Genomic DNA, 72,089 nt, shown 5'->3' on the forward strand with positions numbered 1-72,089 from the left:
CAGCCTTACCAGGCCACAGAAGAAGACAATGCAGCCATTCCTGATGTAATCTGATAGACTATGATCAGATGGAAGGAGAGGAGGACCTCCCCTATCAGTGGACGTGGAGAGGAGCATGCATGCAGAAAGGGGAGAAAGGGTAATATAGGGAGGGGAGGAGGGAGGGGCTTATGGGTGATACAAAATGAATAAAGTGTAATTAATAATAATAATAATAATAATAATAATAATAATAAAACCAGACACACTAAAGCTGTTAGAAGAAAAGGTGGGTAAGAGCCTTGACCTCATTGGCACAAGAGTCAACTTCCTGAAACGAACACCAACAGCACAAGCTTTCAGACCAACAATCAATAAATGGGACCTCAGGAAATTGAAAGCTTCTGTAAAACAAAGACATTATCGAATTTTTTTCTACGAATATATTCAACATACATATATTGGTCTTAAATTCACGTACATGTACATTATTATTATTATACATAAATAATAATAATAAGACTGAGTTTGTTATCAAATAAACAAGAAAAGAAAGATGACAGGAACCCAGGAAGCAACTGTCCTTGCAGTGTATTTGAGTGGAAAATGGGCATAGGAATAGGAACATATTTTATTTTGTAGATATAAGAATCTCACAGAGTATATAGAAAAATAATTATAAATGAATTTCACAGTAGTTTTAATCTCCGTTTCCCCTGATCACTGAAGTTGTTGAAGACATTTTAGAGTGTTTCTTAGTCATTTGTTTGTCTCCTTTTGAGAACTCTCTTTAGTACAGAAGTAGCTTACTTTGTGCTTTGATGGTCTTGTTTTTAAGATTGTTTGGTGATTTTAGATTTTTTTAAACATTAAGTATTAAATATATAATAAAATTTACTTTTAAATTACAAATGAAATAAACAACACGTTATGCAATCATGCTTAATTTTGAGTTTCTCCCTATACAGATTAAAAATGGAAGTTTAAACCACATGTAACTGAACCACCCTACAAATGATGACCAAAGCAGGATCTTTAATAGGTACCTATTTTGTTTCTTTCATCCAGGACTCCAAGTTGTTCACTGAAGGCAGTATCATCCTGAGTGTTCATATTGTTTCTTCACTAGGGGGAAAGTGATTAAAAATTCTGCTGAGCTGTGATCCATTTATCTGAGGATACAAAAGGCAAGTGATTAGGAAACATTATTGGGGGATTATAAATATCTAATAATACTAAACTAGTTGGTAATTACCTCTCTGGGAGTTCCAAAATAAAACTGAAGCACTGGAGTAAACAAAAGACAAACTGCAGTGAAATCGTCTTTTTAGAAGTAAGCTTTTCCTAAGGACAGATTCAGTGTCAATTTTTCCATGTTGCGATGTTTTTGTTTTTTAATCTATGGCGTGATTTATCTTAGAGTTGATTTTCTAATTCAACCATAATAAAATTTGTTAGTGTGCTCTTGGAGTCTACTGAATTATAACATTCTCTACTGTGCTTTTACATTTTATGTTGTTATCTATTAGTTTAATTCCTCTAATATCATATTTATTTAGCTTATATAAAAATTGTAGATTGTAATAGAAAGTGATCAACAAATTATTGAGCACTATATATTGATAGAAGAGTGTCTATGAATTATAAACAACATGTACAGAATTTTGTATTTTAGCAATTAAACATAAAAAATAATAAATATTTACAATACAATGTTTTATTAACATTGTGGAAAATAAAAGATGACCTTCATACTATGCAATGATTTTGGATTTTATTATAATTTTATTAGAATGATTAGGATAAAATATATAAAACACATTGTTAAATAAAACTATATTTTTATTTGATGTTAATAGTTAAATAATTACCTTTTGCTTTCTTTGTTCTATCAACAGAAAATAAAATTTTATGTTCAATTATAGAGCATTAATACAACAATACAATATTATGCTTGATTCTAATTCACTGTTTTTGGAATATTAATTCACTATCATATTAATATATTGTATTGTCAGTATTTATTTATAAAATAGTTTTAATAACGTAATTGAATTTCACAGATATTAACAAGTACAACATAATTCTAGGTCATAGGGGTAAGTGACTATTTTGCTCATTTTCAACTGATATATGTGCAAAATCATATTTTGATTGTCATTAAGACAACATTAGCATTACAATATTAAATCATAATCTAGGCTTTTTAATCTAAATTGATCACTAATTTTGCCATATATCAATTATATATATACATAAATTTTAACTCATAGTACTCATATATACCCCGTTCATATATGTTGAATGCATTAAAAAATATTTGTTTTTTTGATACTTTTGTTGGGAAACAAAGTAATAAGGAAACATGGGTGCCAGAAAAAGTATCAATTAAAGTGCTTCAGGAATTTGAAACACAAAGTCTGGACATGGTACAAACAAGAATTTTTCTAGCACAAAATATGAATGTTAAATTGTACTCTAAATTCAAAATTGGTCTTAGGATAGAACTGAATATTCAAATGTGTTTATGAGTAAAGGAATGGCATGTATTTCCTTTATGCATGAAGCCAGAGCTGATAGGTTTGAAAACCTATAGCTACTTTTTGTTTTGAGACTCTATTGTGTTTTGAGGAGGGGAGGAAAGTCTAGATGAGTGAAAAGGTCTTCTTTTTTTTTTTTATGAAGTTATAGGAATGTTTCTTTTTTTTTTTTTTTCAATGCAGTTTATTCAGGAACCTTGAACAAACATCTGACCCTGGGGAAAGCCAGCCCACAGCTTAAATAACCTCTGGGTAGCCAACCCCAGCGTGCCACATGGGCAATGCAGATAGGTCCACATACACGGAAGCAAGCCAGATCCTCAGCCTTAGCCAAATATGGAGTTGTTTGTGACAGAGAGCACTCACCATTGGGAAAGTGGAAGGCGGAAACCAGCTCCATCTTTAAGGTGCAGCATTACGCAGCTCTCTACAGTTCCCCGGGGGAAAAGGTCTTCTTAAGTCTAACTGCAAACAGAGGTACACATTGAAAATATGGAGCTTAGTACCTAGACACATATTTGACTTGGATTGGTTTTTATTTTCTTTCTTTTTCTTCAGAGGTAGAGGTCATTTTATTTATTCATTATTTATCATTCACAGGCACTTGAACAATTGTGTAAAAAGTTACAACTACCAGTTGTGCTGGTAGCCTGTGCATGTATGCACGTATGTATTTATGGATGCACGTATGTATGTAAAATGTTTTCTTAAGCCTTGCAAATCTTCAAGTCATGAATGACTATCTCTATATATCATGGTTCACATAGCTACAATATTTTAACATTGTTTTACTTTAGTTACAATTGTGTTCCCATACTCCATCCAAACATTCCCATATACCTTTCTTGCTTTACAAATTTATGGTTTCTTTTTGATCAATTGTTACTGCAAGCATATATATGTATATATATTTATGTGTTTATGTGTATATATATGCTTGAAATGTTTCATATATACAATGAATACATACATACACTTACAAGACATGTTATGTATAATATATAAATGATATATATGAACATATATACATATATAAGCTATAGTAAGCATATATATATATATACATTGCACATGAAAAGATAGCATCTTTGTATCTTTGATAAGTGGTTCTGAAAATACAAGGTGTTCACAAGAAGAATGATGTAGTTATAATTATTTATCTATTCACTTCACCAAGTAGCTCCAAATGAATCAAAGACCTCCATGTGAAAAATCAATGTTTCGTGTGAAAAATCAATGTTTGAATTTTCACATGGAGGTCTTCAATCAATTTGAAGTTACATTTTGTGCAATGTATTCTTCTTGTGAACACCTCACATTCTCAGAACCACTTATCAGGGATGTTGCTTGTGTGTGTGTGTGTGTGTGTGTGTGTGTGTGTGTTTGTGCATACTTTAAATCAAGTTTTAAATGGAGTTATAACATTTGGGTGATAATGTCCCCACTAAAGCAATGGACTATGTAACAACAACAACAAAGAACCAAAAACAAAACAAAACAAAACAAAGAACAAATTCCATTCCATGGCATGGAAACCCTTTCAAGCACTGATGAAGGGAATACAAGATAACCACCAAATAATTCATGATGTAAGTACACATTTCAGCCAAGTTAGTGATTAAATTTCCCATTATAAAATATGAAATAAAGAAAATAATTATTTCTATACACTGTAAAAGATTCACACAGAGCTGAGTTTTTAAAATTTATTTATATTTTTATAAATTACAGTTAATTCACTTTGTATCTCCACTGTAGCCCTCCCTCATCCTATTCCAATCTCCCTCCCTCATCACTTCCTGTTCTCCTTCACAAATGCACTGTAGGGGAGGTCCTCCTTCCCTTCCATCTGACCCTAGACTATCAAGTCTCATCAGGACTGGCTGCATTGTTTTTCTCTATGGCCTGGTAACGCTGCTCCCCAATCAGGGGTAGGTGATCAAAGAGCCAGTCATTGAGTTCATGTCAGAGACAGCTCCTGTTCCCATTACTAGGGAACCCACTGAGCTGCCATGGGTTATATCTGTGCAGGAGTTCTTCAGGTTCTAGGTTATCTCTATGCATGGTCCTTGGTTGAAGTATCAGTTTCAGAAAAGACCCCAGAATTTTTTCATTTGTTGCTCTCCTTGTGGAGCTCTGTCCCCTCCAGGTCTTTCTATCTCCCCCTGCTTTCATAAGATTCCCTGAACTCTATCCAAAGTTTGACTATGAGTATCAGCCTCTCCTTTGATACCTTGTACAGGCTCTAAGATCAACAATCAATAAATGTGACCTCAAGAAACTGAAAAGCTTCTGTAAAGCAAAGGACACTGTTGTCAGAAAAAAACAACAGCCTACAGACTGGGAAAGGATCTTCACTAACCCTATATCTGACAGAGAGCTAATATCCAAGATATATAAAAACTTAAGTTAAACAACAACAAACCAAGTAACTCAATTAAAAATGAGGTACAGAGCTAAACAGAGAATTCCCAGTAGAGGAATATCGAATGGCTGAGAAACACTTAAAGAAATGCTCAACATCCCTGGTCATCAGGGAAATGCAAATCAAAATGACCTTGAGATTTCAATGATCAAAAACAGAAGTGAGAACACATGCTGGAGAGGATGTGGAGAAAGGGGAACCCTCCTCCATTGTGGGTGGGAATGTAAACTTACAAAGCCACTTGTGAAATCAATCTGGCCCATTCTCAGACACTTAGGAATAGTGCTATACCACTCCTTGACATATATCCAAAGTATGCTCAAATATACAACAAGGACATTTGCTCACCGTGTTTGTAGCTGCTCTATTTGTTATAGCCAGATTCTGAAAACAACCCATATGTCCCTCAACTGAGGAATGGATACAGAAATTGAGGTACATTTACTTAAGCTGATTTTTATAAATGGCCTGGGGTATGACTAGGGAGCTTTCAAAAACAAACAAAAACAAAAAAACAAGCCCCCCCCAAACTATCATCCTTTGTGGCCCCATGAATTTTAAGATAAATCCATATTGTTGATGACCTTACACACAGGGCATAGAAGGATTGAGCTGAATCTGAACTGAGGTGTTGTGGAAGTATCTTTCACAGTACCACAAGGTGTATGCAAGCTTCCAAGGCAGGGGGTTAGGGAAACAATTGCAGTCGCATTCCTGTCTGACCCGTGGCATCGATAACCCCAAGAATGAAATTCATGGCATCATGTTCCTAATGGTATAATAGTGTCGTTTATATCTTGAGAAGAACCCCAGTAGTGGTATACTTGGACTTAAGGGACACTCAACTCAAGAGAATGCATACAGGTATTATAAATCTTGCCAACTACATATGGCTCATGAGAGCAATATATTATTTCCCACTTTACTAGACTAGTACAATTTCTCATTGTATCCTAAATAGTTGTCTTTCTACCCACAGATCTTATCATTCATCAAAACAACTTCTTTTTACCACAGATGAAGATCATTGCAGTTCACAGCTGTTCAAAGTGCAAAAAGCAACTATGTTACTATGTTGTACCAATTTACAGTTGATACTTTTATAACACAGCATTTACCTTTTTTTATTATTTATTACTTTTTATTCACTTTGTTTCCCATCTGTAGCCCCCTACCTCATCTCCTATTGCTCCACCTTCTGTCCTGTTCCTTTCTATGTCCCTATGCTAATCCACTGATAGGCGAAGATCACCCCTACTGTCTGACCCTAGGATATCAGGTCCCATCAGGATTGCCTGGATCTTTTCTATGGACTGGCAAGGTGCTATCTCAGGGTGGTTTTGATTTGCATTTCCCTGATACCTAAGGACATTGAACATTTCATTAAATGTTTCTCTGCCATTCAATATTCCTCTGTTGAAAATTCTCTGTTTAGCCTGTACCCCATTTTTTTAAATTGGATGCCGTGATGTGTTGGTGTTTAACTTCTTGAATTCTTTATATATTTTGGATATTAGCTCTCTGTCAAATGTAGAGTTGGTGAAGATATTTTCCTAGTCTCTACAGAAAAGATCTTTTGTTCTGATGACAGAGTCCTTTGCTTTACAGAAGCTTTTAAGTTTCATGAGGTCCATTTATTGATTGTTGATGTTAGAGCCTGTGTTTTGGTGCTGTTCAGGAAGTTGTCTCCTGTGCCAATGAGCACTAGGCTCTTCCCCACTTTTTCTTCTAACAGGTTTAGTGTGTCTGGATTTATGTTGAGGTCTTTGATCCACTTAGACTTTTGTTTTGTTAGGGGTGATAAATATGGATCTACATGTTTTTCTACATGTAGTCATCTAGTTAGATCAGGACCATTTGTTGAAGATGCTATCTTTTTTTCAATTGAATGGTTTTGGCTTCTTTGTCTAAAATCAAGTATCCATAGGTGTGTGAGTTTATTTCTGGGTCTTTGGTTCAATTCCATCGATTCCCCAGTCTGTTTCTATGCCATTACCATGCTTTTTTTTTTTTTTTTTAAACCACTGTTGCGCTCTAGTACAACTTGAGATCAGGGATATAGATACCTCCAGATCATCTTTTATTGTACAAGATTGTTTTATATATTCTGAGTTTTTTGTTATTCCATATAAATTGAGAATTGTTCTATCAAGGACTGTAAAATGCTGTGTTGATATTTTGATGAGAATTGAATTGAATCTGTAGATTGACATTTTCATTATGTTAATCCTATCAATCCATGAGCATAAAAAATCTTTCCATCTTCTGATATCTTTTTCAGCTTCTTACATCAGAAACTTGAAGTTATTTTCATACAGGTCTTTCACTTCCTTAGTTAGAGTAGGTTAGAGTCACACCAAGGTACTTCATGTTATTTGTGGCTGTTGTAAAGGGTGCTGTTTCCCTAATTTCTTTCTTAGCCCATTTCTATTTTGTATACAGAAGAGCTTCAGATTTTTTGAATTAATTTTTTATCCAGCCACTTTGCAGAAGGTATTTATCAGGTGATAAGAGTTCTCTGATAGAATTTTTGGTATCACTTATGTATACTATCATATCATCTTCAAAAACTGATATTTTTGACTTCTTCCTATCCAATTTGTATACCCTTGATCTCCTTTAGTTTTCTTATTGCTCTAGCTAGTACTTCAAGTACTATGTTAAAAAGGTAAGGATAGAGTGGACAGTATTGCCTTGTTCTTGATTTCAGTTTCTCTTCATATAGTTTTATGTTGGCTATATGCTTGGTGTATATTACTTTGAGTGTGTTTAGGTATGCGCCTTATATCTCTGATCTCTCCAAATCTTAAAACACGAATGGGTGTTGGATTTTATCAAATGCTTTTCCAGAATCTAAATAGATGATCATGTATTTTTCTTTATCCTTCTGTTTGTTTATGTGGTAGATTACATTGATGAATTTCCATATATTGGACCACACCTGCATGACTAGGATGAAGCCTACTTGTTCGTGGTGGATGATATCTTTAATATTTTCTTGGATTTGATTTGCAAGTATTTGACTGAGTATTTTTGCAAGAAGGGTTTGAAGTTATCTTTCTTTGTTGGATATTTGTGCTGTTTAGGTATCAAGGTGACTGTGGCTTCATAGAATGAGTTTGATAGTGTTCCTTCTGTTTCTATTTTGTGGAATAGTTTGAAGAATATTGGTGTTAGTTCTTTTTTGAAGGTCTAGTAAAATTCTGCACTGAAACCTTCTGGCCCTGGGCTCTTTTTGGATGGGAGACATTTGAGACAGCTTCTATTTCCTTAGAGGATTTAAGACAATTTAATTTATTTACCTGATCTTGATTCAGCTTTAGTAAATGGAGTCTATCAAGAAAATTGTTCATTTATTTCATTTATATTTTCAAACGTTGATGCATATAGGCTTTTGAAGTAGGACCTAATGATTCTTTGTATTTCCTCAGGGTCTGTTGTTATGTCCCCCTTTTCATTCTTGTTTTTTTGATTTGGACAGTGTCCCTCTGCCTTTTAGTTAGTTTGGCTAAGGGCTTGTCTATCTTGACGATTTTCTCAAAGAAGCAGCTCTTGGTTTTGTAGATTCTTTGAATTGTTCTCTTTGTTTCTAAGGTATTGATTCCAGCCCTGATTTTGATTATTTCCAGCAGTCTACTTACTCTTCTTGGGTATGTCTTCTTCTACTTCCTCTTCTGCCTCCTCCTCGTCTTCTTTTCTTTTCGTTTTTCTAATGCTTTCATGTGTGCTGTTAAGTTGCTTGTATCAGATGTCTTGAAATTCTTTATGAAGGCACTTAGTGCCACTTTCCTCTTAGTACTACGTTCATTGTGTCCCATAAGTTTTAATAAGTAACACCTTGTCATTGAATTCTAGAAAGTCTTTAATTTCTCTTTTTCCTCCCTGACCTAGTTGTCCTAGAGAGATTTTCAGTTTCCTTGATTGTATAAGCTTTTATTATTTATGTTATTGTTGAGGTCTAGTTTTAGACCATGGTGGTCTGAAAAGATACAATGAATTTTTTCAATTTTGTTGTATCTATTGAGGTTTGCTTTGGGACTATGTGGTCAGTTTTGGGAATGTTCCATGACGTGCTGAGATGAAGATATAATCTTTTGCGTTTGGGTAAAAAGTTTTGTGGACATTTATTAGATCCAATTGTTTTAAGACCTCTATAAGTGTCATTATTTCTCTGTTTAGCTTCTGTCCATTGGTGAGAGTCGGTTGTTGAAGTCTCCCACTATTAAGGTGTTAGAATTGCCTTAATAGTGGTTTCAGCTTTAATTATTTTTTTTTTTTTGACAAATGCAGGAGCGCTTTTGTACATAGATGTTCAGGATTGTGATGTCCTCTTGGTGGATTTTTCCTTTGATGAGAATGAAGTGTTCCTCTCAATCTCTTTTGATTAATTTTTGTTGAAGTCTATTTTACTAGACATTATGACTGTTAATCTAGCCTGTTTTTTGGGTCTGTTTCCTTGTAAAACCGTTTTCCAGCCCTTTACTCTGAGGGAGTGCCTATCTTTGTTGCAGAGGTGTGTTTCTTGAATATAGCAGAATGTTGGATCCTGTTTCTAAAACCAATCTGTTAGTTTGTTTCTTTTTATTGGAGAGTTGAGACCATTGGTGTTAATAGATATTAGTGACCAATGATTGTTAGTTCCTTTTATTGTGGAGTTGGTGGTGATTGTGTGTCTGTGTGCTTGTTTTCAGTTGCTTTATTTGTTGCGATGGTATCTTTTTCCTATATTTTCTTGGGGGATAGTTGATCTTGTTGATTGCAGTTTTCCTTCTATTGTCTTCTACAGGACTGGGTTGCTGCATATGTATTGTTTAAATTTAGTTATGTCATGGGATATTGTTTTCTCTATCTGTGTTGATTGAAAATTTGCTGGATATAGTAGTTCGATTGGGTTTGTATTCTCTTAGTGTCTGCCTAATATCCACTCAGGCCCTTCTGTCTTTCGTACTCTTGAGAATTCTGTTTTGATTCTGATTGGTCTGCCTTTATGTTAATTTTTTAATGTGTAAAGAGAAGATTTTTTAAAAGTCACATCTGCATAAAGACTTTAAGAATCTTATGGAGACATTTAAAATAAAGAATAAATCTAGAGGAAATCAACTGGAATTTTTGGCCTTCAGTGTACCTGAGGCTCAGCCGTTAAAGGCTAGGCTCACAACCAAAAATATAAGAATAGTTCAAAACAAGTAGAAGAACAGTTGTGATTTGGGGTAAGCTACTTCAAAAGATATTACCTGAGCACTCTTCTACTCAGTTGAATTTCTTACTCACCTTTGAAAGAATATCAAACTTTAGCATCATTGATAGAAAATAAAAGACTAATTCAATCCTTTAGCAGATGCTGGTTAAATATAATCCTGCCTTCTAACAGTTTCAGGGGAAATTATTTTTAAACATTTATCTTTATTTCTAATCATATATACTAATTTCTCTCTGCCTTTGTGTATGTGAGTGTGTGTATATGTTTATGCACACACAAGTGAGTACAATGCCTGGAGAGACCAAAAACTGATGGTAGATCTTTTGGACTTGAAGTTACAGGTGGGTGGATGCTGGGTACTGATGTTATTTATATCTTCTGGAAAAACAGAAAATAGGTTTAACAACTAATCCATCTCTTCATCCCCATAGGGGTATTAGTTTGTTTTCTCTTTTCCTTTTTTTAATATTTAATTATTTTATTTTAATTAATTAATTCAATTTATATTCAGTCATATGCCCCTTCCTCTTCTCCTCCCAATCTCATCTTCCCTCCCACATTCCCTCTCCACTAGGAGAGCCCCTCTACCCAGACACTTCAGCTCATCTATTCATATGAGAACTGAGTTTGTCTTCCTCCCCTGTGGCCTTGTAGGAAATGTCCATCAGGGGGAAGTGATCAAAACGCAGGTAACAAACTCCACATCAGAGATATTCCCTACTACCTTAACTAATGGGCTGATATGAAGCCTTCTTAAAGGGTTAAGTCATTAGCACAATAGGCCACGTAGGGTTCACAGTTTAGTCTGATATACAAACGTATTTCAGAAACCACAGAAAGAGATCACAAAGTATTTCATTATAGTAATTTCTACTAAGTGCTTTTATTTTTATTGAAAATTTATAAATGTGTTTTTTCGCATCATTACTGTTTCTTCATTTTCTTTTTTATTAAATTTTTATTTTTTAACAATAATTACAGTTTATTCATTTTGTATCCCAGCTGTAGTCCCCTCCCTCATTCCCTCCCAATCCCACTCTTTCTCCCTTATCTCCTTCCATTCCCCTCTCCAAGTCCACTGATATGGGAGATCTTCCTCTCCTTCCATCTGACCCTAGCTTATCAGGTCTAATTAGGACTGGATGCATTGTTTTCCTCTGTGACCTGGCAAGGCTGCTCCCCGCTCAGAGAGAGGTGATCAAAAAGCCAACCACTGAGTCCATGTCAAAGACAATCCCTGTTCTCCTTACTAGGGTACCCACTTGGAGACTGAGCTGCCATGGGCTACATCTGAGCAGGGGTTCTAGGTTATATCCATGAATGGTCCTTGGTTAAAAAGCAACAAATCAAGTAACACAATTAAAAAATGGGGTACAGAACTAAACAGAGAATTCTTTGTAGAGGAATAGAGAATGGTAGAGAAACACTTAAAGAAATGCTCAAAGTCCTTAGTCATCAGAGAAATGCAAATCAAAACAACACTGAGATTTCACCTTACACCCATCAGAGTGGCTAAGTTCAAAATCTCAAGTGACAATGTATGCTGGAGAGGATGTGGAGAAAGGGGAACCCTCCTTTATTGCTGGTGGGAATGTAAACTTTGGAAATCAATCTGATACTTTCTCAGACAGTTAGGAATAGCTCTTCCTCAAGATCGGTTATATAACTCCTTGGCATATATCCAAAATGTGGTCAAGTACACAACAAGGACATTTGCTCAACCATGTTCATAGCAGCTTTATTTGTAATAGCCAGAACCTGAAAACAACCCAGATGTCTCTCACCAGAGCAATGGATACAGAAAATGTGATACATATACACAATGGAATAGTAAAAACAAGGAAATCATGAAATTTGCAAGCAAATGGTGGGATCTAGAAAAGATCATCCTGAGTGAGGTATCCCAGAAGCAGAAAGACACACATGGAATATACTCACTTATAAGTGGATATTAGATATAATATAGGAAAATATACTAAAATCTGTACACCTATAGAAACTAAGCAAGAAGGAGGATCCTGAGTAAGATGATCAATCTTCACTCAGAAAGACAAATGGGGTGGACATTGGAAGAGGGAGAAAACAGGGAATAGGACAGGAGCCTACCACAGAGGAGCTCTGAAAGACTCTACCTAGCAGTGTATCAAAGCAGATGCTGAGACTCATAACCAAATTTTGGGCAGAGTGCAGGGAATCTTATGAAAGAAGGGGGAGATAGTAAGACCTGGAGAAGACAGGTGCTGCACAAGAAGAGCAACAGAAGCAGAAAATCTGGGCCCAAGGGTCTTTTTTGAGGCTGATACTGCTTTTTATTAATTTCTAAATATAATTCATATCAAACTTGAAAAAGTGACCACAAAAGCACTTGATGAGGTGGTAAGCAACCAGACCCTTTTCTTCTTCTCCTCCTCCTCCTCCTTCTCCTTTCTTTTTCTTCTTCTTGTAGTAGTAGTAGCTGCTGCAGAAGTAGTTGTATTTCTAATTCATTAACTTTTGTATCCCATTTTTGCCCCTCATTCCCAAACTCTTTAACTTACTTCTCTCTTCAAAAATCCAATTATCCAAGTTAATTGACTAGACAGAAAAAAATGAATAAAAATTTAAGTTGAAATTTTCATTATTTTGTACATAACTGGTAGGAATATAACTGGCATATTCATTGTAGAAAAGCACATGATGTACCTAAATTTTTTAAAATATAATTGCAGCATTTCCTGCATTTTTGACATACAAAATACATTAAATAAAAATTCAAAAAGATTTAAATAATACTATATTCATTACAGCACTCCTTATAAAAACATATATGCTGTATGGCATTAACCTATATTTCCACTAAGATATGAATGGATACCATGAAATAATATGTGTCCTTGATAAGAACAAAAGCCCACAGCATAAAAAGACATCAATGAATACTAAAAACTTTACTATAGTATGAATAGGCTGAAAATAGTCATTCAAATAATGGATGAAATTACTTACATTAGTTAACAGAAACAAAGCAAAATACTGATTTTTAACTACAGTTCAATATAATATCAGAAGACTGCTGAACAGCTGATGTTTCCAAAGCAAAATCAAAAAGGGAGAGTTCCTTTATTTATGTATCCTGAAAATGTCTTACAATATGTCACATATCCCATTAATGAAGAGAAGGAAGACTTCAGTCAGAAAATAAATAGTTCTCATATGTTTACAATCATGAAGAATACATTCCCTGAGTAGCATTTCATAATTGGAATTATCAAGTATTACTAATTTATCATTTAAACAAAATTCAGAAAGGCCACTCTGAAGAAGAGGTGAAGCCTACTTTTGTCAACAGGGTTATTAAACTTTCTAATTTAGAACAATGTGGAACTATAAGTTTCTTAACAAAATTAACAAATATAGTTGTAAGTCTTTGAAATTCATTCTCCATTTAGAATGTATCACAAAGACATCAGACTGTCTGAATCAATACCTTGATTATTTTAAATACGCTATTGACACCAACTGTCTCTTTATTGATACAATCCTTTTTATTTTTCTGAGAAGATTGGTTGTTTGCTTAGACTAATTTAATCAAGTAGCTGGTCATTACATTGGTAAAGCTCACTATTATCATTCACAATTAGCAAGTTAATTATAGATTTGATTCTGTAGTTCTCATTTCAGTGTTGTGCTAACTAAAATGGTGTAGAGCCTTGAAAGCTGAAAACTTTGAAAGCACAATTTTCAGCATGGGGTTTCTCTGCAAAATTGCTTCTTTTTAATTCAATTTTTAATTGATTCACACCTCTAAAGAACTTTTTAGAGTAAAAAGGCTATATATTCATTATTTGACAATTTGTTTCAAAACATACCATATGCCAGTGTCTTTTTCTATTTTATAGCAATTATTTAGAATACTTGGAACCACACCATTAATTTTACTGATGATGGTGATGTGAGATTATGTCTGGCTTTTACAACTTTTCCACCTATAGAACTTAATATATTAGGCACGACCTTTTTAAATTTTTAAAATATAATTCATTACAGAGATGAAATCAATGAGTGCAAGATGGCGTAAGAGATAAATGGCATATTTATGAATTATGTACTCAATGATCACTGGAAATAGCACAAAATCTTCTGAATATGTATTCAAACTGACAAATATGCTATTTTAGGAACATAAAGATGACACCTATATGAAATAAATGTAATAATAATATTATCCTAAAACAATAAAATAGAGGAGATAAAGACAGACATTGAACTTTAGTAAAATAAAACACTTCATCAATTTACCTGGAAACCTGTCTTTACACTAAAAATAAATTGTTCAGAGTAGCACTTCCATTTAAACCAGGCAGATAGAAGCACATCATCATGTATTTGTTTCTTTTCCTTCATAATTTCTTACAGATAGTTTTAATTGTAAAAATTATTACATACGTAAATACTTTAAAATTCCTTTCTAGAACACAATATTCTAATAGATAAAGATATTATGAATCCTCCAGAAAATTAGTTTCAGGATATGCTTCGATAGATAGATAGATAGATAGATAGATAGATAGATATGAGTATAAATATATGAATAGATAAATATTTATACATAATATAAATAAGAGGAAATATGAACCACTAGATAGGTAAAGTTGCTCATGTAATGTGAAAATGTAGTACTCTACAAATTGGTTTTTAGAATATATAGCATATGTCACAAATAGAAGAGATTCTATTGGTTTATTTCAAGGACAAAAATATGTAATTTTTACAATATTCTATTTCTATTGACACATTTTTATGATGAATATTTGCTTAATGTTTTATTATAGCTTCTGAACTATAAAGATCAAAAGAATTTGTGCTGTGTTAAGAATATATAATTTATGTACTAATTTATATTTCTCTGTGTGTTATAGGCTAAAGCACAATTTAAAGTAAAATATAGAAAGTTGTTTTTTTCTGGTTGTCTTTTCAAATTAAAGGAATATAATAATGACATCAAAAATATATAATTAAATATTTGAATTTATTTTTTTTCTTTTAACTATTGTCGTTTAAATACTGTGCTACAGTCACTGGACTAGTTTTTAGCTCAAATTATTTACTACTAAGTGGAAGATCATTGTGATAGTATCAAAAGTAGAATAATGTATATTTAGGTCTTAAGAATTTTTAGTGTAGTAACAGGCATGAATATGGAAAAAAACATGACTTATTTCTGTTTCTCTCAGCTGATTTTAAAGATTCAAATGAGTTTTAATATTGTCAGAGGATTAATTCACTGTAATATATTTTGGATTTTTATTCAGACTTGCAAAAACAAAGCTTTTTCTGTTTAATAAATCCATTCGTCTTGATAAGTCCAAGAAAGGGGAAAAATGCATACAATGGTCTCTTATTCTATGACCCATCATGAATAATAAGAATTGAGGACTACAGAGTCCTCAAGTGTAGTAGGGTATTTCCCCTGTGATTTTTGTGGCCCACTTGACCTCTGGGGATTTTGGTGCTAACCTTGACTTTGATGTCACTAGTACCACCATGGCCTACACTTTGTTGTGATGGTGGGCCTCCAGTCAGAGTTGTGGGCTGAAGACGCTAGTTCTGGTTACTCAGGCCAGAAGGCAGAGTAAACATACATCAAGGGAACCAACATCCATAAACAACAATCTAACAAAGATAAACTCAGAAATTAGCTTCTAAAACTAAAATAACTACAAGAACCAGATGGCTTAATGCCAGCAGAAGAACATAATCAACAATAGCCAAAACAATATGGCACCACCAGAGCCCAGCTATTCTATTACAGAAAGTTCTAGATAGCCTAACACAGTTGAAACACAAGAAAATGACCTATACCTAACACTGTCAAGATGATAGACGCCTTTAAGGAGGAAATGAATAAATCCCATAAAAAATAGAGGAAAATGCAATCAAACAGGTGAAGGAAATATATAAAACTCTTCAAGACCTGAAAAGGGAAATAGAAGCAATCAAAATACACACACACACACACACACACACACACACACACACACACACACACACACGCACACTCACACACACACACAAACTGAGGAAATCTGGAGATGGAAAGCCTAGGGAACAAAACAGGAATAGATGTAAACATCACCAACAGTGCAAGATATGGCAGAAAACAAATCTCAGGTGTAGAAGATACAATAGATGAGCTCCTGTCCTCTCCAGGTCATACTAACTCCCCTTCTTTCATATGATTTCCTGCACTCGGCCGAAAGTTTGGTCATGAGTCTCAGCATCTGCTTCCAGACACTGCTAGGTAGAATCTTTCAGAGGCCCTCTCTGGTAGACTCCTGTCCTGTTCCCTGTTTTCTCCTACTTCCAATGTCCATCCTATTTGTCTTTCTAAGTGAGGACTGATCATCTTACCCCGGGTCCTCTTTCTTGTTATCTTCTATAGGTGTACAGATTTCAGTATGTTTATCCTATCTTATAGGTCTAGTACCCACTTACATGTGAGTATAAACTGTGTGTGTCTTTCTGCTTCTGGGATACCTTAGTCAGGATGATCTTCTCTAGATCCCACCATTTACCTGCAAATTTCATGAGTTCCTTGTTTTTAATTGCTCAATAGTATTCCATTGTGTAAAAGTAACACAATTTCTGCATCCATTCCTCAGGTGAAGGGCATCTGGGTTGTTTTCAGGTTCTGGCTATTACGAATAAAGCTGCTACAAACACGGTTGAACAAATGTCCTTGTTGTGTACTTGAGCATCTTTTGGCTATATGCCAAGGAGTGGTATAACTAGATCTTGAGGAAGCACTATTCCTAGTTGTCTGAGAAAGCAGTAGATTGATTTCCAAAGTGGTTGTACAAGTTTACCTTCCCACCAGCAATGGAGGAGGGTTCCCCTTTCTTCACAACCTCTACAGCATGTGTCAAGGACAAAATATATCTGGGCACAGGGGTCTTTTCTGAGACTGTATCTTCAACCAAGGACCATGTATGGATATAACCTAGAACCCTTGCTCAGATGTAGCCCATGGTAGCTCAGTATCCAAGTGGGTTTCCCTAGTAAGGGGAACAGGGACTATTTCTGACATGAACTCAGTGGCTGCCTCTTTGATCTTCCCCCACCCCACTAGGGAGGAGCAGCCTTGCTAGATCACAGAGGAGGACATTGCAGTCAGTGCTGAAGAAACCTGATAAGCTAGGGTCAGATGGAAAGGGAGGAGGACCTCCCATATCAGTGGACTTTGAAAGGGGCAGAGAGGAGATGAGGGAGGGAGGGTGGGTTTGGGAGGGAATGAGGGACTGAGCTAAAGCTGGGATACAAAGTTAATAAACTCTAACTAATATAAAAGAATAAAATAAAAGAAGATACAATAGATGAAATTGATGAAGCATTTAAAGAACATTAAATCTATACTGTTTCTTTATTATTTTTTATTACTTATTACAATTTATGCACTTTGTATCGCAGCTGTCACCCCTCTCCTCTCCTTCCAGTGCCACCCTTCCTCCCTCCCTCTTCTCCACCTATGCCATTCTCTTAGATCACTGATAGGGGAGATCCTGACATAAAACATCCATTACATTTGACACAAAACATCCATTAAATCTGAGGGGCACTATGAAAAGACCAAACCTAAGAAAATTAGAAATAGAAGAAAAAGAAGATTCCCAGAACAAAGGTCCTGAAAATATCTTCAACAAAATCATGGGAGAAAATTTCCCTAATATAAAGAAAGACATGTCTATTAACAGATAAAAATCTTACAGAACACCAAATAAATTGATTCAATCAGAAGAGAAAATCCTTCCACTATATAATAATCAAAACATCGAATGTACAGAACAGAGAAAGAATATTAACATCCACAAGGATAAAAAGCCAAGTAACATATAAAGGCAGATCTATCAGAACTAAAGCCAGAAGGACCTGGGAAGATGCCTTGCAGGCTCTAAGAGATTGCAGATGTTAGTCCAGTTTACTATACCCAGTAAAGCTGTCAATTATTACAGAATGAGAAAAAAAGATTTTCTATAATAAAATGAAATTTAAAGAATATCTATCCACAAATACAGCCCTACAAAAGATACTAAAAGAAAAACTTCGGCCCAAGGAGGTTAACACCACACAAGAAAACTCATATACACAGACAACACACACACACACACACACACACACACACACACACACACACACTACCAACACCAATATAAAAATAACAGAAAATATTAATCATTTGTTTTTAATACCTCTCTACATCAATGGATTCAATTCTCCAATAAAAAGGTAGCAGTTAACAGACTGGATGAAAAATAGAATCCATTATTCTGCTGCATACATGAAACACACCTTAAAAACAAAGATAGACATTACCACAGAGTAAATGGCTAGAAAAATATTTCCCAAGAAAAGAGTTCCCAGAAACAAGCTGGAGTGTGTAATATGTAAAATTCCAATATGTAATAAAATACACTTTCAACCAAAATTAATGAAAAGAGATGGGGAATAATACTTCATCCTCATCAAAGGAAAAAAATTCACCATGATGACATCTTAATTCACAACATCTATACCCTAAATGCAAAGGAACCCACATTTGTAAGACAAACATTACGAAAGGTAAAGTCACACATGGAACCCCACACATTAATAGTAGGAGACTTCAACACCTCTCTCTCACCAATGGACAGATCATCCAGACAGAAACTAAACAGATGTTATGAATCAACTGGACCTAACCTATATATACATCCAAACACAAAAGAATATACCTCCTTCTCTTCACTTCACAGAACCTTCTTCAAAACTGACCACATAGTTGGTCACAAAGCAAGCCTCAACAGATACAAGAGAACTGAATTAAGTCCTTGCATTTTATCAGATCACCATACTTAAAGCTGGACTTAAACAACAGAAAGGCTATAAACTCATGGACACTGAACAACTCTCTACTCAATGACTCCACTGTCAGAAAGGATATAATGAAATAAATTAAAGACTTTCTAGAATTCAACAGAAATGAAGGCACGGCATACTAAAACTTATGGGACATGATAAAAGCTAAGAGGAAAGTTCATAGCATGAACTACCTTCATAAAAAAAATTTGAGGGTTCCCATATTACTAACATAGCATTATACCTGAAAGATCTAGAACAGAAAGAAGCAAACATACTCAAGAGGAGTAGATGACAGTAAATAATCAAACTCAGGGCTAAAATCAATAAAATGGAAACAAAGACAAAAATATAAAGAATCAATGAAATCAAGAGCTTGTTCTTTGAGAAAAATCAACAAAAGAGCCAACTAACTAAAAGGCAGTGAGAGTGAGTATCCAAAGTAGCAAAATCAGATATAAAAAAGAGGCCATGATAACAAACATTAGGGAAATCCAAAGAATCATTAGGTCTTACTTCAAAATCTTGTGTTCCATAATATTGAAAATCTAATAAAAATGAATTGTTTTATTGATATATAACATTAACCAAAGTTAAATCAGAATCAGTTAAACAATTTAAATAGTTGTATAACTCTTAAGGAAATACACAAGTCATTAAAAGTCTCCCTGCCAAAAAAAGCCTGGGGCCAGATGATTTTACAAAGAATTCTACCAGACTTTCAAAGAAGAGCTAATACCATTACTCCTCAAACTATTCCATAAAATAGAAACAGAAGAAACTTTTCCAAACTCATTCTATGAGGTCACAATCACCCTGATACCTAAACTACACAAAGACTCAACAAAGAAAAATAATTTCAGACTAGTCTCCCTTATGAATAATGGTGCAAAAATATTCAATAAGACACATGCAAATAGAATCCAAGAACATATAAAAAATATCATCTACCATGATCAAGTAGGCTTTATCCTAGAGGTGCATGGATCCTACAATATATGGAAACCCATATATGTAATCCAACATATAAACAAACTGAAAGAAAAAATGATAATGTCCCCTCATCAGATGCTGAAAAAGCCTTTGACAAAATTCAATACACCTTCATGATATAAGTCAGAGTATCACTATGAGCAGATGATATGACAGTATACATAAGTGACCCAAAAATTTCTACCAGAGATCTCCATCATCTACCAGATGATAAATGCCTTCAGCAAAGTAGATAGATAAAAAAAAAAATTTGCTCTTCCAAAAGCAGAATCCTTCCTTTATAGAAGCAAGAAAAGGTTTATGAAAGAAATTAGGAAAACAACAGCCTTCACAATAGCCACAAATATCTTGGTGTAACTCTAATGAAAATAAAGACCAGTATGACAAGAAGGTCAAGTCTTTGAAGAAAGAACTTGAAAAAGATATCAGAAAATGGAAAAATCTCCTATGCTCATGGATCAGTAGGATTAACATAGAAAAAATGACCATGTTACCAAAAGCAATCTACAGATTCAATCTAATTCCCATAAAAATTCTAAGACAATTCTTCACAGAATTTTGAAAGAACAAACTCAATTTCATATGGTAAAACAAAAACCCAGTATAGCTAAAACAATTCTGTACAATAAAAGAACTTCTGGAGGTATGTCTGTCCTTGACTTCAAGATATATTGCAGAGCAATAGTAATAAAAACCAGATGGTACTGGCATAAAAACAGACAGGTTGATGAATGGAATCAAATTGAAGATCCAGGACTAAACTCGCACACCTACGGACACTTGATTTTTGATAAAGAAGCTAAAACTATACAATAGTGAAAGAAAATAGTCTTCAACAGATGTTGCTGGTCTAACTGGATAACTGCATTTAGAAGAATGTAAATAGACCCATATCTATCACCCTGCACAACACTCAAGTCCAAGTAGAACAACAAACTCAACATAAACCTAGATACACTAAATCTTATATAAGGGAAATTTGGAAACTTCTTTGTCTCCTCGAAAGGAGATAACTTTCTGAACGGAACACCTACCGGCACTAAATCAACAGAGGGCTGATATTTGGTTTGTTGATGTCTAATTTCTTGATTTCCTTATATATTTAGGATATCAGCCCTCTGTTGGATGTAGGGTTAGTGAATATATTTACCCATTCTTCTGCTGTTTTGTCCTTTTGATGGTGTCCTTTATCCTACAAAATATTTTCCTTTTCATGAGGTCCCTTTTATTAATTGTTGATTTAGTGCTGGTTGGTGTTCCGTTCAGAAAGTTATCTCCTTTCTCTTTTTATTTCTCTTCTTCCACCTATATGTGGCTTCTTGAGCCAAAATAAAATTTTACCAGTTCAGGAACATCACTGGACCAAGTGATCATCAATAATGTTGAACCAGTCATTGAACTTCAAGTGAGTCAAATGTAGCTTTTAAAGATATGTGACATATTTAAATATTATTTTTAATGCCCTGAAAGAGTAAATGATTTGAATATATTAAAATATGATTTGAAATTATTTCAAATTCATGTGTACTATTCTTCTCCCCCAAATGCAGAATCAATTTTTTATTTAACCTTTGAGTCCAGTTGGTGATGTCAGTATGTTAATAGTAAGTTGTAATAGTTAATAGTTGTAAGGTCAACTATTGGACTATGGGTTACCTACCTGAGGTCAAATTCCTGAAGAAGCAGACCAAAATGTTAATTGATATGAAAAAGTATGTATAATTAATATTATATTTACTTTTACAAATGAGAACTTTTATTCTATTCATTTGTTAAAATGATCTACTGAAGGCCTTTGAATTAGTTTTCTAATGGTGTCTTCATTAGGTCAAGTTTAGTAAATATGGAAAGTACTTGGGTTCCTTTTAACGTCTAATACTTCCTATATTGCAGTGAAAATAATTAATGAATTTTCAACCTTCTAGAATAATCAAGGATCTATTTGCTAATTGAAGATCTTAGTTTTCTTTTATGTATAATTTAACATAAATAGATTCTTAGCAGAACATTTGACAAATAGAATCATACTATGACTGAGGAAGTCAAGTATTGTCTGACAATTTCACAACCAATATCTTTCAAAATATTCAGTTTTATAATCCTCAAATTTTCTGCTATGAGAGGATTTTCCTTCTTTTGTTGCAAAAATAAACTTGTAGCTATTTAAAATGCTGTCCTTTTCTGTATCATGCCAACCATATAGAAGAACAAAGGACAGAATTTTAGGTCTTCATAGTTACACTGTTAACTTGTCTTCCATAAACCTTTCTTTTATTAGTAGACTAGCACCAATATATTATCTAGTCTTTCTTTTGGGGACTTAGATTCAAGTGTACTTTTCTAGCCAATATAAAATACTAATGTCTGAAAATCGAATGAAATATTAGGATTGTCGTTTATTAAGTAATTAATGAATATATTTATTTATTACAATTTATTCACTTTATATCTCTGTATATCTTTATATATCTGTAGCTCCCTCTCTCCTCTCCTCCTAGTCCCACATCTCTTCGTTCTTCTCACCCTATGCCCTTTCCCTAGTCCCCTGATAGGTGAGTTCTTCCTCCCCTTCTATCTGGCCCTAGCCTGTTAGTTCTCAACAAGGCTGGCTGTATCATCTGCCTCTGTGGCCAGGCAAGGCTGCAACCTCCTCAGGGGGAGGTGATCAAAGAACTGGCCACTGAGTTCATATCAGAGAAAGCCCCTGCCCCCATTACTATAGAACCCATTTGGAAACTGAGCAGCCTCTGGGCTTCTTCTGAGCAGGGGGTCTAGGTCTTCTCCAAGCATGGTCCTTGGTTGGAGTATCGGTCTCTGCAGGACCCTTTGGGGCCAGGTTTTTTGTTCTGTTGGTCTCCTTGTGGAGTTCCTGTCCCCTCCAGGTCTTTCTGTCTCTCTCCTTCCATAAGGTTTCCTGCACTCTGCTCAAGCTATGCACTCATAAGATACTATGAGTCTCAGTATCTCCATCAATACCTTTATGGGTAGAAGCTTTCAGAGGTTCTCTGTTGAAGGCGCCTGTCATGTTCCTTGTCTTCTACTTCTGATGTCTATTCAGTTTGTCCTTCTAAGTGAGGTTTCAGCTCTTCCCTAGGGTCCTCCTTCTTGTAGCTTCTTTAGGACTATAGATGGTAGTATGTTTATCCTATATTATATGGCTAATATCCACTTATGAGTATATAGCATATATGTCTTTCTGCTTCTGGGTTACCTCACTCAGGATGATCTTTTCTAGCTCCTACCAATTACCTGCAAATTTCATGATTTCCTTGTTTTGGTTGTTGAGTAGTATTCCATTGCATAATTGTACCACACTTTCTGTATCCATTCCTACACTGTGGAACATCTAGGTCATGTCCATATTCTGGCTATTACAAATAAAGCTGCTATGAACAGAGTTGAACAAATGTCCTTGCTGAATGGTAGGGCATCTCTTGAGCATATGCCTAAGAGTGGTATAGCTGGATCTTGAGTTAGCATTATTTCTAATTTTCTGAGAAATGCCAGATTGATTTCCAAAGCAGTTGTACAAGGTTACATTCCCACCAATAATGGAGGAGATTTCCACTTTCTCTACAACCACTCAAGCATGCTTCATCCCTTGTGTTTTATTTATTTATTTATTTATTTTGGTTTATTCACTTTGTATCCCAGCTGTAGCCCCCTCCTGCATCCCCTCCCAATCCCACCCTCCATCCCTCATCTCCTCCCATGCTTCTTCCCAAGTCCACTGATAGGTAAGGTCCTCTTCCCCTTCCATCTGACCCTTGTCTATCAGGTCTCATCAGGACTAGCTGCATTGTCTTTCTTTGTGTCCTGGCAAGGCTGCTTCCCCCTCATGGGGAGGTAACTAAAGAGCCAGCCACAGAGTGCATGTTAGAGACAATCCCTATTCCCATTACCAGGGAACCCACTTGGAGACTGAGCTGCCATGGACTACATCTGTGCAGGGGTTCTAGGTTATCCCCCCCCAAATGGTCCTTGGTTGGAGTATCAGTCTCAGGAGAGATCCCTGGGCCCAGATTTTTTGTTTCTGTTGCTCTCCTTGTGGAGCTCCTGTCTTCTCCAGGAGCTCCCCCTTCTGTCTCCCCCTTCTTTCATATGATTCCCTGCACTTTGCCCAAAGTTTGGTTATGAGTCTCAGCCTCTGCTTCGATATCCTGGTAGGTAGAGTCTTTCAGAGACCCTCTGTAGTAGACTCCTGTTCTGTTCCCTGTTTTCTCCCTCTTCCAATATCCATCCCATTTGCAATTCTAAGTGAGGATTCATCATCTTACCCAGGGTCCTCCTTCTTGCTTAGCTTCTTTAGGTATACAGATTTTAGTATGTTTATCCTATATTATATGTTTAATATCCACTTCTAAGTGACTTTATACCATTTATGTGCCTTTCTGCTTCGGGGATACCTCACCTAGGATGATCTTTTCTAGTTCCCACCATTTGCCTGCAAGTTTCATGACTTCCTTGTTTTTAATAGCTGAGTAATATTCCATTGTGTAAATGTACCACAATTTCAGTATCCATCCATTCCTCAGTTGAAGGACATCTGTGTTGTTTCCAATTTCTGGATATTATGAATAAAGCTGCTATGAACACAGTTAAGCAAATGTCCTTGTTGTGTACTTGAGCACATTTTGGATATATGCCTAAGAGTGGTATAGGTGGATATTGAGGTAGCACTATTCCTAATTGCCTGAGAAAGCTCCAGATTGATTTCCAAAGTGGTTGAACAAATTTACATTCCTACCAGTAATGGAGGAGGGTTCCCTATGGCACCTGTGTGTCCCTTGTATTTTTGATCTTGGCCATTTTGATGTGTGTGAGGTGAAATCTCAGGGCCATTTTAATTTGCATTTCTCCGATGACCAAAGATGTTGAGCATTTCTTTAAGTGTTTCTCTGCCATTCGACATTCCTCTGTTGAGAATTCTCTGTTCAGCTCTGTACCCCATTTTTAAGTGGATTACTTGATTTGTTGGTGTTTAGCTTCTTCAGTTCTTTATATAGTCTTTATACACACACACACACACACACACACACACACACACACACACATATTCTTTAAGCATTTTGTCAGATGTAGGTTTGGTGAAGATCTTTTCCCAGTCTATAAAGTGTTGTTTCATTTTGATGATATTGCCCTTTGATTTACAGAAGCTTTTCAATTTCATGATGTCCAATTTATTGATTGTTGATCCTAGAACTTTTGCTGTTGATGTGATATTCAGGAAGTTGTCTCCTGTGCCAATGAGTTCAAGGCTCTTCCCCAGTTTTTCTTCTAACAGATTTAGTGTATCTGGTTTTATGGGGAGGTTTTTGATCCACTTGACTGTACTTTTATGTAGGGTAATAAATATGGATCTATTTGCATTTTTCTGCATGTAGACATCCAGTTATAACAGTACCATTTGTTGAAGATGCTATCTTTTTTCCATTGTATAGTTTTGGCCTCTTTGTTAAAAATTAAGTTTCCATGGATGTGTAGGTTTATTTTGGCGTCTTTAATTCAATTCCCTTGATCCACCAGTCTGTTTTGTTAAACACCTTTTGTATCACTGCATTTGTCTAAAATATTTGGAAAATTCTCAAACTGTTTTGCTAACAAACATACGTGGGTGTATATTTGAAATAAGTATATATTCAACTAACTTTTGAGGTACTTATGACAGGAAATTTGAAAGATGCAAGAAGTTCTGCCAATATTATATGAAATATGTTGTGTTTTTACCCTTTTATGTATTAAATATTTTGTGTAGAAACAAAAGTATAGAATTTAATGTGAATCAACACTGTTAATAAAGCAAAGGGTTTTTTTTCAAAGTGAAGTATGTCTCAAGTGAATTACTATGATTAATATGATTAATTAATTAATATGATTAAAATTCATGTTTTCAAAACAATAAGAAAAAACATACATGAATTAGAAAATAAGTTTAAGAAAAGAAATCCTGGCAAAGCCTCACAGGATAGTTATGTGGAAAGTTTATATGTAGCTCTTTGACTTTATTTCAGTTGTATGCAGATTTGATATAGCTTGGCATGTTTTAGTAATAAGTAGATTTTAATTAATAAGTCCCTAGGAAATTAGTAAAGCACAGCTCAAGACGAACTATGCAAGTGATTCCAGAGACAAGGAGAACACAATGGCTCTGACCTAAGCAATGGATTTAATCCCTTTATAGATTCATTATACTTTTAATATATTTATATTTATTATATAGTTTCACTATATAGTTTCACTATATAGTTTCTCTATATAAATAGTGCAGAAATAAATATTTTGTGTATATATGCATGTCTGTCTGTCTGTCTGTATGTATGTATGTATGTATACTGCTTTGCCTTCTTCCTCTATTTTTCTTTGTCTCCTGGTTTACCAGGAAGTAAACAGTGTTTCACCATTATATGATCTGGCCACCAGGATTCTCTTCACAAATATATGTGGCCAAGCAACTTATAAACACTCTGGAACTGTGAGATAAATAAATATTAATTGACATAAGGTCACATCTATGAAAAAGTTACTAGTACAATAGCAAAAGAGATTTCTCTGAAACCATATTTACTATTGTGGTTCATTCTGATTTATTAATAAAGATGGAAATTAAGAAGGAAATTAATTTATTATGAAAATAACTTTCAACATGATGTAAGAATTATCTCAATTGTGATAAGTTGTGTTTATTTTCATCTTTATAGATTCCATTATGCACTGCATTCTGTACATGATTTGACAAATGTAATACTCTCCTGAGGCTTGAGGATATGTCTCGACTCAGACTCATAGACTGAGTAGCATATAGGAGAACTGAGGTTCCTTTCCCAGCACCACATAAAGTAAATATAGAGGTAGATGTTTAAGTCCATCATAACCTACTTTTAAGGCCAACATAAGGTATATGAAACACTGAAATTTATATAAAATTTTATTAAGAGTTAACAAACATGCCAATGATATTAGAATTTTTGTATGTATTACTAAAAGTCTCAAATAGCAAGATAACACAAGTTATTGTGCCCCATTTTAAAATGTAGATATGATACCAATAGAACAATAATTTCTATCTCTTTATGTAAGATTTTTTTTGGTTTTTTATTTTATTTTATTAATTACACTTTTTCACTTTGTATCCCCCATAAGCCCCTCCCTCTACCCCTCCCCATCCTACCCTCCCTCCCCCTTCTTCACTCATGCCCCTCTCCAAGTCCACTGATAAACGAGGTCCTCCTCTCCTTCCTTTTGATCTTAGTTTATCAGAGCACATCAGGAATGGCTGCATTGCCATCTTCTGTGGCCTGGTAAGGCTGCTCCCCCCTCAGGGAGGTGATCAAAGAGCAGGCCCATCAGATTATGTCAGAGGAAGTCCCTCTTCCCATTACTATGTAACCCACTTGGACACTGAACTGCCATGGGCTACATCTGTGCAGGGGTTCTAGGTTATCTCCATGCATGGTACTTGGTTGGAGTATGAGTCTCTGGGAAGTTCCCTGTGTTCAAATTTTCTGGTTCTGTTGCTCTTCTTGTGGGGTTCCTGTCCTCTCCAGCTCTTACTATTTCCCACTTCTTACATAAGATTCCATGCACTCTGCCCAACAGTTGGCCATAAGTGGAAGTATTACTCTGCAATAAAAAATAAGGAAATCATGAAATTTGCAAGTAAATGGTGGGACCTGGAAAGGATCATACTGAGTGAGCTGTCCCAGAAGCAGAAAGACACACACAGTATATACTCACTCATATAAACATATAACATAGAATAAACCTAGTAAAATCTGTACATCTAAAAAAACTAATCAAGAGAGAGGACCCTGACTAAAATGCTCAATCCCCATCCCGAAAGGCAAAGAGGATGGATATCAGAAGAAGAAGTAAACAGGAAACAAGTTAGGAACCTGCCACAGAGGGCCTCTGAAAGGCTCTGCCCTGCAGACTCTCAAAGCAGACTCTGAAATTTATGTAAGATCTTGTAGCAAATATAACGTTTATATGAGTATTTTCACTTTCATGAATTAAAATAGTTTTCAGGGTCATTATGCATACTTTCTAGATCTATCTACAAACAACCACAAGTTTTCTTTTAAAAAAGTTATCTTCATGCATCATAGACAGGAAGAATGTATGCCTCCTCTGAGAAAAATAAATTTTTTAATGCACACTGGTCATAACTTCACTTTTTTATGGTAATTTTTGGTGATGATGTGAATGCTGTAGCACCTGATAGTGTTATGATGTTTGCCTCCTGCCTGGTTCAGTTTATATGGTGACATGTTTCCACCACAGTTGATGTGACAACAGACAGGCTTATGGCACAATATATGGTCATAAATTGACCAAAGATACAGACAATGACATAGCTTATTTTTAAAAGATAAGACATAGGGGGATGTGGGTGCTGTGGATGCTGAGTGAAGCCTGCTGGATGGTGAGGAAGGTTTCCATACTGCTTTATAGTTCAAGTGTTCATGTCCACTGTTATACCACATGACACACACAGCAGATTCCAGCAAACCAGTAGGGTCTCAGAATAGGCCCAGAACAAGGGTGGTGGCTGCTTCCCTATCTGCACAGAAGTTTTCTCAGGTGCTGGCAAGCCTGGAATCTTCCCATAATGACAGTGGGGTGGCTGGCAACCTCAGAGCTCAGGTCGACTCCCCATTGGTTCAAAGGCTGTATAAAAATGCTTGCTGCTGTACATTAAAAGTAGATATACAGTCAATGCTGGTGTTGGGAGTCTTTTCCACTCCTGGATCCTGGTTTCCACAGATTCTCTATGCTTTTTTCATTCTTTGAGACTTTGGTATGTACATATATACAATACATTTGATCATTCAGATCTTTCATTCCCATCCTGCTCCTTCAAGATCTGCCTGTGCCATATCTTCTTTCCAAATTCATGTCTATTTTCCATAACTCACTGAATACAATAAATGATTATATTAGCATGGCTTTAAAAGTGTACAGGTATAGGGCCAGACACTACAATGCTAAAAGTCTTCCAAGGGGCATTTCTGTACATCAATACATGCAGTAGTTACAAAACTACATTTCTTCTCATAATGAAACCGTTTCAAAGTAAAATTCGATATGTGAATGCACGTGTCATATTTTACACAGGATAGCTGGTGTTGATATAGGTTTGGAGAATGAGGTATGCAGAATGTAGGATGATTGGAACTTACTGTGTCTAAATGATTGCCTCATCCTTATAGAGCTATATTAATTGTGTCTCTGAATTATCTAATTGAACAAGTCTGACCAGGAATGCTGAGGTTAGAACAAAAATTTGAAGGGAAAAGCTGAAACTCACACCTCATGATCACATGGATATAATTTCAAAAATTAAAGAGGAAATTAACAGGAATGTTATCTTCCGTGGATTGTGATATTTAGAGTACTTTAAGAACAGCAGTTTCTTTTCAAGTTCTTCTTATTAATATTGTACCCACGAGGGAACTGTTAATTTTAATCTCCATTTTCAGTGCAAATTATTTCTATTCTTGCCGTTGCCTGTCTATTGCTGGAAGCAAGTTATTCATTGTCCAAATCTTTGAAGCTTCTCTCTATAATAACATAGTCAAAGATGCACAAATCCTTTCAAATTCTCCCCCTTCATCACAGTGACGGTCACTGAAAATTGTGACACAAACCACATCGCCAGAGGCCACACAGCACCTTCAAACAAAGATGAGGTGGTGGAATGGACTTTCTTTTAGTTACATATGTAATTAAAATATTATTTTAATTCTGTGCCCACTATATCTCAAATCAGACATGTCACCTGTTATACCCTATAGTCTCTTTCTTGTTATATCCTTACTTCAAAGTGCAAATATTAAGAAAAAATGTAATATTTTATTAAATTTTCATTGGTCATGGACATTCACATTGAATTCATATATTTTGCCTGTGAGACAGCAATAAAATAGGAGAATGTCAGAATGTTGTGTATCATAGTATAAAATTTTACCTTAAAATAGCTTTTAAAGTGTTGATATTTTGGTGTGTGTGTGTGTGTGTGTGTGTGTGTGTGTGTGTGTGTGTGTCTGCGTGTCTGTGTGCATGATTATATTTGTGTGTGTATGTTCTTGTACATGTGTGTATGTATGTGTGAGTGTGCTTGTGTGTGTCTGTGTGTCTGTAGGCCAGATGTTTATGATGGCTGTCTGCCTAAATGTCTTGATCTTCTCAACTTTAATTTTAGACAGGTGTCTTCCTATACCAAGAGTGCACCAGATCAGTTAGACTGGCTCCCAGTGAGTCCCAAGGACTATCCAGGTTTTGTTTTTCTGATGCTGGGCTTAGACCTATGTGGAACCTGGCTTTTCATTTACTTGTTCTCTCAGTCTTTGACAGAGGAACCTAACTTACATTCTCTTGTTTGAAGCACAAGCATTTTACCAACTGAGTCCTGTTTTTAGCCTTTGAAATATCTGTAAGATGAAATTAATTGTTATATTAGAGATAGAAGACAAATAGATACATACAAGTATATACAAATACACTATTAAGATCATTTGCTGTCCTCCTACTCCAACTCCTCTAATGGGTCCTTGGGATTTTATTGACTATGTTTTAATATGTTGAAAACTCTGTTTGGTTCCCATGTCATGATTTCTAAAGACATTGCTTATCTTTTGTATGTTTGAATTTTTTGTCTATATTTGGTAACTTTTTCAGATACACAGTTAATAATATCTTTTTCATTCAGTAGGGTGCCCCTTTGCTCAGATGATACTATTATTTGGAATGTAGAAGTGATTCTGGTTTCATTCGTCACTTAGTCTTAATGCCTGTTCAGAAAGTCATTTATCTGCCTGCAAGCGGAAGTGTATTCTTAATGTTTTCTTTTATCAGAATCAGGATGTCAGTTCTAACATTAAGGTTAATGATCCAATTTTAGTTGAGTTTTGTAGGGGTTAAACATAAGGATGTAGTTTCATTCTTCTACAGTTAGTCCAGAACCATTTGTTGAAGATGTTGTCTTTTCATTTCTGTGTATATTTGACCTCTTTGTCAGAAACCAGGTTACTAGAGGAGCATTGGTTTAAATAAGAGTCCCCAGTTGCATTCCCTCAAAGGTGTAACTATTCTAATGCTGGCGTTTTTATTACAATATTTTATAGCTTGAAATCAGAAATGAAGTTGCCTCGGGTTTGACAACCCTCAGTCTTTTGTTTTTTTTTTTTTTTTTTCATATGAATACTGAAGTAGTATGTTCAATTTTGTAAGGAACTTTGTTTTGAATGTTGATGGGGTTGCATTGAAACTGTAGATTGCTTTCTGGTAAAATAGCCACTTTCACAGTATCAGTCCTACCAATCAATGAACACACAGGTCTTTTTATTTGTCTGTTACCTATTTTCAATGTATTTTTTGAGTCAAACAATTCCAGGACATAATCTTAAAGTACTGAACATCCTACGCATGAGATGCTTATTTATAGATATTCATTGTTCCTATATCTACAATAGCCAGGAAGTAAAAAACATATAGATGTTTATCAACAGAATATAGATAGTAAAAATATGGTTCATAAACATCAAAGAATATTAATCTGTTGTAAAAATGAAACCATTAAATCCACAGATAGATGTATGAAAGTGGAAATAAATATTCCAGACCCAGAAAGATAAAATGTCACATTCTCTCTCTCATATGTGTATAATTACTTTGAATTCTTTTTTTTTAACATGAACTTCTTTTATTTTGATGCCACTCCCTCCCCCCCCCTTGGCTAGGCATTTTCTTTATGTTTTTTTAAATTTCTTTTATTACAATTTATTCACTTTGTATCTCAGCTGTAGCTCCTTTCCTTATTCCTTTCCAATCCTGCCCTCCTTCCCTCTTCTCCTCCTATACCCCTTTCCCAGTTCACTGATTGGGAAGTCCTCCTCCCCTTCCATCTGACCCTAGCCTATCAGGTCTCATCAGGACTGTCTGCATTGATGTCCTCTGTGGCCTGGCAAGGCTGCCCTCCATTCAGGGGGAGGTGAACAAAGACCCAGACACTGAGTTCATGTCCGAGACAGTCCCTGTTCCCATTACTAGGGAACCCACTTGGAGAATGAGCTGCCATGAACTACATCTGTACCAGGGTTCTAGGTTATCTCCATGCATGGTCCTTGGTTGGAGTATCAGTCTCAGAAAAGACACCTGGGCCCAGATATTTTGGTTCTGTTGCTCTCCTTGTGGAGCTCCAGTCCCCTCCAGGTCTTTCTATCTCCCCCTTCTTTCATAAGGTTCCCTGCACTTATGTGCTTGATTAAATTTGATTAGCCATATTAAGGGGTAGTGAGCAAAAAAGTAAGTGGAATGAAGATAGTAATGAGAAGGAAATGGGGAAGAAATGTAAAAGAGGGCAAGGAATAAGTGAGCAGGTAGAAAGTATCGGAAAATTCGGATGCACTAACTAGGGTGTATCACAAACCTCATCAGAGAAGTTTCTCTTTGCAGTAGATGGTAACTAATATAGAAATCCACAAGCAATCAACATGCAGACAGTAAGAGACTGTGGATTGCTCACATCTAAATGGAACATCTACAAAACACACCTTCCTCCAAGGCTCCGAGGCCACTGCAGTGCAGGAAGATTGTAAGCACCAGAGGAAACTGACGTTTAAGAAGAAGCATCTGTAGGACATAGCAGTACATAAAGTCAAAGTCAAAAGAGCTGGGACTGCACATCCAAGACTCGCCAGTCCAAATTTCACCATGAATGGAAAGGGCCTCATGAATCTCAACTCCAGCAAGGGGCTATCGGCAGCTAATGGCTACTGGGACAGGAAGAGCCCCTCCTTCCTTTTTTTAGATTTGCAATCCCTGACAGAGTATCAGACTCCAATATATGTTTCAGACACATGTACCTAAAGGTAGAACTAAATGGACTTGGTGGGAATTCAATTTTAAAAACATGAGATACAGAGGAAGAGGTAATAGATAGGTGGATGGATATAGAATCTGAGAGAGAGACTTATGTAGGTATGTGCATTTGGGGAGGTGAGAATTGGAGGTTAGAGAGAAGTGGAGTAGAAAAGAGGCAAAATATATGCAGATATAAATACTAAATGCTGTAGTTTTCAAAGAATAAAACAGCAATATCCGTGTATAGCATATTATACCTTTCAAATAGGCACCAAAGACAATATGAAAATAACAAATATAAAATTGAACATTGCTACTCAATATTGTAGCGTATATCTATCTCTATTATAGTAGTTGCAAGAGAAAAGCACAATTCTTATGGCCACTAAGTAGCATGTACTGTAACCCCTTCCTCTCAAAAGAAATATGACTAGAAAACTCAGAAAACAAAACAAAGTAAAACAAACAAACAAACAAACAAGAAAATAGAAATGTACCATATTTCATTAGATACAACCATTACTACTACAATTGATAATAATCATCACAATAATCATAATGAACAGTGCAACAACTATATATACTAAGAAAAGAGGAGAACGGAACAAGCTGTCCAGAGTAAGTTGATGAAATTTGTGGCTAGTCCTAAAGCTTGGGCTGAAGTGTGATATTTGTGCCAAATGTTGAAAAGGAAAGAAAGAAAGAAAGAAAGAAAGAAAGAAAGAAAGAAAGAAAGAAAGAAAGAAAGAAAGATTGATTAGTCATTTTAAGCCAATCCTGTGTCCACTGAAGAACATAAAGAACCACAGGAAAAAAAGTGAGATGACTGTCTGTTTACTCAAAAATCCGCCAAAAGTTTTGAAAAACAATGCAGTGCATATCTAAGGAACTTATCAGCCATAAAAAACTAAAGCAAGCATGTGGCTATGGTTCCAAAAGGCCTCATAATTAAACTTTTCTAGGGTATTTTACTTGACACCTAAAAGATTTGCCAAATGAAGCAAAGCAAAACAAACAAACAAACAAAAACCGGTTTTTGGAGAAGAAGGATGGAATCCATAGTCTCCACAGCTTTCAACTGAAATAGCTAGAATACAAGTAAACATTCAGAGAGAGATAAAGAACAAAGAAAATAGAAAATAGTCTAGGAGAAAAGAAAATCAACTGAATGTGACCTGCAGATGAACTTCTCACTGTACCCAGATTACAAGGAGTTTTTACAACAGCTACTCTAGTGACCTTCAGCAAAATGAGAACAAACAAATTCATAGTGGGCAAGGAAAAATCCTTATAATAGATATGAAGAGTGTCATTTTAAGTTATGGTACATCTTATAGAAATATGAACATAATGAGCCCAATAATATAAATAAAAGAACTATATAAAAATAAATATTTCTTAAATGTACAAAAACAAATTTAATATTTAAATAAAGTCATACAAATTTGAAAATAAGGATATAATTCAATGAATAGTCTACTTTAAAAGCAAACAAACAAACAAACAAACATAGTAAACAACCCAAATTACTTCAACATAAGATAGGTATGTAAGCCATATAATATAAGATAAACATACTAAAATGTATACTCCTAAAGAAGCTAAACAACAAGGAAGACCCTAGAGAAGATGCTCAATCCTCATTCAGAAGAACAAATGTGATAGACATTGGAAACAGGAGAAGACAGGGAACAGGACAGGAGCCTAACACAGGTAGCTTCTGAAAGACTCTATTGATCAAAGTATTGAAGCAAAGGCTCAGACTCATAGAGTGCAGGTAGAGTGCAGGAAATCTTACAAAATAAAGGGGATATAGAAAGACATGGAAGGAACAGGAGATCCAAAAGGAGACCAACAAAGGAAAATAAATAAATAAATAGTTAAATAAATAAATAATTAAAATAAACTTAGCTCTGGGGGCCCTGTAGAGACTGATACCCCAACCAAGGACAATGCATGGAGAGGACCTAAAAAAACTGCAGCTCAGATGTAGTCCGTGGACACAGTTTCCAAGTAAGTTCCCTGACAAGGGGAGCTGGGGCTTTCTCTAGCATGAACTCAGTGACAGGCTCTCTGATCACTTCCCCCTGGGAGATACAGCCTTACCAGGCTGCAGAGGAAAACAATGCAACTAGCCCTGATGAGACCTGATAGACTAGTGTCAAAATGAAAGGAAGGAAAACCACCCCTATCAGTGGACTATGGGAGGGGCATAGGGGGAGAAGAAGGACAGAGGGTGTGATTGGGAGGAGAAGAGGCAGGGGGCCACAAAAAAAAACCCAAACTGAATAAATTGTAATAAATAATAATAATTATAAAATTAAAAAAGAATTATACAAAGAGAGAAGAGAGGTGAGAATTTTGGTGAAATATTAGTTACCACCAGTAGGAAAAGGCTGAAGCATGTTATTTTCTATTTACCCAATAATTACACACATTATGGAGTGTACAATTTAATAATTATATATATTAAATACTCATAAATTATGTATGCCTACATGTATATATTTTTTCACAAGACCCATACACTAAAAAATTTCAGTACCAGCCACCAGAACCTCCCTTTCATACAGTTTATAAGAAAACTATAAGCCATTCCCAAAACAATATAGACTATTGCTGTTGCTGCTGGTTGCCTCTCTGAATTTGAAAGTGTGTCCCTACTGTTTAAAAACCTCATACTTAAGACACATGACTCACGTATTTCTGGCTGTATCTAATATGAATGAAAGCCTCCTTTCTGGGTTCTGGATATCATAGTATCAGAAAAAAACTGTATATGGGAGGGTTTCAGCTTTTATACAAAGAAGGAACATAATTAATTGTACTCCCAGCTGTGGTACTTAATAACTAACATGATAAAATATCCATCTAAGTGGCACTGACATATTGGTGGCAACCAACAGATAGATAACCAGACTTAAGACTCTCAATATTCCAGGACTGCCTGTTGTCAGCAACGTAGCCATCTTTTATACAAGGGAGTAAATCAAGTAATAGTCCTATCCAGCTGCGATACTTACAAATCACAACAGCAGCCACAATAGCAAGGTATACTTAAAGATGTAGTAAGTGGCATTCACATATTGGAATAGTTCTTACATACTACTCAGAAGGAGGAAAATCTTCCCTTGTTGTAGAAACTTAGCCAGCTTCCCAGGGCTGCTGATCTTCTGGGCCTGAAAGGGTAATTTATGATCACCACTTTGTATGACCAACGCAACTCCTAACTACATTCTAAATCTTACACCAACACTCACAGGTAAATTTAGCTACCACCTTTAACCAAAGAAGTTTCTCTTTGCAGAAAACGGAGACCATCACTGAAATACCACATCTGGACACATACATAGATCAAACGTATATGGAAATCATAGCTCTAATAAATAGATCTATATCATAGCTCCTACATCTTTGGCTCAGAGAACATCATATTAGGAGAAGAGAAAATAGTATAAAAACCAGAATATCAGGATGGCTGCTGTGAAAAGTCTGTCTTAGACATGACAGCATAAACAGCTTCAAAACAGTGACAATAACAATAGACATGCTAAGGAGAAAAAGGAAAAGTTTATGGGCTCCCAATTCTGGGCAAAATCTACAGATCCTTACTGACTGCAGAGTGATGGAGAATGAACCTGACATAGGAAAGAATCTCCTAAATGGTTAACCAATCCAAAGTGGTTATATTTGAAACCATATACACATAAATATAAGCACAATACATATTACATTTACTTTATAATATACATATTATACTTACTTATAATATATATGTAATAATCTTCAAAGAAGGATATCAGTTTGAGAAAAAAAACCTATGATTAAACCTTGAGATCAGTGAAGCAACAACACATTTCTTACAAGCATTATGCTCTAATTAGGGTTTTAAATCTCATTAGAAATCATGTGCTGAAAGAAAAGTGAAATTGAAACTCTTAAACTAAACTCCATATTTCACAAATATATCATATGAAAATGTAGGGAAAATCAAGACATTTTGAAGACAGAATGTGTCTGCAGCATCACTACCTTATGGGAGTTGGAAAGTAAATACCTATATGGCAAGAAACATTATTAGATATAATAAAAATAGAATATAATATAAATTATAACACTCATTTCATAGTGATCTTGAACACCGTAGATTTAATGATCTGTTAGTTATTTAACACACAATTGTTATAATGCAAAGAAATAAAGTCATGCACCTAGATATCAAAGACTGGTATGTAGATCAGATTATAAATGTTAAGCTTAGGTATAAATATATTTATATTCCTAAATATACAATAAGTATATGTGTGTGTGGTATTTTATATAATGATAAAATAACCATTCAAATTAATGTGCCAAAAGAAACTGTATGTGTCTATATTATTGCTGCCGCTGCCATACTAACCTGTCATTGGAACCCAGTTGCTTTAGTCTTTCAACGTGTAATGAAGACAATTATTTCTTCAGGAATTTTCCAGGTGATAACTTCTGGGATATCCACTCTTAGTGTCTGTAGGGAGAGACAGACAACATTGGATGTCCTGGCCAGCACCATGTAAACTAGTCTATTAAATCTTCTTTTAACATGTAATCATTATATGGTATGGGATCCTCTACAGAACCATGACTAGTATACAACTGAGGAGAAATGAAAATAATCAAGATAGAACAAAAGAGTGAAATAGAAATAAGTTGGATAAATGAAACAAACATAATAAAATCATAAAACTTCAATTTATTTTTAAAGGATAAAGAAAATGACAAACTAATAATTACAGTAACTAAAAATATAGAGGACAAGACTAAGCATTCTCTTTAGGCCCAAACTGCTAAACTTAAAACAATACAGCCACTCCTGATAAGACCTGACAGACTAGGATTAGAAGGAAGGGAAGGATGACCTCTCCCATCAGTAGACTTGGGAAGGGACATGGGTGGAGAAGGGGCAGGGAGGGTGGGGTTGGGAGGGGAAGAGGGCAGGAGCTACAGGGAGGATACAAAGTGAATAACCTGTAATTAATAAAAATAAAAATTAAAAAGAAACCTAAAAACATATTACATAAAATTCAATGAAAATCATTCCAGCCTAGATAGCCCAGAGACCTAAGTTAAAATCATATATCAGTGGTCTTAAAATCAAAACTAACAAAAAATAATAATAAAAAAATAAATAAACAAAACTAACAAACCAAACTAAACCAACAAACAAAAAAACAAAACAAAACAAACAAAATCAAAGAATCAACAACCAAAAGTGATAAAAATGACTCTTTTTTAATTTTAGCTTAATTTTATTTTTAATTGCACTTTATTTACTTTGTATCCCCCCTCTAGTTCCCTTCTTTCTTCCCTCCCAACCCTTCCCTTCCTCCCCCTTCTCCACGCATGCCCCTCCCCAAGTCCACTGGTAAGGGAGGGTTTCTTTTTCTTCCTTCTGATCCTAGTCTGTTAGGTCTCATCAGGACTGGCTGCATTGTCTTCCTCTGTGGCCTGGTAAAGCTACTCCCGTTATACCCACAGGTCACTGCCCTATTCAGCCATCATCTGTGAAGCTTCCTCCTGTACTAGATGGGAACAAATGCACAGACTCACAGCCAATAGTTATGAAGAGAGAGAGACACAGACATAGAGAGACAGAAAAAATAGAGACAAAGACAGAGACAGACAGACAGAAGCAGACAAATATACCTTGAAACATAGCTTTCAATGGGATATCTCCATCATGTTTTCTCTTTAGAGCTCACAAAATCTCACAGAGGAGGAGACTGAAAAGGTATAAAAGACAGAGGGGACAGTGGGGAACAGGCCCTCTAAGTCAACTGAGCAAAGCTCATATGAACTCACACAGACTGATGAAGCATGCACAGGGCTTGTACAGGTCTGCACCAGGTCATCTTTCTAAATGTTATAGACTCCCGAGTGAGCATAATTTATGCACAAGCCATCAAGGCTTTTTTCTTTCTATTAGTTTGATAATTTCCAATGAAAGACAGAAAGATAGTAGACTTAGAAGGGAAGGAAGTTGAAGAGTAAATGAGATGAAAGTTGTAACTGGAATATATTGTATGAGAAGAGAATTTTTGAATAGATGAAAAAATGACTATAACACTGTGCTGGCTAGTTTATGTAAATTTGACACGAGCTATAGCTATCTGAGAGAAAAAAAGACTGGGTTGTAGACAAGCCTGTAGATCATTTTCTGAACTAGTGACTGCTGGGGGAAGGGCCAGTAGGTGGGGCTAGCCTTGGTCAGGTGATTCTGAGTTCTAAAAGAAATCAGGCCGAACAAGTCATGAGAATCAGGACAGTAAGCAGCATCTCTCCATGTCCCCAACATCCAGGCTCTTTCTATAACTTCCATCAACAATGGCCTATGATGTGGAATTCTAAGCCAAAGAAATCATTCCCTACCCCCCCCCAATATATGTTGTATACTAATTTTTGTCGTATTTATGCTTTAAGTGTCTTTCAGCATTTACAGTCCATAATATATGTATTACTTAATAAAATCTAATATTTTTTCATTTAACTAAATAAGCCAATCTTACACTTACTCTTTATTTAAGGACTCTTTTCCAGTCTTAATGTCTAGTAAAGTTTCAGCTACAAGAACGCATAGGAGTCACAGCACATCTTACCCACTGCTGGCTGAGCCAGAGTTAATGCAGGTTGGTCTGGGATATAATCGCTGGTTCAACACACTACTTTAATTGATTTTTCAATAAAGCTTAAAGCTATGAAGAAGCAGCTTCTTTCTTTTCCTTCCCAGTGGTTAATTTTCTCCCTTACTAAATCAAAGTATTTATTTGCTAGCACAGTTTTTATTTATCATCTCTTCCTGCTTCCCATTTTCCGGCCAATGCAATCAGAACCCCTACTAATTAAGAGCTGCCTCTTAGTGGTTCCAGTCATTTCCTATTTTAACCAAGCAGGAGTTTTTAAGTTTCAAAAATAATGTGTATTTGCTTTTGAAAATAGAATATATATGACTGTGATATTAATAACTTTCTCAAAACATAATGCCCTTCTTAAGATTTCAATTCACACAATGGAGGGAATTTCATTTTAATTTGTAATATGTATAGGTTGTTTTGTATATATTGGCATATAATATGCTCTATTAAATATCTTATAATATAGTTCTGCACTCAAAATATAAAAATGAATTTATTTTTTAACCATCTAGTAATGACATACATTATGGAACTTAATACCAAAACAATTTAATTTTTATTAATATTAAAAGCTAACAGTAACATCAGTATATTTATCAATACCTTTAATTCAGGATTTCTTTGAATCTGTTCTTTTTTACCCAATTGGTCTTTGTTAGTGTAGAGGTTCTTAGGAACTGATGTAGATAAAAAGATATAATATTTTACCTGTATGGCCCAAATTTAAATTTTCTACTGTTTTTCTATTCCAGGATACATTTTTTAAAAAATGGTTTAATTATTATGCGAAAGGAGGAGTTTATTTTCTGGTCTAGTCTATTTGGTTTTTTGTAGGTCTCTTGTATGTTTAAGGGCATCTCTTTCTTAAGGTTGGAGAAATTTTCATCTATGATTTTACTCAAGAATATTTTCTGGGCCTTGGATCCTGAAATCTTCTTTTTCATCTATTATTATTATTTTTAGGTTTCATCTTTTCCTGGTGTCCTTGGATTCTTGGATGTTTTTTTTTTTTAATCTGGAACTTTTTTAATTTCATTTTTTATTTGAGAGATGTATCAATTTCTGTAATTGCATCTTCAGCGCCTGAGAGTCTCTCCTCCATCTCTTGTATTTTGTTGGTGATGCTCACTTTTGTGGTTCCTGATCTTTTCTCTAAGTTCTCCAACTCCAGAGTTTTCTCTATTGATTCTAATTCTGTTTTGATGTCTTGTACCATTTTCTTCATTAGTTTGAATGTGGATTCCTGTCTTTCCATGATGACCCCTATTTTTTTGTTCATTTCCTTTGTAAGTGTCTCTCTCTTTTTGTTCATTTCTCCATTATGTTCCTCGAATAACTGCATAATTATAGCTTTGAGATCATTTCTTGTGTTTCAGCTGCAATATAATATCTATTGATTTTTTTGCAGATTCTTGTGAAGCCATGATATCTTCGTTTTTGTTGCCTGTATTCTTACACTGGCCTCTAGCCATTTGGTTGTCTGTAGCATTAACTGATTGTTCCTGGAGCCTGTACTGCAGACTGGATCCACCTGTCTCTGGAGTCTCAAGTAGTCTATGCTCGATTCACTGTCTCTACTGTCTCACTGTTTGTGCCTCAAGTATGTCAAGCAGCTGGGACACAGGCAGAAAGATCTCCAAGCCTAGAGCTGCTTTAGTGCTCCACAGGCCTCCTTGGGGAGGAGGACAAGGGTACTTGTGTCAGGTGTCAAGCTCAGCTCTTCTGAGTTCTCAGTTGATGTTGAGCTCATTGTTTCTAGCCTATGTGGGCCATGATTCTGGGGCACTGGTGGATACATCTCTGTGCCTAGAGCTGCTCCAGCATTCCATAGGTTTTCTTAAGATGGTTGGGAATGGAAACTGGGTCCCACACCTAGCTCAGCTCCGCTGGTTCACTGTCTGTGCTGTGCTGGCTGATTCTGACCTAGGTGAGCCAGGCAGGAAAGAAGAAGGCAGAATGGAGAAATGCCTTTCTCACAGTACCAGTTGTATTTGCTCCATAAAGTGGCGAGAGTGAGCACCACTAGCCACTGCGACCAAGAAGGTGTCCACAGAATGTTCAGTACTGTCTCCTGGGTTATGAACTAGGAACTTTTAGTACACAGAAACTGTCCACAGGATGGTGAGAGTGGATGCCCAGGTTGGGAGCCTCATCCAAAGTATAGGAAGGGATTCACTCCACCGGCAGTGAGAGTGAATGCCCAAGGTATGAGTCACCCGCTGGACCCAGGAAGGTACTCACAGAAAGTGGGCTTGGGCAGCAGGTGACCTAAGGCATGGGGTCAGAGCAGTGCAGAAGTCACCACTGCCGGTCCCAGGAAAGTATCCACAGATGCTGGGTTTGGGCATGTGGCCTAGGATTGTGGCACACACACACACACACACACACACACACACACACACACACGGAGAGAGAGAAATTAGTATATACGATTAGAAATAAATTCTTAACAATAATTTTCCTCCAGTTAGCAGCTATAATTTTACTCAGACAGCATCTGCTAAAGGATTTCATTAGCTTTTTGTTTTGTATCAGTGATACTAAAGTTCCATATCCTTTAAAAGCAGAGTAAGAAATTCAACTGAATATATACTTTTTGAAGTATATACTTTTTGAAGTGGCTTACCCCAAGTCACAACTGTTCTCCTACTTGTTTTAAACTGTTCTAAGATATTTAATGTTCCTTGAACACACTGAAGGCCAGAATATTCCAGTTGATTTCCTCTGGACTTATTCTTTACTTTGAATGTCTCTGTAAGAGTATTAAAGTACTGATGCAGATGTGACTTTAAAAAGATATTCTTTCCTCATTAAAAATATATATGTATAAAGGCAGACATATCAGAATCACAACAGACTTCTCAATAGTGACTACAAAAGCCAGAAGGGCCTCTGTATTATGCAGACATTAAGAGACCACAGATGTCAACCTTGACTACTATACTCAGAAAAAATTTCAATCTATGTAGATGGAGAAAACAAAATATTCTACCACATAATTAAATTTAAGCAATATATATGCAATAATCCAGCACTAGAGAAGATACTAGAAGGAAAATTCCAACCCAAAGAGATAACTACACCCAAAGAAACACAGGATAAAAACACCTTTACAACAAATAAATAAAAGAAAACAAGTACACAAATACACAATCACGACCAACTCCACAATAAATGGAACTAACAAATCATTGGTAACTAATATCTATTAACATCAGTGGTCTCAACTCTCAAATAAAAAGACAAAGATAAATAGACTGGTTGCCGAAACAAGATCCAACATTCTGCTGCATTCAAGAAACACAAGTCGGGATGGGAATTGAGCATTTTAGTCAGGGTCCTCTCTCGATTAGTTTCTTTAGATGTACAGATTTTAGTCGGTTTATCCTATATTACATGTTTATATGAGTGAGTATATACCGTGTGTCTTTCTGCTTCTGGGACAACTTACTGAGGATGTTCCTATCCAGGTCCCACCACTTACCTGCAAATTTCATGATTTCCTTATTTTTCATTGCTGAGTAATATTATATTGTGTAGATGTACCACAATTTCTGCATCCATTCTTCAGTTGAGGGGCATCTGAGTTGTTTCCAGCTTCTGGCTATTACAAATAAAGCTGATACAAACATGGTTGAGCAAATGTTCTTGTTGTGTACTTGAGCCTCTTTTGGATATATGCCTAGGAATGGTATGGCTCGATCTTGAGGAAGCACTATTTCTAGTTTTCTGAGAAAGAGCCAGATGGATTTCCAGAGTGGCCTTACAAGTTTACATTCCCACCAGCAGTGGAGGAGGGTTCCCCTTACTCCAGAGCATCTTCAGCATGTGTTGTCACTTGAGTTTTTCATCTTAGCCATTCTGATGGCTATAAGGTGAAATCTCAGGGTCATTTTAATTTGCATTTTCCTAAGTTGAGCATTTCTTTAAGTGTTTATGTATTATTTATAATAACTAATCAAGAGGGAGGACTCTTGCTAAAATGTTCAATCCCTATCCAGAAAGGCAAAGAGGAAGGACATCAGAAGAAGAAGAAAACAAGAAACAACCTAGGAACCTGCCACAGAGGGCCTCTGAAAGGCTCTGCCCTTCAGATTATCAAAGCAGACGATGAGACTTATGGCCAACTGTTGGATGTGTGCATGGAATCTTATGTAAAAAGTGGGAAATAGTAAGATCTGGAGAGGACAGGAACACCATAAGGAGAGCAACAGAACCAGAAAATTTGAACACAGGGGTCTTCCCAGAGACTCATACTCCAACCAAGTACCAGGCATGGAGATAACCTAGAACCCCTGCACAGATGTAGCCCATGGCAGTTTAGTGTCCAAGTGGGTTCCATAGTAATGGGAAGAGGGACTGCCTCTGACATAATCTGATTGGTCTGCTCTTTGATCACCTCCCCCTGAGGGGGGAGCAGCCTTACCAGGCTACAGAAGATGACAATGCAGCCATTCCTGATGAGATCTGATAGACTAAGATCAGAAGGAAGGAGAGGAGGACCTCCCCTATCAGTGGACTTGGGGAGAGGCATGAGTGAAGAAGGGAGAGGGAGGGAGGGATTGGGAGGGGAGGAGGGAGGGGCTTAATGGGGGATACAAAGTGAATAAAGTGTAATAAATAAATAAATAAATAAACATTAAAAAGAAAATCAAAAAATATAGGAAGAAAATTCAAAGTGTTAAAAAAAAGAGACACAACTCAGCAACAAAGATAGACACTTCTGCCAAGTCTCCAAGAAAAGTGCTGAAAAAAAAGAATTTCCAACCTAACTGACACAAGAAGCAAGTTGGAGTAGCCATCCTAATATCTAATAAAATAGACTTTCAATCAAAATTCATCAAAAGAGATGGAGAGGAGAACTTCATTCTCATCAAAGGAAAAATCTACAAGGAGGACATCACAATCCTGAACTTCTATGAAACAAACACAAGGGCTCCTGCATTTGTCAAAGAAACATTATTAAAGCTTAAATCCCAATGCCTTAATAATGGGAGACTTCAACATCCGACTCTCACCAAGGGGTAGATTATTGAGACAGGAGCTAAACAAAGACGTAATGACACTTACAGCGGTCTTAAATCAAATTGACCTAATAGATGTTTACAAAACCTTCCAATCAAACACAAAAGAGTATACCTTCTTCTCAACACCATATGAAACCTTTTCCAAAATTGATCAAAGCAAACCTAACAGATATAAGAAAATTGAAATAATTCATTGCATATCAGACCACAATGGTTTAAAACTAGACCTCAACAATAAAAGAAAAAACAAAAGACATACACACACTTGGAAACTGAACAACTCTCTACTCTATGACAACTGGGTCAGGGAGGAAAAAAAAAAGAACAAAATTAAATATTTCCTAGAATTCAATGAAAATTAAGGTACAATTTATCCTAACTCACGAGACATTCATAGAAACAACTTAATGGCACACCTGAAAGCAGAAGAATAAGAAGAAACAGAAGAAGAAGGAGGAGGAGGAGGAGGAGGAGGAGGAGGAGGAGGAGGAGGAGGAGGAGGAGGAGGAAAAGAAGAAGAAGAAGGAGAAGAAGGAGAAAAAGGAGAAGAAGGAGAAGAAAAAGACACACACAAGATGAGTAGACTGCTGGAAATAATCAAAATCAGGGCTAGAACCAATATATTAGATACTAAGAGACGATTCAAAGTATCAGTGAAACAAAGAGCTAGTTCTTCAAAAAAATCAATAAGATAGATAAACCTTTAGCCAAATTAACTAAAAGGCAAAGGGGCACTGTCCAAATCAACAAAATCAGAATGAAAGGGGGGACATAAAAACATACACTGAGGAAATCCAAAGAATCATCAGGTCCAATTTCAAAAGCCTATATGAAACAAAATTTTAAAATATGAAAGAAATGGACAATTTTCTTGATAGATTCCTTTACCAAAGCGGAATAAAGACCAGATTAATAAATTAGATAATCCTATATCCCCTAAAGGAAATAGAAGTTCTCATCAAAAGTATCGTATCAAACAAACAAACAAACAAAAACCAAACAAACCAGGGCCAGAAGGCTTCAATGCATAATTCTACAAGACCTTCAAAGAAGAGCTAACTCTAGTATTCTTCAAAGTATTCAATATTCCACAAAATAGAAACAGAAGGAACATTATCAACTTCATTCTATGAGGCAACAGTCACCTTGATACCTAAACTGCACAAAGACCCAACAAAGATAAATTACGACCAATCTCGCTTATGAACATTGACACAAAAATACTCAATAAAATACTCACAAAGAGAATCCAAGAACACATTAAATATATCATCCACCATGACCAAGTAGGATTCATCCCAGGCATGCAGGGGTGGTTCAACATTCATAAATCTATCAATGTAATCCACTATCTAAACAAACTGAAAGAAAAATTATACATGATCATATCTTTAGAAGCTGAAAAATCATTTGAGAAAATCCAGCACCCATTCATGTTTACAGTTTTGGAGAGATCAGGGATGCAAAGCACATACCTTAACATAGTAAAAGCAATTTACAGCAAGCCTACAGCTAACAAAAACTATATTAATAAAAACTGAAATCTATCCCACTGAAATCAAGGAAAGCAAGACTGCCCATTTTCTCCTTATGTCTTCAACAGAGTACTTGAAGTAATAGCTAGAGATATAAGACAACTAAAGGAGATCAAGGGAATACAAATCTGAAATGAAGAAGTCAATGTATCAGTAGTCACAGATGATATGATAGTATACATGTGACCAAAAAATTCTACCAGAGAACTCCTTCAGCTGATATATACCTTCTGCAAAGAGGCTGGATGAAAAATTAACTCAAAAAATCTGAAGCCCTCCTGCCTACAAAAGGCAAACAGGCTGATAATGAAATTAGGGAAATATCACTCTTCACAATAGCCACTAATAACATAAAGCACCTTGTTGTCTGAAGAAATAAATTGAAGATTTCAAAAGATGGAAGAATATCCTATGCTCATGGATCAATAGGATTAACATTGTAAAAATGGCAGTCCTACCAAAAGCAATCTATAGATTGAATACAATTCCCAGCAAAATACCAGAACAATTTTTTACTGACCTAGAAAGAAAATTCTCAATTTCATATGGGAAAACAAAAAGCACAGAATAGCTGAAATAATCCTCTACAATAAAAGATGTTCTGGAGGTATCTCCGTCCTGTTCTCATGCTGTACTATAGAGTAACAGTAGTAAAAAAAAGAAGGCCTGGTACTGGCATAGAAACAGATCGGTGGATCAATGGCAGGGGCTAATATCCACTTATAAGTTAGTATATACCATATGTGTCTTTCGGCTTCTGGGTTACCTCACTCAGGATTACCTTTGCCTTCAAATTTCATGATCTACTTGTTTTTAATTGCTGAGTAGTAAATGTACCACAATTTCTGTATCCATTCTTCAGGTAATCTCTGCAACACTTTTGAGAATAATTTGTATTATTACAGTTATCATAATCATCATCATCTTCAATACAGGGTCTCATTATGTTATCAAAACTGATAATCCTTTGAAAAAAGGGGGAGATAGAAAGACCTGGAGGGGATAGGAGTTCCAAAAGGAGACCAACAGAACAAAAAAACTGAGCCTTGGGGGCCCTGCAGAGACTGATACCCCAACCAAGGACAATGCATGGAAAGAACCTAAAACCCTGGCTCAGATGTAGCCCATAGACTCAGTCTCCAAGTGGGTTCCTCAATAATGGGAGCAGGGGCTTTCTGTGGTATGAACTCAGTGACAGGCTCTCTGAATACTCCCCCTTTGGGGATTCAGCCTTGCCAGGCTACAGAGGAAGACAATGCAACCAGTCCTGATGAGACCTGATAGGCTAGGGTCAAATAGAAGGTGAGGAAGACCTCCCCTACCGGTGGACTAAGAGAGGAGCATAGCTAGAAAAGAGGTAGAGACGGTGGGATTGAAGAAGACAAGGGAGGGGGACACAGCTGGGATACAAATTAAATAAACTGTAATAAATGAGAATAATAAAATTGTTTTTAAAAGTGTTGCAGAGAATAAAATGCAAATTGCTCATGCTTATAATGGTAGGTACATACAATATAGGAGTAGAATCCGTATGACATCCAAAAAAATCTCATCAGAGAGGTCAAAGTGAGGAACACTGGGTAGAAAGGTGGACATTAGAGCTGTCAAAGACCTACAAATATTCAGCTCTTGAAGTCTGCCCTCAAAACTTGATTTGTGATATATTTGTCCCTTTTAAATTTTGTCTTAAAATGTATACAGCTATTAAATTTGTTGCCATGATAATAATATTTGCCTACCATGAATTTTATAAAACATTTTGATGGAATAATGTGATCAGCAGTGAATGTCCATAGTGAACTTGAGAATTTAAGAAATTCAGTTCTTGGTTCTTAGCAAAATTGATTGCCAGAAACATTGTTTCATTTTGTGCTATTCTGGTTTCTAACAGAGCTTATAATCAAGCACAGCAGGAGAGAAATATTGTAGCATACTCTACAATTAAAGAAGACAACAGTTTCTGGTTTTCACAGATGCCACACTTTCAAGAGTGTAAAAGATATTCAGTGAAAAAAATCATTTGTGATTAAACATTAAATCAAGGTCATTCTAAAAAAATTATGATCAAAATGTTTAAAAGAGATGTGATAAATGATCAAAGACAGCACTTCAAGTCACCAAGTTAAAATTTAATTACAAACATCAACACTTCCCCATCTTTTAATAAACTCAATTTCTCTGTGTCATATGGAAGGTTATGTTATTTACTTGTTATTAATTTGATCAACCATTACTAACTTTTCATTATTCTACCTTAATCTACTCCAGAAGTGACTCAAATGAAAATAATCTTCAGAATGGACACTTTCTTTATAACAAGATAATTGTTCTAAACTCAGTACTTCAGAACAGCTGCATCCTTAGTTGAAATCATTTTTCTTATTGATATTATTTGAATATATATATTCAATATTGAATATATATATATATTGGACTGCTTGGTTTGTATAACAAATGCTATTTCCTGGGTAATAAATACTTACATTCCTCAAGTCTGAATATTCCTCTTCCAATATCAAATGGTCTGCCAGTTTGTTTCCTAGTAAGCACTCACTTTCTGGTTCAAATATGGCTGCCTTTTCAATGTGCCCTCACATGATAAGGAAATCTCTTTCTGGACATCTCACCTGCCCTCCCTCCCTTGCATTCTTTCTCATTCCCATGTGTTTATGTGTTTTTCTCTCTTTGTCACATCCTCCCTCCATCCATCTCTCCTATACATACAGACACATTTGTGTTTCCTCTTTTCCACCTTCATTTTATTTGTTATTCATACATCAGAAACTAAATACTGTGAATGGAATTCTGTCATGAAGCACTTAGAGATAAATTCTTAAGAAATAATTAGTATTAGATCATGTTATGAAATGGGGTGTTAAAATTGTTAGTTTGTGAATATGAATTAAATTTTGCAAACAATGTTAACATGTATTCTCACTTTGAAATGATTAACAAAATTTAACATTAAACCCTTTAAAAACCTATCTACAAGTAAATAAGAGGTAAACTAAATTTGCCTTTCATGATATATTAAAGATACTGAAGCTATTAAGGGGTATTTTGTCATTGTCTTCAGCAAAGAAAGAATTAATTGCTGTCATGTTCTTCCTATACTACCTTTTCCAGTACAAATTACATTTTTCTGACCTCAGGACCTTAATCAAAAGCAATGAAATTTGAGCTGGTATTAATCTGCAGCTACCATTGCCAACCCTTCCACAAAAAAGATTGCAAGGTCAGCAATGTCTTAGCAAAAAAATGGAACATACTTAATAGGAGACCATAGCTGAAAAGGCAAAAATGCAAGGGCAATGTGCAAACTGAGACTGGCTTTTAGAGAAAAACATTGGAGGCATATGCTTTTAGCTTTTTCAGAAGTAAATTATGAAAGCTCTGTTTTTTTATTTATCTAGAGATATATCCTAGTGAAAACATCTTTGTATTTATATACATTAGCCCAGAAAGATGTACATGAGCCTAACATGACAGTAGCCTAACATGACTGTCATCTGGGAAGCTCCACCCAGCAGCAGATCTGGACATGTGTTGGGACCTGCAGCCAAGCATAGGGTGAGCTCCAGGTGTCCTGTGGAAGTGTTGGGGGGAAAATGAAGGACCCGGAGAGGACAGGAACCTCACAAGAAGACCAACAGAGACAACTAACCCAGACTCATGGGAGCTTACAGAGGCTGAGGTATCAACTAAGAAGCATGCATAGTCTGAACCTAGGTCCCCTGGACATATATGGCCAATGGGTGGCTTGGTCTTCATGTAGGTCACCTGGCGAGCGGAAGGCAGGGGGCAGGGGATGCTGTTTCTATCATGGATTCTATTGCCTGTTTGTGGATCACTTCCCCCTGGCAAGGCTGCCTTGCCTGGCCTCTGGGGATAAGGATATGCTCAGTCTTCATGTAACTTGATGCACTAGGGAGGGTTGATATAGGATGAAGTGGGTTCCCCTGTTTTGAAAGGAGAGGAAGAAGGGAGGAGGAAGGAAGGGAAAGGTGGGGGAAGGCGCTGGGAGAAGAGGAGGTAGGAGTCACCCTTGGGATGTAAAATAAATAAAATAAAAAGTAGCAGAACTAATGTGATGATTTTCAAATTATTTTTAGAACTGAAAGTATGAAAACCATTTAAAGGGTGATAATATCGGTTAGATATTTTAGAAGCAGTAATTCTTTAATTTTTATCAATCTCTTCTTTATAAAACTTTCCTTGTAACCATTTTTACTCTGGAATGTTCAGGCTTTCTAAACATTTGCTGTGGCCTAAATCTAGAGTTTAAGTCCATCTTTTTGTTTTTTTAAGTTTGCTTTTTATTTATTTGTTTTCTATCTGAGTCATAGTCCCCTCTCTCCTGTCCTGGCAGTCTCACCCTCCCAACCTGTTTTCCTTATCTCCCCTTCCCTACTCCTCAGAGAAGGAGAGACCCCATACCCACTCACTCTAGCATATCAAGTCACATCAGACTGAGCACATCCTCTTCCCCCGTGGTCTGGTAAGGTATTCCTGCCAGGGGAAAATGAACAAAAAGCAGGCGAGAGAGTGTATGTCAGAGCCAGCCCCCATTCCCTTCACTAAAGAACCCATATGAAGACCAAGCTGCCCATCAGCTATATGTCTGTGATTGTTGCTTTGGTCTCCACAGGCCCCACTGGTCCCTGCTTATTGACCCTGTTGGTTTTCTTGAGGGTCTCCTGTGCCCTCTGGGTACTGTTATCCTTCCACCAACTCTTCCTCAAGACTCCCTACGCTCCTCTCAATGTCCAGTTAGACCAGCTTTTCAGTTGTGGGTCTCTGCATCTGTTTCCATCAGGTTCTGAGTGGATCAACACAGAGGACAGCAATGCTGCACTCCTGTGTGCCAGCATAGTAGAGCAATGTTAATCACCTCAGGGGTTGGCTGTCTCCCATGGGTTAAGTCTCAGGCTGGTTCAGTTGTTAGTTGGACATTTCCTCAATCTTTGCTTTATTTTTGTCCCTATACATTTTGTAGGCAGGATAGTTTGCGTGGATATTTTTGGGGATGGGTTGGTGTTCCCCTCCCTCCACTAGAAGCATTGCCTAGTTAAAGGGTGCCCCCTTCAGTTTCCATTACCCCTGTTACTAGGAGTATCAGCTAGAGTAACCCTCATGTTTTCCCAGAAGTTCTAGGTTTCCAGCTTGTCACTGAGAAGTTCCCACCCAAGGATTCTTTTCTCTCTGCAAGCTCTCTGTCTCTCAACCCCTGCTTTCCCCAAGTCTGATCCTGACCCTCATTTCTCTTACCTTGTTCCCACTCTTCAACCACTTCCCTGCCTTTTCTATTTCCACTTATGAGTGGAAACTGAGCCTACCTCCTTTGGGTCCTCCTTGTTATTTATCTGTTTTGGGGGATCTATGAATTGTAGTATGGTTATCCTCTACTATATGGCTAAAATCCACTTATATGTGAATACATACCATGTGTGTCTTTCCAGGTCTGGGTTTCCTCACTCAGAATGATCTTTTCTAGTTGTTCATCCATTTGCCTGAAAATTTTATTATTTCCTTTTTTTTTTTTTTTAAATACTGAGTAGTATTCCACTGTGTAAATGTACCAAAATTTCTTTATCCATTTTTCAGTTGAGGAACATCTAATTATTTCCAGATTCTGGCTATTATAAGTAATAGTTGAGCAAATGTCCTTGTTGTATGCTAGAGCATCTTTTGTGTTTATGCCCAGGAGTAGTATAGCTGTGTCTTGAGAAAGAGCTATTACCAAGTTTGCACTTCCACCAGCAATGGAGAAGTGTTCCCCTTTTCCCACAACCTCTCCAGTATGTGTCACCCCTTTGAGTTTTGATTCTGATGGATATAAGATAGAATCTCAGAGTCATTTTGATTTGCATTCCCATGATGACTTAGGAAGTTGAACATTTCTTTAAGTGTTTCTCTGTCATTTGATATTCCTCTGTTGAGAATTCTGTTTAGCTCTGTACCCCATTTCTTTTTTATATTTAATCTATAATACTTAATATATATAAGCAAAAGCCCAGAGTTTTTAATTAAATTTTTACTTTTTATATTAATTACAGTTTATTCACTTTGTATCCCAGCTGTAGCTCCCTCCCTCATTTCTTCTCAATCTCACCCTCCTTCCCTCATCTCCTCCCATGCCACTCTCCAAGTCCACTGATAGGGGAATTCCTCCCCTTCCATCTGACCCTAGCTTATCAGGTATCATCAAGACTGGCTGCATTGTTCTCCTCTGTGGCCTGGCAAGGCTGCTGCCCCCTCATGCAGGGTGGCAAAAGAGCCAACCACTTGATACTGAGCTGCCATGGGTTACATCTGAGCAGGGGTATTTTCTGAGACTGATACTCCAATCAAGTACCATTCATGGATGTACCCCACTTCTTAATTGGATTATTTGGTTTGTTTGTCTTTAACTTCCCAAGTTCTTTATATATTTTACATATTAAACCTTTATCAGATGTAGAGTTGGTGAAAATATTTTCCCGATGTGTAGACTACTGTTTGGTTCTATTTACCCTGTCCTTTGCTTTACAAAAGCTTTTCAATTTCTTGAGGTCCCACTTATTAATTGTTGATCTTAGAGCCTGAGCTGTTGCTATTCTCTTCAGGAAAATGTCTCCTGTGCCAATGAGTTCAAGGTTCTTCTCACTCTCTCTTCTGCTGGATTTAGTTTTTCTGGTCTTATTTTGAGGTCTTTAATCTACTTGGATTTGGGTTTTGTGCAGGGTGATAGGTATGGATCTATTTGCATTTTTCTACATGTAGACATCCCGTTAGACCAGCACCACGTGCTGAATATGCTATCTTTTTTCCATTGTATGGGTTGGGGTTCTTTGTCAAAAATTAATTTTCTGTAGGTGTGTGGGTTTATTTCTGGGTCTTCGATTTGGTTGTTAGGGTTGCTAGGATTAGTGTCAGGGTTTTGTTTGGTGTTAGGATCTACCAGTCTGCTTCGATGCCACTACTGTGCCTTTTTAAATTACAGTTGCTCTATAGTACAGCTTTAGATGAGGGATGGAGATACCTCCAGATTTTTTATTGTATAGGATTGTTTTAACTATTCTGTGTATTTTGTTTTTCCACATGAAGTTGAGAATTGTTCTTTCAAACTCTGTAAAGAATTGTGTTAGTATTTTGATGGGAACTGCATTGAATCTGTAGATTGCTTTTGGAGAGATGGCCATTATTATGAAGGGTGTTGTTTCTTTATTTCTTTTCCATCCATTGTCTTTTGTATACAGGAAGGCTTCAGATTGTTTTTGAGTTTATTTTATATCCAGCTACTTTGATGAAGTTGTTAATCAGCTGAAGGCAGACCTTTCCAAATACCCTTGTTTGCAGTGTTTAGAAAATAAGAATGCGTTGTGTATTAGTCATTAATTATCATTACATACATAAGTTTATATGTCTATATATATAAAACTTTGATAATAATATAGAGATATACAGTGAGTTTTAAGATTAAGTGAAGTAGAAAGGCATAGTAATTATACATATTTACTTTAGTATATTTTATAATTGTTTTCTTCATTAAATATAGAGAAATCTTAACTATTTCCATAACCATTTTCACTATTCATTTACAATTACTTTCAAACTAAAGGATATATTTATATATTTTCATCTTATAAGCAGAGACACTTGAAAATAAATTTCAATGTTTTAATGAATTTCTTGTTCTCTAAACGTGACTAATAATTTGTGTGATAAATCATATCCATATAATCATAGTATTAGGTTCATATATTACCATTCATTGTATTCTGAAGGCTTAAATTAGGTAAACAGTGTTAATTGTTTACAGAAGCTCTGAATGATAAAAAGAGTCAAATAATTAAAACCTTAGTAAGAAACTCTAATGTATTCATTTCCATAGTAATACAAACCTATAAAAGACTACAGTGAAATTAATTTAAAAACCCAGAATTTTATAATAAATTTTCTCTTAATGTTAATGACTAAAATGCAAAATGTATTCAATATGTCAATTAGCATAAGAAACAGAATTTCACATAAATCATAATATTTTAATACATAACTTAATGGAGTTGTTTTTAATTAAAATTTAATTTTTATATTAATTACAGTTTATTTACTTTGTATCCCTGCTGTAGCCCCCTCCCTCATCTCCTCCCTGCCTATCTCTAAGTCCTCTCAAGTCGGTTCCTTAGTAAGGAAAACAGGAACTGTCTCTGACATGAACTCAGTGGCTGGCTCTTTGACCTCCTCCCCTCCCCTGAGGGAGGAGCACAGCCTTGCTAGGCCACAGAGGAGAACATTGCAGCCAGTACTGATGAGACCTGATAAGCTAGAGTCAGATGGATTTGTTTTTCAAAAAAGCAACTGGATAATTTTTCCAAATCTGAAGAATATTTGACATACTCATGTTCTCTACTCTGTAATATAAGAGTGAGTAATTCTAGCCTTGGAAAACTATTATCTGTTATTTTGGATCAAAACTTACATTACTTTTCTTCATTATAGATATTAGTCAAATGATATCTACATCCTTCTTCATGTATGTATATTTACAGACATTCATGACTATATACACACACACACATTTTTCCATATATTTACACTTATCTATCCACAAGGGTCTATATGCACAGATAGTGTACACTTATTGAAGTATATATAAAATGGTTTCAAATACTGATGGTTTTGGTCTGTACTGCTTCCAGAAGCCAAGTACTATAGCAAGATGTCAATGTGCATATTCATGGTCTACGATGCCTCCTGAAAAAAAATGTTGATGTTCATGGGCGCAGTTGCCGCAGATCATATGGGTTATCTATGGCTTATGTTACTCCATAGGTAATATTGATGTCTGTGGCCTGTTTTGCTGTTTAGTGTTATGATGGTGTCTGGGCCTGTGTTTTGGCAGAGGGCCATGTTGATATCTATGATCTGTACTGCCACTGAAGACCATGCTGATGTCCTTGGCATGTGGTGATGGCAGAAGCCATGTGGATGTCTGAGTTCCATGAAACCATGGACCTGAAACTATGTAGAAGTTCATGGTTTGCGTTCCTACATACTCACAGTTGAGAATGAGACATAAAAGGCTTCTGTGACAATCTCTTCCCCCACTTCCAGGAGCAACTTAGACAGTAAATCATTGAACAGAACTCTTAATACTTATAATAAGGATGCTGAAGTATAGTGGATGGTTTCTGGCATGATTGTGTGGTTTGTACAACTCAGTCTTTTTTTAAGAGGCTGGTCAGTTGGAGTGTGACCTTGCTCTAGTGAGTGTATGTGCAACACAAATTGGACTCCATCTTCTTCTCCTCTTCCTTCTCCTTGCTTCTTCACCGTTTCTTCCTTTTTCTCCTTCCTTTTCTTCTTCTCCTCCTCCTTCTCCTTCTCTTTCTTCTTCTCTTCCTCCTCTTTTTCCTCCTCCTTCTTTCTCTTCTTATTTTTATTGGGGTAGAGTTAAAAAGTAGGGAATAGACCTGGAAAGACTGGGAAAGGAGTATGATTAAGGTACATTATGTTAAATTTCCAAATAACTGATTAAAATAATACATTGGAAAAATGTTACAGATACAGTCATGCAAAAAGTATCCACATATTGGGTTGATTCCCCAATTCAGGTACGAATCGTAAAACATATCTTTTAATGCAAGAAAATTAAAACTATGTTTTCCTCATTCAAATATTTATAATTTTAATTTGCATTTAAAAAGTATAATAGGTTTCAGGTATGAAACTTACCTCTATATTCTTAAAAAACTGGTAGGATTAAAAATTAACAGGGAAAACTCAGAAAACTTCTTATGTACAAACAGCAAAAATACTGTAAATACTGGGTAAATAATTGCAGTTACAATGGCCAAAAATTAATATATCTGTGAGTAAACCTAACAAAATAAACAAAAATACTCTACAATTAAAATTTTAAGAAACCAAATAAAGATACTGAGGAAGAGAGTAGAACATTAAAGACTTGCCCTAGTTAAACATTAAACATTTGAAAATGACTACTCCATTAAAATACATCTATGAATTCAATGTACTCCCAAAACTTTCCAAAGTAATTCAAACAGTAATGACCTGAATAGGTGGATAATATTACACCTAAAAGATGAAAATGAAAATATTTGCCTGGCAAGAGATAACTTCTTTAAAATTTTTAGGTCAAGAAGGCCATAGAATTCTTCCCAATGTCCTTGTTTTCCCAACAGCTACACAGTAAAGCACTGTTTCTAAACATTCCTCCCATTTTCAATACAGAACACAGAGAAATCAATTTGAAACTAGATACCCCAGGTCCCGCCTCTGAGGAAAAGGTATAGGACGGGTCTGATGCTCTTTGGGTGGATGACACCTAAATGAACATCGGTACAAAGTCCCAATTTATTTCTAATATCAGAGATCAGACCTCTACTCTTGCCTGATGCGTCTAAAACAAAAAGGGGGAACTGTAGAGAGCTGCGGAATGCTATGCCTTAAAGATGGAGCTGGTTTCCGCCTTCCACCTTCCCGATGGTGAGTGCTCTCTGTCACGAACAATTCCACATTTGGCTAAGGCTGAGTTTCTGGCTTGCTTCCATGTATGTGGACCTATCTGCATTGCCCACGTGGCACGCCTGGGTTGGCTACCCAGAGGCTATTTAAGCTGTGGGCTGGCTTTCCCCAGGGTCAGATGATTGTTCAAGGTTCCTGAATAAACTCCATTGAAAAAAAAAAAAAAGAAATTTCCTTCTTGCTTGTTAGCATTCACAGTTCCTGAAGATGCCATGCAGAATGCTAGGTGGAAAATAAATCAACATTCTTACCTGCACTGGGTCCTAGGAAAAATGATCATTACATTTTAGGCAAGACATGCTCACTTGTGCAACTACTGCATGACTGCTATTGACTAATGAACTGATTTATTATTGAGTTTGAAGCCTACTCTTGACTAGATAATTTCATGTCTACTATTGAAAACATGGCCAAAAGCCCACGGCTCTGGAGGTCATATATTATTAAACTTGCTATTGTTATTTTACCAAATGGTTATGTTGTCAAATTATTTTTTTTATGTTTTTATATTTACAATCACAGACTTTTACTGTGATGAATGTTAATCAGAGAGGCAGTCCCTCTTCACATTACTATGTAACCCAATTGGACTCTGAACTGCCCTGGGCTACATCTGTGCAGGGGTTCTGGGTTATCTCCATGAATAGTCCTTGGTTGGAGTATGAGTCTCTGGGAAGTTCCCTGTGTTCAAATTTTCTGGTTCTGTTGCTCTCCTTGTGGAGACCCTGTCCTCTCCAGCTCTTACTATTTCCCAGTTCTTACCTAAAATTCCATTCACTCTGCCCAACAGTTGCCCATCAGGCTCAGCATCTATCTGCTTTGATAGTCTGAAGGACAGAGGCTTTCAAAGGCCCTCTGTGGTAGGTTCCTAGGTTGTATTCATAGGGTGTGGGTTTATTTCTGGGTCTTTTTTTTTTTGGTTCCATTGTTCCACCATTCTGTTTCTATGCCAATATCGTGCAGTTTTTATTACTATTGCTCTGTAATAAAGCTTGAGATAGAGGATGGAGATACCTCCAGATGATCTATTGTTGGACAGGATCACTTTGGAAATTCTGTTTGTTTTTTTTTAATTTTTAAAATATGAAGTTGAGAATTTTTCTTTCAGGTCTGTATGGAATTGAGTTGGTATTTTGATGAGAATTGCAGATTGCTTTTGGCAGAATGGCCATTTTTACTATGTTTATGTTACCAATCCATGAGCACGGGAGATCTTTCCACCTTCTGATATCTTCTTCAATTTCTTTCTTCAGAGACCTGAAGTATTTATCAAATAGATCTTTCACTAGCTTGGTTAGAGTCACACCAAGGTACTTTATGTGATCAGTAGCTGTCGTGAAGGGTGTTTTTTCCCTACTTTCTTTCTCAGCCCTTTTGTCATTGGTATACAGGAGAGCTTCTGATTTTTTTGAGTTAATTTTGTATCCAGCCACTTTGCTGAAGGTATTTATCAGCCAAAGGAATGCTCTGGTTAAATTTTTGAGGTCTCTCATGTATACTATCATAACCTCTGTGAATAGTGATACTTTGACTTCTTCCTTTGCTATTTGTATTCGCTTGATCTCTATGAGTTGTCTTATTGCTCTAGCTAGGACTTCAAGTACTATGTTGAACAGATATGGAGAGAGTGGGCAGCCTTGTCTTGTCCCTGATTTCAGTGGGATTGATTTAAGTTGCTCTCCATTGAGTTTGATGTTGGCTGTAGGCTTGCTGCATATTGCCTTTACTATGTTTAAGAATGTTTCTTTTATCCCTGATCTCTCCAAGACTTTAAACACAAATGGGTGTTGGATTTTTTTTAATTTAATTTTCTTCATTAGTTACATTTTGTTAATTCTGTATCCCAGCTGTATCCCTCATTCCCTCCCCAATCCCACCCTCCCTCCCTCATCTCCTCCCTGCCCCTTTCAAGTCCACTGATAGGGGAGGACCTCCTTCCCTTTCATATGACTCCCTTTTGTCAGGTATTTTCAGGACTGGCTGCAAAGTCCTCCTCTGTGGCCTAACAGTACTGCTCCTCCCTTGGGAGGTGGGGAGGTCAAAGAGCCAGTCATTGAGTTCCTGTTAGAAATCGTCCTTGTTCCCCTTACTATGGGAAACCAATTGATTACTGAGCTATCACGGGTCACATCCGAGCAGAGGTTCTAGGTTTTATCCTCTCATGCTCTTTGGTTGAGTGTCTATCTCAGAAAAGACCCTGTGCCCAGATATGTTTGGTCCTTGTGGAGCTCCTATCCTTTCCACATCAAACTCCCCTTCTTTCAAATGCTTTTTCAGCTTCTAAGGAGATGATCATGCGTTTTTTTTTTTCCTTCAGTTTGTTTATGTGGTAGATTACATTGATGGGTTTCTGTATACTGAAATGCTCTTGCATGCTTGGGTTGAAGCTTATGGTGGATGATATGTTTTATGTGTTCTTGGATTCGGTTTGCTAGTATTTTATTGAGTATTTTTGCAGCAATGTTCATAAGAGAGATAGGTCCAAATTTCTCTTTTTTTGTTAGGTCTTTGTGTGGTTTAGGTATCAGTGTGACTATGGCTTCATAGAATGAGTTTGGATTGTTCCGTCTGTTTCTATTTTGTGGAATAGTTTGAAGAGAATTGGAGTTAGCTCTTCTCTGAAGGTCTGGTACAATTTTGTCCTGAAACTATCTGACCCTGGGATTTTTTTGGAAGGGAGACTTTTACTGACTACTTCTATTTCTTTGGGGGATAGAGGACTATTTGATCTTTCTGTCTGATCTTGATTTATTTTTGGTAAGTGCAATCTATCAAGAAGATTGTCCATTTCATTTAGATTTTCAAAGTTTGTGGTGTGATTTTGTCATAAGACCTAATGATTGTTTGGATTTCTTCAGTGTCTGTTGTTATGTCCCCCTTTTCATTTCTGATTTTGTTGATTTGGACGGTTTCTCTCTGCATTTGAGTTAGACTGGATAAGGGATTATCTATCTTGTTGATTTTCTTAAAGAACGATATCTCTGTTTAGCTCTGTTCTCCATTTTTTAATTGGATTACTTGGTTTGCTGCTTTTCAGCTTCTTTAGTTCTTTATATATACTGGATATGAGTCCTCTGTCAGATAAAGGGTTGGTGAAGATTTTTTCCCAATCTGTAGGTGGTCGTTTTGTTTTGATGACGGTGTCCTTTGCTTTGCAGAAGCTTTTCAGTTTCATGAGATCCCATTTATTGTTTGTTGCTCTTAGAGCCTGTGCTGTTGGTGTTCTGTTCAGGAAGTTTTCTCCTGTACCAATGAGTTCTAGGGTATTTCCCACTTTTTTTTTTCTAGCCGATTTAATGTGTCTGGTTTTATGTTGAGGTCTTTGATCCACTTGGACTTCAGTTTTGTGCAGGGTGATAAGTATGGATCTATTTTCATTTTTCTACATGTAGACCTCCAGTTGGACCAGCACCATTTGTGGAAGATGCTATCTTTTATCCATTGAATGGTTTTGGCGTCTTTGTCAAAGATCAGGTGTCCATAAGTGTGTGGGTTTATTTCTGGGTCCTCTGTTCGGTTCCATTGATCCACCATTCTGTTTCTATGCCAGTACCATGCAGTTTTTAAAACTGTTGCTCTATAGTACAACTTAAGATCAGGGACGGAGATACCTCCAGAAGATCTTTTATTGTAGAGGATTGTTTTACCAATTCTGGGTTTCTTGTTATTCCATATGAAGTTGAGAATTTTTCTTTCCAGGTCTGTAAAGAATTGTGTTGGTAATTTGATGGGCTTTTTTCATACAAGTCTTTGACTTCCTTGGTTAGGGTTACTCCGAGATACCTTATGTCATTTGTGGCTATTGTGAAGGGTGTTGTTTCCCTAATTTCTTTTTCAGCCCTTTGTCTTTTGTATACAGCAGGGCTACTGATTTTTTTGAGTTAATTTTGTATCTGGCCACTTTGCTGAAGGTGTTTATCAGCTGTAGGAGTTCCCTAGTAGAGTTTTTGGGGTCTCCAACCAAGGACTATTCATAGAGATAACCCAGAACCCCTGCACAGATGTAGCCCAAGGCAGTTTAGAGTCCAATTGGGTTACATAGTAATGTGAAGAGGGACTGCCTCTGACATAATCTGATTGGCCTGCTCTTTGATCACCTCCCCCTGGGGGGGGGAGAAGCCTTTCCAGGCCATAGTAGAGGACAATGCAGCCACTTTTAATGTGAACTGATAGACTAAGATCAGAAAGGAGAGGAGAACCTCCCCTATCAGTGGACTTGGGGAGTGGCATGCATGCAGAGAGAGGAGGGAGGGTGGGATTGGGAGGGGAGGAAGGAGGGGCTTATGGGGGGATGCAGAATGAATAAAGTGTAATTGATGAAAAATAAAAAAATAAAAAAAGAAAGACAAAAAAAGAACGATATCTTGGTTTCATTGATAATTTGAATTATTTTATTTGTTTCTAATTTATTTATTTCTGCCCTGAGCTTGAATGTTTCCAGCCGTCTACTCTTCTTGGGTATGTCTGCTTCTTCTTCTTCTCTTTTTTTTTTAGGGCCTTCAGGTGAGGTATTAAGTTGCTTGCGCGCAATGTTTCACATTTCTTCTTGAAGGCACTTAGTACTATGAACATTCTTAGCACTGCTTTCCTTGTGTCCTATAAGTTTGGCTATGTTGTGCCTTCATTTTCATTGAATTCTAAGAATTCAATTTAATTTTTTTCTTTATTTCTTCCCTAACCCAGCTGTCACTGAGTTGCAAGTTGTTCGGTTTCTATGTATGTGTAGGCATTTTGCTATTTCTGTTGTTGTTGAGGTCCAGCTTTAGACCATGGTGATTAGATAGTATACAAGGGATTATTTTAATCTTCTTGTATCTGCTGAGGCTTGCTTTCTGACCAGCTATATTGTCTATTTTGGAGAAGGTTCCATGAGGTGCTGAAAAAGAGGTATACTCTTTTGAGTTTGGGTGAAAAGTATTGTAGACATCTATTAGGTCCATTAGAATTAGAACCTCTGTAAGTGCCCTTATTTCTGTGTTTAGCTTTTGTCTGGATGATCTGTCCCTTGTTGAGAGTGGAGTGTTGAAGACTCCCACTCTGAAGGTGGTGGAATCCATGTGTGGTTTCAGCTTTAATAATGTTTCCATTACAATTTTAGGTGGTCTTGTATTTGATGCATAGATTTTCAAAATTGTGATGTCCTCTTGGTGGATTTTTCCTTTGATGAGAATGAAGTGCCCCTCCTCATCTTTTTTGCTTAATTTTGGTTGAAAGACTATTTTATTAGATATTAGTACAGCTACCTCAGCTTGTTTTCTGGGTCCATTTGCTTAAAAATATTTTCCAGCCCTTTACTCTGAGGTACTGTTTATCTTTGTCGCAGAGTTGTGTTTCTTGGATGCAGCAGAATGTTGGATACTATTTATGCAACCATTGTTTCAGTCTGTGTCTTTTTATTGGAAAGTTGAGTCCATTGATGTTGTGATAGATAATAGTGACCAATGAACAGTATTTCCTTTTATTTTGGAGTTGGTGATCTTAATGAGATTCATTGCTTGTTTTCTTTTATTTTTTGTTGTGAAATTATCTGTATCCTATGTTTTCTTTGGTGTAGTTTTTTTCATTTGATTGGAGTTTTCCTTCTAGTGTATTATATGTAGGGCTGGTTTGATGTGTAGATATTGCACAAATTTAGTTTTGTCATGGAATATTTTGTTTTCTCCATCTGTGTTGATTGAAAGCTTTACTGGGTATAGTACTCTTGGTTGGCATCTGTGGGCCTTTAGAATCTGCATGAAATCTGCCCAGGCCCTTCTTGGTTTCATAGTTTCTGATTAGAATTCTTGTGTGATTTTGATAGGTATACCTTTATATGTTACTTGGCCTTTTTCCCTTGCTACTTTTAATATCTTTTCTTTGTTCGGTAGATTTAGTGTTTTGACTATGATGTAATGTGAGGAGTTTCTTTTCTCATCTAGTCTATTTGGTGTTTTGTAGGCCTCTTGTATGTTTATGGACATCTCTTTAAGTTGGGAAAATTTTCTTCTATAATTTTTTTTTTTGAAAATATTTTCTGGACCTTAAAGCCTAGAATCTTCTTTTTCATGAATTCCTATTATTCTTAGATTTCGTCATTTCATGGTGTCTTTTGATTTCTTAGATGTTTTGTGTTTGGGACTTTTCTGTTTTTACTTTTTCTTTGAGAGAAGTATCAATTTCTGCACGTGTATCTTCAGCACTAGAAATTCTTTCTTCCATGTATTGTATTCTATTGATGCTTACCTCTGTGTTTCCTGATCTTTGCCCTGGAGTTATCCAGCAACAGGGTTTTCTCTGTTTGTGTTTTCTTTATTGATTCTAATTCTGTTTTCATGCCTTGCACTATTTCGTTCATCTGTTTGAATGTGGATTCCTGTCTCTCTATAATTGCCTTAATTTTTTTTGTTTGCTTCTTCTTCATATTCCCCTAATTGTCCTCTATTTGTTTGGTTATATTTGCCTGTGTTTGTTTGAGAGCTTTGTTCATTTCCTCTTTATTTGCCTCCACTTGTGTGGGTAATTCTTTGAGATATTTGTTCATTTCTTCTTTAACTGCCTCTATTTGTGTAGATATTTCTCTGAGACATTTGTTTGTTTCCTCTTTATGTGCCTCTATTAATTGGATAAAAATAGGTTTAAAGTCATTTTCCTGTGTTTCCTGTCAGTTGGAGTATCCACTGATTTTAGGGGTTGCTGGTGAGGCCATAATGTGCTGATTTTTGTTGTATGTGTTCTTTTGCTGACCTCTGGCCATTTGCTTCTCTGTAACCTTCATTGTTTGTTCTTAGATTCTGTAGTTCCGACTGGGACCATTTTTCTCTGGTGTCTGGAGAATTCTTCAGGAAGATAAGAAAGGTCCAGTGGTTTCAGAGTGTGTGTTGTTGTTTCAGCTGTACTTGTGGAAGGGAAGTCCGCAGATGCAGGACAAATGCGGGTGAGTGTGTGAATGCACGTAGAAGTAGAAGTGTGCCTTGAGGGACAGGTTGTTAGAGAATGTAGAAGCCTTGAGTGTGAGGGAGGGGTGCCTTGCAGGCACTAAAGGGGTTGCAGACATTGTGCAGGCGCTCGTGGTGGTCAAGGGCACAATTTACTTGTGCAAATTCCCTGAATACCTCAGTGGCCTACAGGCTACTTGTATTTGGATCTGACTGAGCTCCAGGAGTTATTTGCCTGTACTCCACTGGTAGACCCACAGAGCAGGGGCTTCAATGTCCCAAGAATCTCTCTGTTTCCCACACTGGGTATGTGGGTGGGTGGGGTCTGATGTCAGTATCTGCTTTGATATCCTGCTGGGTAAAGTCTTCAGAGGCCCTCTGTGGTAGGCTCTTGTCCTGTTTCTTGCTTTTTCCTTTTTCCAATGTCCATCAGGTTTGCCTTTCTGAATGAGGATTGATCATCTTACCTAGGTTTCCCCTTTTAGATCAGCTTCTTTGTACTTTATGGGTCATGGAGTAGAAGAGGGAGGAAGAGGAAAAAGAGGAGAAAGAGAAGGAGAAAGGGGAGGTTGATAAGAAAGAATAAATGAAGTTGAGAGTGGAAAGTTTTGAAATGACTATAGAGGGAGGAAGTAACTAAAGTAGGAGGAAGGACATAGCATATAGATGTGATATTGTATTAAATATATTTATGAAATTTTAAACTAAGCTATTGTAGCAATTACTTCTTTTTAAAGTACTACATATAAAATTTTTAAATTGACATATATAATTCATTCACATTTTTCTTAATGCTGATGTTATAAAAATAATTTTTTATAACATAAAACTAAGTGATATTGAGAGAATAATGATACTTCCAATGTTGTGTGAGTGTATTGTGAACAATGCATTTGTTATTTTTTTTTTATCTCTGGAAAAAGTGCCTGACAGACTTATGAAACAAGGGTCCATTTTGTTTAATGGGTCTAAGGAATAGTCCATCACACTGAGGAAGTCTTGGTTAAGACTGCATCTACAGTCAAGAAACAAAGAACAAAGAAGGCTATTACTCATCATATTTTCTCTTTGTATTTAACTTATGAACCCAAGACATGGAATAATAGTATTTCCAGTTAAATTCAGTAAACTTTTTTCACTTTAATTAACCTAATCAATATAGCTTTACTCAGATATTAACTTGATCTAGATAATATAATTGATTGCTGGCAATTACAGACATTTATTTCTTAGGCGATTCTAGATTTTGAGGATGTGATAAAGGTCAAGCACGTTGATATATTGAAAGTCTATGACTATCACGGGATTCTTAATGTAATGACATTAGGCTCTCTCCATATCTCTGTGTTTCTGTCTCTCTGTGTCTTTTAATGCCTCTTTCTCTTTTTCTCCCATCACCACCCCATCTCTGTCTTCAGCCTGTTGATCAGCTTGTAAAGTCTTTAGCAGTTGATTCAGTGCCATGGCTGTCTGCTTTCTGCAGTGATGATCATGACCCTTTGAAACTATATGAATAAATCCCGTAGTAAATGTTTTATTTTTACAAGAATTGTCCTGGTCATGATGTTTTTTGTTTGTTTGTTTTCAAAACAGACCATTAAAAAGATACTTTTATTGGAATAGCAATAGAGTATTATCTAGATTGTAAGCTTCAAATAAATATTAATTAAAGTTTAACAAATTTTTTTCCAAATTTTAGAGTTTGAGTCAATTAATTTTATATATACAATCCCTTTAGCATCATAATTGACATTCTAGAGCTTTGAGAACATTGATGTTCAACTATGACGTTAAAACACTATACTTTGTTGTAATTTTCATAATTTATAAAGCTCATGATTTGCCTACTCTGTTAAGTGCTTCTTAAAGATGAAATTTGCACTTCAGTTTTTGGACATTTCTACTGCACAAATGAGATCTTTCTTTCTATTTATTTATTTATTTATTTATTTATTACAATTTATTTATTTTGATCCGAGCTGTAGCACCATCCCTCTTCTCTTCCTTCTCACACTCTCCCTCCCTCTTCTACTTCTATGCCTCTCTCCTGGTCCACTGATAGGAGAGGACTTTCTCCCATTCTATCTGACCCTAGCCAATCAGATCTCATTAGGACTCGCTGCATCAGCTTCCTCTGTGGCCTGGTAAGGCTGCCCCTATCCAAGGGGAGGTGATCAAAGAGCCAGCCACTGAGTTCATGTCGGAGAGAGCCCCTGCGAGCACCCTTACTCAGGGACCCACTTGGAAAATGAGCAGCCTATGGTCTTTCTCTGAAAAGGTATTCTAGGTTATCTCCATGCATTGTCCTTGGTGGGAGTATCATTTTCTGCAAAGACCCCTACACCCAGATTTTTTCGCTCTGTTGGTCTCCTTGTGGAGCTCCTGTCCTCTTCAGGTCTTTCTATCTCCCCCTTCCTTCATAAGATTCCCTGTACTCTGCTGAAAGTTTGGTTATGAGTCTCAGCATCTGCTTCAATACCCTTCTGGGTAGAGTCTTTCAGAAGCCCTCTGTGGTAGGCTCTTGTCCTGTTCCTTGTTTTCTCCCACTTCTGCTGTTTATCCCATTTGTCTTTCAACTTCATGTCTTCAATTTCTCAAAAGAGAATATTTCAATCATCAATGAATAGAAAAATGTCCTTCAAGTGTTTAAATATAACATACAAAATCATAAATTACTATGCAATTGCATAATGATTTAAAGTAATTGTTCACCATAGACATTATCTGTCACTGAAAACACAACCATAAAGATCACAGAGCTGTGAATCACAATTCTCTATTACTCTGCTATAATAGAACTGATGGAAGTGGCCCCATTTTAGAACAATGATCACATTCCTTACAATTAACACTGCCTAATACAAGATAGAGAGAGAGAAATTTGCAGCAACAGAAGGGGCCACAACAAAACAGAAAGGAACTCACTTAAGAACCAAAAAGAAAAAGAAAAAGCATGCAAGAATGAGCACAGTTTGAAAATCAGGAGTGCTAAGTAATATTTTATTTTACATTAAGCTTAGAGCAATTGATTACAGCATTATTAAGAATTCATTTTCTATTGCTATGGGATGTAAGAATCCAAATGAGAATCATTGTTATAATTTAGCTTCAAGCAATAGGATCATACAGTAATCTTTACCATGTAATGCAGGAAGTGAATTATCTGGATTCTAGATATTTGTATCAATATTTGAGTAGAATACCTTCAAAAGAAAAAAAAATATGGTGGAGTCCAGGATGGCCGTGAACAGTGCAAACTTTATTTGAGGAGCACAGGATCCAAAACACCAAAATTGGTGAGTGGAGGGGCAGCTGAAACCAGAACATCAACATTGACATTTCCTGGATGAGAGGGAACAACCTGTGAGTTGGGATCGCTTGGATCCAAGTCACCATGGAGGTCATGAAAAGACAAAGATATAAGAATAAAGGGAATAGATGAAAAAGAAGATTCCAGGCGCCAAGGTCCAGAAAATATTTTCAAAGAAGATCAAAGAAAAAAGTTTCCCAACTTAAAGAAAGAGATGTCCATAAACATACAAGAGGCCTACAGAACACCAAATAGACTAGACAAGAAAAGAAACTCCTCAAATCACATAATAGTCAAAGCACTCAATCTGTGTAGCCCAGGCTGGTCTCGAACTCTTGGTCCTCCTGCCTCTGTGTCCTTCAGCAAATCCTACCGGTGTGTGGGGGTTAGTATGACCTAGAGAGGACAGGAGCTCCACAAAGACCTAATATATCTGGGCACAGGGGTCTTTTATGAGACTGTATCTACAACCAAGGACCATGTATGGATATAACCTAGAACCTCTGCTCAGATGTAACCCAAGGCAGCTCAGTATCTAAGCAGGTTCCCTAGCAAGGGAAAGAGGGACTATTTCTGACATGAACTCAAGGGCTGGTTCTTTGACCTGGCCTCACCCTCCCTGAGGGAAGAGCAGCCTTGCTATACCACAAAGGTGGACATTGCAGCCAGTCCTGAAGAAACCTGATAAGCTAGGGTCAGATGGAAGGAGAGGAGACCTCCCCTATCTGTGGACTTGGAAAGGGGCAGGAAAGAGATGAGGGAGGGAGGATGGGATTGGGAGGGAATGAGGGAGCAGGCTTCAGCTGGAATACAAAGTTAATAAACTGTAAGTAATATTTAACAATAAAATCAAAACACTAAATCTGCAGAACAAAGAAAAATTATTAAAAGCACAAGAGAAAGGCCAAGTAACATATAAAGTAACATAAAAAAGTAGACCTATCAGAATCACCAGACTTCTCATCAGAAACTATGAAAGCCAGAAGAGCCTAGGCAGATGTCATGCAGACTCTAACGGACCACAGATACTATCCCAGAGTGCTATACCCATCAAAGCTTTCAATCAACACAGATGGAGAAAACAAAATATTCCATGACAAAACAAAACAATATCTACACAACAACCCAGGCCTACAGAAGATGGTAGAAGGAAAATTCCAATCTAATGAAATCAACTAGCCCCAAGAAAACACAGGGTAAAGATAACTTCTTAACAAAAAATTAAAAGAAAACAAGCATAGAAACACAGTAGCACCACCAAATCCACAATAAAAGGAACTAACATTCATTGGTCACTATTATCTATCAACATCAATGGACTCAACTCTCCAATAAAAAGAAACAGATTAACAGAATGGTTACAGAAACAGGATCCAATATTCTGCTGCATCCAAGAAATACAACTCTGCAACAAAGGTAAACACTACCTTAGAGTAAAGGCCTGGAAAAATGTTTTTAAAGCAAATGGACACAGAAAAGAAGCTGAGGTAGTTTTTCTAATATCTAATAAATAGACTTTCAACCAAAATTAATCCAAAAAGATAAGGAGTGGCACTTCATTATCATCAAAGGAAAAGTCCACCATAAGAACATAACAATCCTGAACCTCTATGCAGCAAATACAAGATAACCTGCATTTGTAAATGAAATATTATTAAAGCTTAAATTACACATCAATCCCAAAAACTTAATAGTAGAACACTTCAACACTCCACTCATATCTAGGAACAGATCATCTAGACAGAAGGTAAATAGGGATATAATGACCTACAGAGGTCCTAAATCTAATGGATCTAATAGATGTCTAGAGAACTACTCACTAAAACTCAAAAAGGTATACATTCTTTTCACTAAACCTTCTTAAACATTGACCATATATCAGGCACAAAACAAGCCTCGACAAATACAAAAATATCAACATAATCCCTTTATTCTATCAGACCACCATGGCCTAGACCTCAACAACAATAGAAATAACAAAAAGCCTACATACACATGGAAACTAAAAAAAAAAATCTTTACTCAATGAAAGTGTGATCAGGGAAGAAATGAAAAAATACATTAGAGACTTCCTAAAATTCAATGAAAATGAAAACACAATTTTCCCAAACTTAAGAGACACAATGAAAACAGTGCTAAGAGGAAAGCTTATAGAACTAAGTGCCTTCAGAAAGAAGTTTGAGACATCTCATACAAGCAACTTAATGGCACACCTAAAAGCCCTAGAAAATCCCAAACAGATGTACCCAAGAAGATGTATTTAGATGGTTGTAAATAATTGAACTCAGATCTGAAATCAATGAATTAGAAACAAAGAACACAATTCAATGAATCGATGAAACCAATAGCTAGTTCTTTGAGAAAATTAACAAGACAGCCAAACTAACTAAAATGCAGAAACTATTCAAATCACCCAAATCAAAAAAGAAAAAGAAGACAAACACTGAGGAAATGCGAAGAATCATTAGGTCTTACTACAAAAGTCTATCTATATGCCACAAACATAGAAAATCTAAATGAAGTGAACAATTGTCTTGGATTCTATTAACCAAAATTAAATCAGGATCAGGTAAGTAGAATAATTAGTCCTATATCACCTAAGGAAATTGAAGCAATCATTAAAAGTTCCACTTCCAGAAAACGTCAGGGCCAGATGGTTTCAGCACAGAATTCTACCAGACCTTCAAAGAAGAACTAACTCCAAATCTCTTCAAACTCTTCCATAAAATAAAAACAGAAGAAACAATACCAAACTCATTCTATGAAGCCACAGTCACCTTGATACCTAAACCACACAAAGACCCAACTAACAAAGGGAAATTCAGACCTCTCTTATAAATATTGATTCAGATATACTCTATAAAATTCTCTCAAACCGAATCTAAGAACACATAAGATATCATCCACCATGACCAAGTAAGCTTCATTCCAAGCATGCAGGGGTGGTTCGATATATGGAAATCCATCAATGTAATCCACCATACAAACAAATTAAAGAGAAAAACCACATGTTCATCTCCTTAAATGCCAAAAATGCATTTGACAAAATCCAACACCCATTCATGTTTAGAGTCTTGTAGAGATCAGGGATAAAAGGCACATACCTACACATAGTAAAGAAAATATAAAGCAAACCTATAACCAACATCAAAATAAATGGAGAGAAAATTAAATCAATCCCACTGAAATCAGAGAGAAGGCAAGGTGGTCCATTCTCTCTGCATCTCTTCAACATAGGACTTGAAGGCCTAGCTAGAACAATAAGACAACTCAAAGATATGAAGAAGACACAAATCAGAAAGAAAGAAGTTAAAGTATCAATATTCTCAGATGATATGATAGTATACATGCATGACCCCTAAAATTCAAACAGAGAACTCCTTCAGCTGAAAAATCCCTTCAGCAAAGTGGCTGGATACAAAACTAACTCAAAAAATTCATAGCCCTTTTGTATAAGAAAGACAAAAATGCTGAGAAAGAAATTAGGGAAACTAGATCCTTCACAATAGCCACTAAATACATAAAGTACCTTTGGTGTGACTCTAACCAAGCAACTTAAAGTCATGTTTGAAAAAACTTCAGATCTCTGAAGAATGAAATTGAGGATGATATCAGAAGATAGAAAAATTTCCCATGCTTCTGAATCAGTAGGATTAACAGAGTGAAAATGGCCATCCTGCTAAAAGAATTCTACAGACTAAATGCAATTTCTATCAAAATACCAACACAATTCTTCACAAACCTTGAAAGAACAATTCTCAAATGAAAAAACCCAGAATTGCTAAAACAATCCTGTACAACAGATGACCTGGAGGTATCTCCATCCATGATCTCAAGCTGTACTACAGAGCAACAGTAATAAAAACTGCATGGTACTGGCATAAAAACAGAATGGTATATAAATCAAATAGAATCATAGACTCAGAAATAAACACACACATCTATGGATACTTGATTTTTGAAAACGAAACCAAAACCATACATTGGAAAAAAAAAAAAAAAGACAACATCATCAACAAATTGTGCTAGCCTAACGGGATGTCTACATTTAGAGAATGCAAATAGATCCATACTTACCAATCTTCACAAAACTAAAGTCCAAGTGTATCAAAGAAGAGTCTTGAACTCATTGGCACAAGAGACAATTTCCTGAACAAAATACCAGCTATACAGGCTCTGAGACCAACGATCAAGTAATGGTACCTCACAAAAATGAAAAGCTTCTGTAAAGCAAAGGACACTGCCATCAGAACAAAAGGACAGCCTACAGACTAGGAAAGGATCTTTACCAAACCAATATCTCACAGGGAGCTAATATCCAGACTAAATAAAGAACTCAAAAAGTTAAACAGCAACAAATCAAGTAATCCAATTAAAAATGGGGTACAGAGCTAAACAGAGAATTCTCAATAGAGGACTAATGAATGGCAGAGAAACACTTAGAGAAATGCTCAACATCCTTAGTCATCAGGGAAATGCAAATCAGAGCGACCCTGATATTTCACCTTCTATTCATCAGAATGGCTAAGTTAAAAAACTCAAGTGACAACACATGCTGGAGAGGATGTGGAGAAAGGGGAACCTTCCTCCATTGCAGGTGGGATTATGAACTTGTACAATCACTTTGGAAATCAATCTGATGCTATCTCGGAAAATAAGGATAGTGTTACATGAAGATTCTGTTATGCCACTCTTAGGCTTATATCCAAAATATTCTCAATTATACAACATGAATATTTGCTCAACCATGTTCGTAGAAACTTTGCTTTTAATAGTCGGAATCTGGAAACAACCCAGATGTCTCTCAGTTGAGAAATGGATACAGACATTCTTGTACATTTACACAATGGAATACTACTCAGCAATTAAAAACAAGGAAGTCATGAAATTTGCAGGCAAATGGCCTGCACTAAAAAGATCATCCTGAGTGAGGTGTCCCAGAAGCAGAAAGACACACAGGGTATACATTCACTTACACGTGGATATTGGACATATAACATAGGATAAACACACTAAAATCTGTACAGCTAAAGAAGCTTATCAAGAAGGAGGACCCAGGGTAAGATGAACAACCCTCATTCAGAAAGGAAAATGGGATGGACATCATCGGAAGAGGGAGAAAACAGGAAACAGAGTAGGATCCTACCCCAGAAGGCCTCTGAAAGACTCTAATCAGCAAGGAATTGAAGCAGATGCTTAGGCTCATAGCCAAACTTTGGGCAGAGTGCAGGGA

The sequence above is a fragment of the Meriones unguiculatus genome, chromosome 2 (genome assembly GCF_030254825.1).
Source record: "Meriones unguiculatus strain TT.TT164.6M chromosome 2, Bangor_MerUng_6.1, whole genome shotgun sequence".
In the NCBI taxonomy this organism is placed as follows: Eukaryota; Metazoa; Chordata; class Mammalia; order Rodentia; family Muridae; genus Meriones; species Meriones unguiculatus.